This window comes from Nelumbo nucifera, chromosome 2 (genome assembly GCF_055504915.1).
Source record: "Nelumbo nucifera cultivar China Antique chromosome 2, China Antique-T2T, whole genome shotgun sequence".
Classification (NCBI taxonomy): domain Eukaryota; kingdom Viridiplantae; phylum Streptophyta; class Magnoliopsida; order Proteales; family Nelumbonaceae; genus Nelumbo; species Nelumbo nucifera.
Window position 1 is genome coordinate 93,710,640 of NC_142650.1, and position 72,089 is coordinate 93,782,728.

The following is a 72,089-nucleotide window of genomic DNA, read 5'->3' on the forward strand; positions in this document are numbered from 1 at the left end:
AACTCAATGGGTTGCCTCTCACAAGCGCTCTTTTTAAGTCATGAGCTTGACTTTCTTCTTTCTTTCATGGTTGTTGTAGGGAAAGAGTGGACTCATGATGAATGGGTTATTCCCCTTCAATATAATGCTTTAAACGCTGCCCATTTACCTTGAATGTGTCTCCCTTACCATTGCGCAATTCAAGTGCTCCATGAGGGAATACCTTAGCCACTACAAAGGGTCCACTCCACCTGGTCTTCAACTTTCCAGGAAATAGGTTGAGACGAGAATTAAAGAGCAGAACTTTGTCTCCTTCCTTAAATTCCTTCCTTGCAATACGGGAGTCATGCCATGCTTTGGTTTTTTCTTTGTAAGTCCGGGCATTCTCATATGCTTGATTCCTCCATTCTTCCATTTCGTTGAGCTGAAGTTTTCTTTTATCACCTGCATCACTCAAATCAAAATTCAAAAATTTGATAGCCCAGTAAGCCTTATGTTCCAACTCAACGGGTAGATGGAACGCCTTGCCGAAATCTAATTGATATGGGAACATACCAATTGGGTTTTGAATGCAGTACGGTAAGCCCAAAGTGCATCGTCTAATTTCAAGGACCAATCTCTCCTAGATGTGGTAACTGTCTTTTCTAAAATCTGTTTTAATTCTCTATTAGAGACTTCTACTTGGCCGCTAGTCTGAAGGTGGTAGGGGGTTGCAATTCTATGCGTAACACCATATTTATTTAGCAAGTGCTCGAATTGTTTATTACAGAAATGCTTTCCCCCATCACTTATGATAGCTCGAGGTGTTCCAAAACGAGTGAATATAAAATTTTTCATAAATTTAATAACAACCCAAGCATCATTAGTTCGATATGCACATGCTTCCACTCATTTGCTTACATAATCCACAGCCACAAGTATGTATGAATTATTAATAGACTTAGGAAAAAGCCCCATGAAATCGATGCCCCAAATATCAAAGATTTCGCAAACAAGAATATTGTTCAAGGGCATCTCATTTCGTCGGAAGATATTACCTGTCCTTTGGCAATGATCTTAAGCACTTATATAAGAGTAGACATCCTTGAAGAGCGAAGGCCAGTAAAAACCACTTTGGAGAATTTTTGAAGCAGTTCTTGATGCTCTATGATGACCTCCTGCTTCTTTGTCATGGAAAAAATTTATAACGCTCCGCGCTTCCTCCTCAGGAATACATCTCAATATCATTCCGTCCCCACAAATTTTATACAGGTAAGGTTCATCCCACAAGTAATACTTCACATCAGAGAAAATTTTCTTTTTCTGTTGATATGTCAAGTGAAGTAGCACCACCTTTCCTGCCAAAAAATTAGCAAAATATACAAAGCAAGGTTCATTATTTCTGCTAATCGCATACAATTGCTCATCTAGGAATTCATCATGCAATGGGGAATCATTAATGTTTTCAACATAATTTTGATCAAGCCTTGATAAGTGATCAGCTACTGTATTTTCACTACCCTTCTTATCCTTAATTTCTAAATCAAATTCTTGCAACAGCAGAATACATCGCAGTAGCCTAGGCTTTGCATATATTTTAGCAAATAGATATCTCAAGGCAGCATGGTTAGTGAACATGATGACTTTAGACAAGAGTAAATAAGATCTAAACTTTTCAATAGCAAATACCACTACAAGTAATTCCTTTTCAGTAGTGGAATAATTTTTCTATGCTTTAGTCATGGTCCTATTTGCATAATGAAAGAATGTTAGGATCCAACGTATAGACGCCAAAACGGTTGCGGAATGGGTGGGCAAATTTCAAAAAATTCCTACCTTTCTTCCAACTGGGAATCGCATTCCCTTATTTTAGAATCAAATATTCAAGGATCTACTCGAACCAAACCAGACCAGATCTGAACCAAAGATCAGGGGAAGGGTTATACCTGATACGGAGAATCAAAATCTCCCAACGTCGGTGTTCACGCCCAAAGAAAGATCCAAGATCTGCTCCCACTGAAGATGACACAGCGATGGTGGGGCAGAACCAGCAGTGTACGTCTCACGTACCAAACTCTTCACAAGAACTCGTTGGAGGCTTAGAGCACCGAAACAAATCAGCCTTTCAGCAAAGACTGATATCAAGAACAGATTTCTTGATTTTCCCTTCAATGGAATTCGAACTATGCAGCAAGGTGGCGACGGTTAGAGGAGATCCCTTAGGCTGAAAGAGGCGTGAATGCAGATTTCAGCTTAGGGAAGATGAGATCCTATCTCAGATTGCAGAGAGTCTTAATTGCAAAACCCTAGGTCGAATTCTTTTAATTCCCTATTATGGTTTCCTCCTTTCTTAGTGATTAAGAAACCTCCTAATCCCATTAGGAGTTATCCCAATCCAAATCTGTATTTGGATAAGGGATAATCTTAATCATATCTGCAAATTAGATCAGCCCATTCCGGATCTCATCAGGAGGTTAATCCTATTTGTAGATTCGCCCCCTTAAGTGGGTGATCATATCAGCCCAGCTCGAAATGGGCTTTTAGGCCCAATAAATGAATAGTGCTCAATAAGTTTCCAAACTGCTGCCCAGTTGGGCTTCTTTGTATGGCATGGGACCCAAGCATTGATCTCCACATCAGCCACATGGGTTCATTCCAGCCTTTGTTACAAGGCCTAGCCGAATTCACTGGAAAACCCAGTGAACCCCTTGAGCCCATCACATGGACCCTATGGGCCCAACACTTACACTAAGTGGTCCCTAGGCCAAGCCATCTTATAAAAACCCAGGGATTGTGGGCAGATGCAAGATTAGCCCATCAAGTATTATCCTAAATGGCCTTACACTTAACCTCTCAGCCCATAATGATCAAGCACTGCCCGACAAGAGAGGACCTCTCCCTCGGCTGCAAGGAACAGTGTTGCACTCTCTACTCACATGGATCCCGGGAATTAAAACCATTTGCAAACATTTTGAAACCGTATATAAGTATATATCATATATATAAATTTTGCAAAACAAAATTCCAACGATTGAAATCAACTACCGACAGTTTGGTTTGCATCAGAGAGAGTGCATCCCCGATCATTACCTTTGTCCGACAAAGGGGCTGATCCCGTCACTATGATCACCCACTCAGATGAATTCTCAGACTATCCCAGCATACCCAGGTTTTGATCCCCACTAAGGATCTCACTGATTGGCATATCAAAGACAACCCAATCCGACATCTAGCGCAACACCATAATCGGGTCTAGGGGTCAGGTGTAACTTTCCAGTTCTGCCCATCAATCTCCAAGGTCTAGGGCAATACTGGAAATCTGGTCCAATTCATGGGTTCATGTAATCCTACACTGTGTGTGCCTTGGGTCTCACCCTGGCAAATGAGACAAGCCACCCCAACAGTTGGCAGCACACTAGTGTTAGCCTTGGTAGGATAAATCTCCAGACTTATCCAACGGCTGAGAACATTTAAAACTAACACAAGTCTCATTAAGCGTCCAGTTTTAGGGTCTTACACAGAAGCATACCACACAACATGAATCAAACATGTACTTTATTTATTTACATTAAATATCAAAAGTACATCAAAACTGATTGGAGCTAAGGGCATACAAAACTGTCTAATAGCTCCCACTTGCACTTAGGTCCAATCTGGTACAAGCCGGAGTCCCATACTTTCCACGTGTTTCTCAAACACCTTCTGTGTGAGTGGCTTAGTTAATGGGTCTCCCACATTATCTGTTGATGCTACCTTCTGAATCAGGATGTCCCCTCTACCAACGATCTCCCGCAGTACATGGTACTTCCTCTCGATGTGCTTTGACTTCGAGTGGGCCTGAGGCTCCTTAGCCTGGGTGATCGCTCCATTGTTGTCACACAACAACGGGATGGGTGATGTACTGGACGAAACCACTTCTAATTCGTGAACGAACTTCTTCATCCACACGGCTTCCTTAGCAGTTTCACTTGCGGCAATGTACTCGGCTTCGGTTGTGGAGCCAGTCGTGGACCCCTGTTTGCTATTTTCCAGCAAACAACACACGATCCTATCATGAAAACATACCCAAACATAAACTTTCTATCATCTGGATCCGATTAGAAATCGACATCAGTATACCCCAGAATTTGTAGTGAACTACCATCCAATACCAGACAAAACTCTTTTGTCCTTCGAAGGTATTTGAGTATGTTCTTCACAGCAGTCCAATGCTCCTGCCCTGGGTTGGCCTGGAACCTGCTTATGACACTCACCGCCTGAGCAATGTCAAGGCGAGTGCACAACATGGCATACATGATGCTCCCTATGACTAAGGCATAGGGAACGATTTTCATGCCCCCAATCTCCTTAAAAGTCTTAAGAGACAACTTCTTGGAGAGATTGACTCCGTGCCTGAAAGGAACATTTCTTTTCTTGGAGTTCTCCATGCTGTACCTTTTGACTAATTTGTCAATGTAAGCAGCCTGGGATAATCCAATGATCCACTTCGATCTATCTCTATAGAGTCGAAGACCTAGTATATAGGAAGCTTCTCCAAAGATCTTTCATGTAAAATTGCTGCGAAAGCCATACCTTGACCGAAGTCAACATTCCTACATCATTCCCAATGAGTAGGATATCGTCCACATACAACACCAAAAAGGTGACCTTATCCCCACTAGACTTCCTGTAAACACAGGGCTCATCCGGATTTTGCTCAAAGTCAAACGATTTGACTGCAGAGTCAAAATGGATGTTCCAACTCCTAGAAGCCTCCTTAAGTCCATATATGGATCTATTAAGTTTACATACCATGTGTTCCTGACTAGCAGCAATGAAGCCTTGCGGCTGCTGCATGTAGATATCATCGCTAAGATCTCCATTTAGGAACATGGTTTTGACATTCATTTGTCAAATCTCGTAGTCATGGTATGCTGCTACAACTAGCAGGATCCTAATGGATTTAAGCATGGCCACAGGCAAAAAGGTTTCCTCATAGTCGATGCCTTCTTTCTGAGTATACCCTTTCACTACCAAATGAACTTTGTAGGTCTCAATCTTGCCATCGGGGCCCTTCTTCCTCTTATAGATCCATTTGCAACCAATTGCTTTTACCCCGGAGGGCGGATCTACTAGAGTCCAAACTCCATTGGCCTCCACCGAGTCCATCTCAGCTCTCATGGCCTCCACCCACTTCTGGGAATCTATGTCCACCATAGCTTCCGCGTAAGTCACGGGATCCTCCTCACTAGTCAAGGCTTCCACTAGGTAACTATCCTGGTCATAACCATAACAGACCGGTGGCCTGGATACCCAGGGGGATCTTCTAGGTTGGTCACTACCTGGAACTTGTGGGACATCTCCCACTGATCTTGAGCTCTCATCATCAATAACTATTTCCTGACGATGGGTGTCCAGGATGTAATCAGTCTCTAAGAACTAGGCATTTCGACTGTAGAGTACTTTCTGCTCACTTGGGTCATAGAAAAGATAACCCACTGAATTCTTTGGGTAGCCTACAAATAGGCAACGGCTAGTCTTGGATTCCAACTTGTCCGCACTCATTCTTTTAACGTGCGCAGGACAACCCCAAATCTTCAAGTGTCTGACACTTGGTTTCTTTCCGGTCCAAAGCTCTAATGCATATCCCCAAAAGGATGTGGGTAATTCCGAGGATGTGAGAAGTGACCGGACCATGTCTAACAATGTCCTATTCCTCCTCTTTGAAACACCGTTAAGCTGCAGTGTTGCAGGAGGAGCCAACTGTAATATTATCCCGTTGGACTTCAAGTAGTCCCTGAATTCGTCAGAGAGATACTTGCCACCTCGATCCGATCGAAGGGCCTTAATTTCTCTCCCTAACTGTTTCTTAACTTCTTATCTGAACTCCTTGAACTTTTCAAAGGATTCGGACTTCTGTCTCATCAGGTACACGTAACCACATCGTAAAAAATCATTAGTGAAAGTGATGAAGTATGCGTGTTGGTTACGGGTCCTGACACTCAGGGTACCACATACATCAGTATGTATAAGGTCAAGTGTGCCTGTACATCTTTTAGGCTTACCGTTAAATGACTGTTTTGTCATCTTGCCTCGGAGGCAAGGTTCACAAGTGGGAAGATCTTCTATGGTTAGAAAATCCAAAGGACCATCCTTTACCAGTCTTGCGATTCGATCAATACTGATATGGCCAAGTTGGTAATGCCGCAGGCACGTGGGACTAACTATATCACGAGTCCTTTTCTTGGGGATTTTAACTGACGTAGTTTCGGTTAGGATGTAGAACATAGAGACCATTCTCCAGTTCTCCGCATGCGATGAATTTATTATTCCATTTAACAGTAATCGTATTATTAAAATAAATAGTATATCCATCAGCACACAGGTTAGAAACAGAAATCAAATTTCTTCTTAAGTTCTGTACATAAAGATAATCTTTAAGTACAAGAATTCCTTCTCTAAAAACTAGTTCTATAGTTCCAATTGCTGCAGCTGCAACACTTGCAGTCGTTCCCAAGGAAAGCGTCACTTCCCCTTCACTCAGCCTTCTGCTTACTTTGAACCCCTGCAGTGAATTACACGCATGAGTTGAATCCCTAGAGTCAACACACCAGGACACAGAAGTGACTAACAAATTAGTCTCAATGACACAAGTTTCGAAAATACCTTTCTTAGATTTCAAGTAGGCAGGACAGTTCATTTTCCAGTGGCCGGCTTGCTTGCAGAAGTGACAAGCATCGGATGCCTTGTCTTTATTTTGTTTCTTAGACTTAGTGGCCTTTTTCTAGGGTTTTCTCTTTGCCCTCCTCTTCTTTCCAGATTTGCCAGATTCAACAAGCATGGCTATCGGCTCATCCTTTCTAATCAGTTCCTCGGCCCATTGCGACATGTTGCTGAGCTCTTGAACGCTGACATTCAGCTTGTTCATATTGTAATTCATTATGAACGGATTGAAGGACGGAGGCAAGGAGTTAAGAATGGCATCTATCTATGTGACCAGATCCAGCCCGGACCCAAAGGCCTCTAGCTCGTTAATGTAACCCATCATCCGGAGACAATGGTCATGAACTTGCTGCCCCTTGGTCATCTATGCGGTCATGAATTGTTTTAGGACCTTCTGGCAAGTAGAATAGTTCTGCTCTTCGTACTTAGTCTTCAGACTATCCAATATGTCCTTGGCAAGTTCGATCTGATCGAACTGCCTCTGTATCGGATTATCCAAAGAGGCTACGATATAGCAGCGAGCTAAGGAGTTTTTCTCCTCCCATTCTTGGTATTCCCTCCTGCGGGCTTCAGAAGCCCTATCTCCCGGACGATCCGGTGCAGGATTCTTTGCCACCTTATCTAGTTTTTTTGAAGTTAGGATCAGCATAAGGTTTTTGTACCAGTCGGCATAGTATGGGCCCTTAAGCTTGTTGTCGTCAAGCAACTTAGCAAATTATCTGTTTGCCATTTTCTGATAAAACAACAAAACGTTAGTCAACAACCTTAGTTTGATTCATGTTACCTACATAGATATGGCTTTTAATCTATGTTCCATTTCCATTTGTTCATCTTTGAGATTTCCCTCCTATCGCAGTGACGGAGACGGTGAAATGTCTCTAGAAATGTGGAAAATCACGTAGGGTGCGTGGAGCCAACTGTTTCAGCTGCATAACCCCACCACCTTTTTGTGACAGATCATATCCACTCATCATATGAGTTTCCCTTTGGCCTCTGTCAGACAAGGTTCAGAGCCGTTTTCAGGTAAACCTTTCTGTCCAGTGAGTGCTCACCCATCATATTCAGGTTACGCCAAGGTACCGTGAGAGAGTTCCCATTTTCTGGTGAAGCCCCTCCCACATCGGTCTATGACGCCCCTATCATCTTATGAAACACTCTGACAGACCCAACAGCAAATGGATAACCCAATTTTATGGTGTGTTTCCTCATTACTAAAGGGCCAAGTGCTTATGGCCCATGGTCGCAACACATCAAACATCCACACATCACATGATATGGAAGAATTGATCCAATCAATTACTCACTGTAAAGCCCATTAATCAGCCCGTTTAAAGTCCATAATATTAACCAATAATATCATCTAGGTATATGGGCTGAATCGCAGTTAGCAGTTCGGCCCATATAGCTTTTATGTAAAACTGGGCTTTTGCAGTTTTAAACCCTTAAAATTGGGCTTTATAGACTTGAAAGTGGGAAATAACAGAACTGAATACAGTCCCTTTCGAACCCTAGATTCGGTCCAAACAGCTTTGGTCCAATCTGGTCCGAGACGGTCCAAAAACCAATCTTTAATTCAAGAAACAATTCAATGAAAGATCTGAAATTAAAATTCCAAATTTTGACAATCAAAATAGATCTGGACTGTTCGCACAACCTGCAAAATAGAGGTTAGTAACTAGGGTTGCAGTTTCCCAAACTGCAAAACGCAGATAACAAACTCTTTATCTGTGAATCTCTAGCGCTGCCACCTTCTCAATCAAGAAAATAAAAAAAGAACAAAAATCCTATTTCTATTAAATAATTACATTCTTAATTGAATCCTATACATTCAGTCTAGAAAAAAAAAATTATTTTACAGACCGGAATGGATAGAAACTGCAAATAATAGGTGCGTAGACATTCTGCGCCAAAATGATCTTCGAACTCCATGTACGAACAATCCATTAAATCAGAAATAAAATAAGAACAATTCTAAATTAAATTTCAGATTTAACAAAACTTAATTATAGATCAATCGCAAAACAAGAAACAATTTCTTGAAACAAAAACTGCAAACTGCAAACTGCGCAATACCCAGATAGAACGGCTTCTACCGAATTGCACAGGTTCAGATCTGATCTCTTGGTTCACGATTCGAACCTATGGATCTGATACCATTGAAAGAATGGTAGGATCCATCATATGAACGCCAAAAAGGTTGCAGAATGGGTGAGCGAATTTCAAAAATTTACTACCTTTCTTCCAACTAGGAATCGCATTCCCTTATTTTAGAATCAAATATTCAAGGACCTACTCAAACCAAACCAGACCAGATCTGAACCAAAGATCAGGGGAAGCGTTATACCTGATATGGAGAATCAAAATCTCCCAACGTCAGTGTTAACGCCCAAAGAAAGATCCAAGATATGCTCCCGCTGAAGATGACACAGCGATGGCGGGGCAGAACCAGCAGTGTACGTCTCACGTACCGATCTCTTCACAAGAACTCGTTGGAGGCTTAGAGCACCGAACCAAACCAGCCTTTCAGTAAAGACTGATATCAAGAATAGATTTCTTGATTTTCCCCTCAATGGAATTCGAACTATGCAGGAAGGTGGCGGCGGCTGGAGGAGATCCCTAAGGCTGAAAGAGGCGTGAATGCAGATTTCAGCTTAGGGAAGATGAGATCCTATCGCAGATTGCAGAGAGTGTTAATTGCAAAACCCTAGGTCGAATTCTTTTAATTCTCTATTTGGGTTTCCTCCTTTCTTAGTGATTAAGAAACCTCCTAATCCCATTAGGAGTTATCCCAATCCAAATCTGTACTTGGATAAGGGATAATTTTAATCTTATCTGCAAATTAAATCAGCCCATTCCTGATCTCATCAGGAGGTTAATCCTATCTGTAGATTCGCCCCCTTAAGTGGGTGATCATATCAGCCCAGTTTGAAATGGGCTTTTAGGCCCAATAAATGAATAGTGCTCAATAAGTTTCCAAATTGCTGCCTAGTTGGGCTTCTTTGTATGGCATGGGACCCAAGCATTGATCTCCACATCAGCCACATGGGTTCGGCCCAGCCTTTGTTACAAGGCCTAGCCGAAGTCACTAGAAAACCCAGTGAACCCCTTGAGCCTATTACATGGACCCTATGGGCCCAACACTTAGACTAAGTGGTACTTAGGCCAAGCCATCTTATAAAAACCTAGCGACTGTGGGCATATGCAAGATTAGCCCATCAGATATTATCCTAAATGGCCTTACACTTAACCTCTCAGCCCATAATGATCAATCTCTGCCCGACAAGAGAGGACCTCTCCCTCGGCTGCAAGAAACAGTGTTGCACTCTCCACTCACTTGGATCCCGGGAATTAAAACCATTTGCAAACATTTTGAAACCGTATATAAGTATATATCATATATATAAATTTTGCAAAACAAAATTCCAACGATTGAAATTAACTACCGGCAGTTTGGTTTCCATCCGAGAGAGTGCATCCTCGATCATTACCTTTGTCCGACAAAGGGGCTGATCCCGTCACTATGATCACCCACTCAGATGAATTCTCGGACTGCCCCAACATTCCCAGGTTTTGACCCCCGCTAAGGATCTCACTGATTGGCATATCAAAGATAGCCCAATCCGACATCTAGCGCAGCACCATAATCGGGTGTTGGGGTCAGGTGTAACTTTCCAGTTCTGCCCATCAATCTCCAAGGTCCAGGGCAATACTGGAAATCTGGTCCGGTTCAAGGGTTCAAGTAATCCTACACTGCGTGTACCTTGGGTCTCACCCTGGCGGCTGAGACAAGCCACCCCAACAGTTGGTAGCACACCAGTGTCAGCCCTGGCAGGATAAATCTCCCCAGAGTTATCCAATGGCTGTGAACATTTAAAACTAACACAAGTCTCATTAAGTGTCCAGTTTTAGGGTCTTACACAGAAGCATACAGCACAACATGAATCAAACATGTACTTTATTTATTTACATTAAATATCAAAAGTAAATCAAAACTTATTAGAGCTAAGGGCATACAAAACTGTCTAACACATAGTAAATGGTATGAAATTTCTTATCTTTTCGTTGCCCTAAAACTACCCCCAAGGTATCATTACTTGCATCATACATGATTTCGAAGGGTAGTTCCCATACCGGAGCTAATACAATAGGGGCTTGAATCAATTTTTCCTTAAGAGTGTTGAATGCATGCAAACAATTATCATCGAATTCAAAAGGTACATCTTTAACTAGCAGATTTGTCAAGGGTTTAGCTATTTTAGAAAAATCCTTAATGAACCATCTGTAAAAACCTGCATGCCCAAGAAAACCTCTAATGTCCTTTAGGGATTGAGGTGGAGGAAGCTTTTCAATCAGTTCTATCTTAGCTTTATCCACTTCGATGCCCCTGGATGACACTTTATGCCCTAGAACTATTCCTTCCTTAACCATGAAATGACATTTTTCACAATTCAAAACAATGTTAGATTCCTCACATCTTTGAAGTTCCTGTTCTAAATTATGCAAGCACTCATCGAATGATGATCCATAAATGAAGAAATCATCCATAAATACTTCCATGCAATCATCAACGAAATCGCCAAACAAAGACATCATGCAACGCTGGAAAGTAGCAGGTGCATTGCACAATCCAAATGGCATTCTCCTAAATGCAAATGTGCCATATGGGCATGTAAAAGTAGTCTTCTCCTGGTCTTCAAGTGCAATGGGTACTTGAAGATACCCGGAGTAGCCATCTAAGAAGCAATAGTATTCATGCCCTGCGAGTTTCTCTATCATTTGATCAATAAATGGCAAAGGGAAGTGATCTTTCCTAGTGGCCTTATTCAACTTCCGATAGTCTATGCACACCCTGCAGCCAGTTATTGTTCTTGTGGGAGTCAATTCATTATTTTCATTTAAGATTGCAGTGGTTCCCCCTTTTTTGGTACAACTTGAACAGGACTTACCCATGATGAATCAGAGATTAGATAGATAATACCTACTTCGAGCCATTTAAGAATTTTTGTCTTCACTACCTGTTGCATTTTAGGGTTCAGCCTTCTTTGTTGTTGTGCCTTGGGATTGCAGCCATTTTCCATCAAGATTTTGTGCGTGCACACCAAAGGGTTAATCCCTTTTATGTCGGCGATGCTCCATCCGATGGCCAATACATGTTGCTTGAGCACCCTTACCAGCTTTTCCTCTCGGAGACCTGTCAAATCAGAAGAGATGATTACAGGTAAGGTGGAACTTTCTCCCAAAAATATATATTTCAAATGAGAAGGCAAAGGTTTAAGTTCCAAAGCTGAAGGTTCTTCGATGGAGGGTCGCAATTGTTTGGTATAGGTCGGTCCATCTAGTGGTAAAAATTTTTCTTGTCTTGGCTTGCACCCTTCCTGACCGGCCTCCAAATAGTTCAACGTCTCCTTAACTTCCTCCTCCAAGACCTGCATGTTTTTACAAGAATTAAGATTGCAGCTTTCTAAGGGATCATCTAATTTAGATGCGTTAATTTCAGCTGCCCAAACATCAATGCAGTCGATTGCATATATTTCATGTTCCATTGTTTTAGGATATTTCATGGTTTTAAATACATTAAACACCACTTCACCATTGATTATAAGGGTAAGTAGACCTTTTTGCACATCAATTAAAGCATTACCAGTAGCAAGAAAAGGTCTCCCTAAAATCAGAGGCATTGTCCTATCTTCCTCCATATCCAACACGATAAAATCAGCAAGAATAATAAAATTGCACACTTTGACTAAAACATCTTCTACTATTCCCCTAGGATATTTAATGTTAGTTCATGCAATCCAAGTTTTTTAAAAATAGAATATGGCATTAGATTTATACTGGCACCTAAATCGCATAAAGCTTTTTCAAATTCAGTATTTCCTATGGTGCAAGGTATAGAAAAACTCCCTGGATCCTTAAGCTTTGGGAGCAATTTATTCGGAGGATGGCTGAGCACTCTTCATTCAATTTCACCATCTCACATTCCTCCCATTTCCTTTTATTCGACATCACCTTCTTCAGGAATTTGGCATATTTTGGCATCTGCGACAATACATCAAGAAGAGGGGAGTTAATATGTATTTTTCTAAACACTTCTAAAAATTTCTCAAATTGTTTATCCAAGTTAGCTTTCAAAACTCTTCTAGGGTAGGGGAGAGGAAATTTAATAACATCTAAATTCAGTTTAGGTGTACTCCCTTCGGTCTCCTTTTGTGAATCGGCCACTTCAGCTTTTTGATCATCATTTTGGGTCTCGCCAATAGTCTTTCCACTTCTTAAAGCAATGGCATTCACTTGCTCCCTTGGGTTCTTCTCTGTATTGCTAGGCAGTTGTCCCTCTCTTCTTTCTAATAACAAATTCACAATCTGCCCCATTTGGACTTCTAAATTCTTAATAGATGCTTCTTGATTTAAGAATTTCTTTTCGTGATCTTGAAACTTTGCTTCAGCAGCATTAATGAACTTAGAAATCATTTCCTCTAAATTTCCCTTATTTTCTTGTGGGGGTGGCTGTTGTTGAAATCCCATTGGTGCTTTTTGTTGGTTGTTGTTCCATGAAAAATTCGGATGACTCCTTCACCCTGGGTTGTATGTGTTCGAATAGGGGTTGAAATTTGGCCTGCCACCATGAGAAATAAAATTAGCACTTTCATGTGAAGCAAAAGGATTACCTACTGGACAATCAGAATTTATATGTCCTAATTGGCCACAAAGATCACATGGATTACTAGATGACACATTTATTGCTGCAACACTAAGATTGTCTAGTTTTTTATTCAAATTAGCAAGTTGAGCAGATAAAGCTGCAAAAGAATCTATATGGTGTACTCCCTTTCGATCAGTTCGGTCATTATTCCATTGGTAGCTATTTGATACCATCTCTTCCACTAGATCATAGGCTTCCTCTGGAGTTTTCCTCATGATTGTGCCACCTGCAGCTGCATCAATAATGGAGCAATTAGATGGAATAATATCATTATAAAAAGTTTGAATTTGGCGCCAAACTGGTATTCCATGGTGAGGACACTTCCTAAGTATCTCTTTAAATCATTCCCATGCCTCATACAAGGATTCCCTCTCTAATTGGACAAAAGTAGTAATATCATTGATCAATTTTGCTATTTTAGAGGGAGGAAAATACTTAGCCAAAAATTTGTGAGTCAAGTCATTCTAAGTGGTGATACTTCCTGCAGGGAGTGAGTTAAGCCAATCCTTAGCTCTATCACGTAATGAGAATGGGAAAAGTCTAAGCCTAATAGTATCATCGTTAACTCCATTATTCTTGAATGTGTCGCATATTTCTAGGAAGTTAACAATGTGTGCATTAGGATCATCACTTGACAACCCATTAAACTGAATACTCATTTGGACCATTTGGATAATCGCAAGCTTGATCTCAAAATTATTGGCTTGAATCGTTGGCTTGTTAATGCTAGAAGTAGACCCATCAATTGTTGGACAAGCATAGTTCAAAAGGGTTCGATTTGCTTCGTTTTCCATTTCTTCCTCAACTTCTTCTGCTGGTTCGCATCCTTCAACCTTCTCTTTCGTTTTACCTTTGTTGGCTCTTTGCAGTATGCGAAGGGTTCTCTCTATTCCAGGATCGAATTTTGCTAGTTCTTCACCTCTACTGCGTCTCATACACTAACTAATCTGAACACAGCAAGAATTCGAATAGATAATAATAAAAGAAGAAGAGAAAAAAAAATAAAAAACCAAATTAACCAAGGTTAACAAGTTCTAATATTATTTTAGGATTAAATCCCCAGCAACAGCACCAAAAACTTGATGGCTATAATTATGTAGCCCTAGCAAGTGCATTAGTTATCAAGTAGTATAAAGATATCGTTCCCACGAGGATTTAACAAAATAAGTATTAGAACTATAGCCTTCCTTAATTATTTGGACAACCGAATTTCAGATCTAATAATAAGAACTACTAAAAATTAGGAATAGAAGAAAAATAAAAATAAGGGTGATTAATGGCAAAACTTGCAACGATCTAATTGGAAGCGCTAGGACTATTGGTCCACCTAACCATTCCAATGGATATCAATTTATTAGATTAACCAAGATAAATTATTATCCTCATAAGCTGAAGTTTTTCTAAATTTATTTAATATTCCTTCTCAGGATGTATCAAATCTACTTCAATCAAGTAACCCTTTGATCTCTCAACTAGAGTTCTCGAGATAGAAATGCATTAAGTTCTATGAAAAACTTATATCATCAGATGAATCATGTATATATATTCCTATATATCATTCAATCACACTATGAGTTATTCAATCCATTATATGAATTCCTCTCTCGATTCATTCACATAAACCAAATCAATTAAGAGGTGGCCAAGCTCTTAATCGCATTATGCATAATAACTCATAAACAATATGAAAATAACAATCTTGGATAAATAAAAATAAAGAATCAATCCATTGTCGTGGTTAGGCTTTCCACAGACCTATCTACAAATAAATTAATTCATGATAAAGGAAATAAAGCAAACAAGGGGTAAGAAAGAACTCATGATGTCGCCCTTGAAACTGAGATCTATAAGCTTGTCTTATCCTTGTCGTCGCCTTCCTCCTTTCATCCTTCTTTCTTTGTTGACCTCCTTCTTGAAGCTTTCTTGAATGATGTCTTCTTGATTACTTCAGAGATGGATTGAGTGATCCCAATGCTAGTCTGCCCCCCCTCCTCCCTTTATATAGCTTTAGAAGGAGGGGCTGTTTCCAACTCCTTTTAGGAGTTCTTTCTCAAAAATAGAAAGTCCTAATTAGATCTAATCCTATCCTATCCTATCTCTTATCTAGTAATCTCAATCTTCTTTATCTTTCTAGAATTACATTTGAAATTTAAATCTGATAAGACTCTTTATTCTTGAATTCGAGTTGGGCTTCTTTAATAAATTGGGCTGCTACAAGGCTTTTCTGCGAATTGGGCTTCAGCTGTGAGTTGGGCTTCTTTACGAATTTTCTTTGACTTTGGACCAATTTTGACCTTGATTCAGACCGAATCGATCAAACCTCAAAACATGAAAGTTGTAGGGTTATCCCTTATCTTTCTATTGCATCTTGAATCATCCCAATCAGAGTCCGGATGTGAGAGTTATGCCCAGATTACTGAATGGTGCCAAAACTGCACAAAATCATCCAATTAGCCTTGTTTCCCTCCTGTCGCCTTCTTGCTTGCCTTGAATCGAAATACAAGAGTAATGTGTCCAATTAAGTGTTAATCGAAATACAAAGAATAACTCTTGGTTTTATCCCATATAATGGTGATTGGTCGAGATAATGATTCTTTATGTGGTTTTCTAACTATATTCAAACATTATTGTGTATAAGGACTAAATTTTCTTCTTTACTTTTCATGTAGGGGCTAATGTGGTAATTTCTAGGACTTAAGAACTTAACTACAAATGTGTGGTTATACCCCTTCACAGTTTTAAGTAGCCTTTATATTCCTAACCAGATATTGCACAAAGTGGATGGAAGATTTCAATCCAAGAGCAAAGAGATAGAGTATCTCCTATGCAACCCTAATCCTTAGGAATAGAAAGCTTAATAACACCTCACACACACTTAAAAGTTTATTTCTCTTAATTTATAAGATATTAGAAGGAAAAGAGCAGGAATTCGACTAGCCCTAATTAAGATACTGAATTGCACTACTAATCTAGAACTAAGTGCTAAAAAGTTGTAGAGAAACTGAGTAGTGTTGGAGGAATCAATTTGGCCAATTGGATTAGCATTACAAATAGAATTTTCCATAAAAGAATTCAAAGTTGAGATATACAATTTGGGTAATATATAGGTATGAAATAAACAAAATTCAAAAATAGTCAGATGTTCCGTGGTGATCTTGGGTTTATAGTGAAACAAATAAACCTTATTTCCTGCATTTAACTTTCATCACCAGTGTGTCTTCTACATACACTTCCATATTCTAACCTATTTGTTCCATGAAGATCTTATTTATTAGCCTTTAGTATGCGGTGCTGGCATTTTTTAGGCTGAAGGGCATGACTCTATAGTAGTACAAGCTCTTTTTTATGATCAAAGTTTTCATGCATCAAAATCAAACTATACCTTAAGAATGCATCCATGAAGTTGAGCAAGTTTTATTCAGGTTAGTAAAACCAATGTAAATGTAGACTTGTCATTCATATCATTGAGCAAGTTTTATTCAGGTTAGTAAAATCAATGTAAATGTAGACTTGTCATTCATATTCTTGACCATCACTACATTCATGATCCATTATAGATAGTTGACCTCTCGAACAAACTTGGCCTGGAGGAGTTTGTTAACCTCGTTGTTGACCTACCACCACTATAGGGCAAAGTTTCTTTTCTTCTACTGGATGGGATGGTAGGTTGGGTCCATGCTACGAAGTTGTCTTATCACCTTAGGATTTATCCTTGGCATGTCTTCTAAAAATCAAGAAAACATAGCTAACTCAGCCAACCCTTTTAAGAAACTAAACTAAGGATTTGCAACCCAATTTGACTAGACCAAAAGATTATCCAAAAGAAGCTGATTCCAAAATTTTTTTGGGTGGAAACTTCACTTAAACTCGTGACCAAAGTATCACCTTTCTTATTAGAATATCTGGAAATTGCATTGTGTCTGCAAACATAACTCTGCACCATCTTTAGTTCGTTGTAGACCTTCTTGGGATGATTTGAGCTTGAGTGTGAACTACCAGTTTGATTTCTTCATTTGTGGACATCAAAATCAGGTACTACACTCAACTTTGATCCAATGGTTTGATATTTCTTAATCCAATTATTCCAAATGATCCATGGAGAAGACTAGTTTTCTCACCTTGTGTGATTTCAACATTAAGATTTCTAGAAAATTTTAAATTCCATCCTCTTTATTTGCTAAATTTTTTTGCATATAATGATTACTAGATAATCACCTTTCACTAAGACCTATCAATAAAATGATAACATACCCATATTCAAAAGAAAAAACAAAACAGCATATCAACTTATGTTTGCTTTAAAACACTAATTTGTTTTCATTTTATTGAGGGTTGCATGCAACCATAGTTGTAGTTGTAGGAAATATTCTCTCATCTCATTAATGTATACCTTTCAATTCAAGACAGCACCACTTGGATGATTTCTATAAATAATCTACTAGTTATTGCTTACTACTCAGTTTACAACCATCAAAGTGAACTCTATGGGAGATTTTCTTTTCCTCTTTAATATTTAATACCCCTTTGGATAAAAAAAAATGTTAAGAGTCATGCAAGTGGGTTACGTTTTATTTCATCCAACAAAGTTCCCTAGATTCATCAATTAGGGTATATCAATCAGGAAAGCCCTACAAAGTGAAAAGCAAGGGTGATCATGGGCTAGGCCAAGCATTAAACCTATGCCTATTATATTATATTACATATGTATATAAATATAAACCATTATATATTAGTATATGTGTAAAATATAAATGTTGTGGGTCAAGCCTGAAGTGTTGAAATCAAGCCCGGCCCGAAAATTTATGGGCTCGGTTAGGTAAGGAATAATCGCTGCTAGCGCAAAGTCTTACAAAGATTCGATAATAAGGAAACCCATTGTCTATATATGGCTCTCCCTCTATGTTCTAATGGGCTACACATAGGTTTTTACAATGCGGTCTAAAGTTCCATCAGAATGTGACACATTGCACTTTTTGTGGGGAAAGGAAATAATTCTTATTTACTTTCACTTTTTTGATTTTTCAAATAAACGTAATGTTTTGTCTCAACATTAAAACAAAGAAATAAAGGGCAAATCTCTTAAAGTATCCCTAGTTTTATGGAATTGACTAACTCTATTCCTATTGTTTAGATTTGTCTTATAGTATCTTCTAAGTTTTCTAACAATTGACTAAATCCTTCATTTCCATTAGTGTGCATTAGTGTTCCATCACAATACGTTCACATGTGAGACCACATGATGCATAAAATTTTTTAAATCACAATATTACCCTTTTTGGTCAATTTTATCCTCCATTATTCTTCAAATCTTCAAAATAAAACTCAACAAATCCAAATTTTTCATTTGAGTATAATAGGAAATGCATGAAATTCTTTGTTCTCTGAACTGTAAAGCGTCTTCCTATCATTTAATGCATGTTGCTCTAAGAAATCAATTATAGAGAAAGTCGTCATGGTGTTGCTTTCATCTCTTGTTCCCCTAGTCATTTTGACTCATGACAAGTTAAAAGAAGATAGTTGCATATAAAGCCATTAAGCAGCACATTCGTATATGCTTGGGAGCCAATTCAATTACTTGGTATACCCACATTGAAGAAACCTAATGAGGGATAATTTGGCCCATTGAATGATGTGATGACACATAGAGTGACGAAATGATATGATGACACTTCAGCAACCTTAGACACCTCAGCAGTCCTAGTCACCTCCGACACCTTAGGTCACCCAACTAGACCAAGGCCCGAACACCTCACTACATCCACCGACCTGTCGAGGTGCGATGTAGCCTCCTTCTAGAAGCAAGCCAGGTGTCTCCGATCCCCATAAGATCGCGGTGCCAGTCAACGGATCTTATCTTCACCCCACCCGAATCGAATGGATCTGGGTAAGCCTTATCAACTTACTCGAAGTCTATCTTCAAGTGTGAATCTAACTCTGGTTTAGATAGACTAATGATCTTGAATTTGGATAAGCCTTATCAACTTACTCGAAGTCTATCTTCGGGTGCGAAGCTAACTCTAGTTTAGATAGACCAATAATCTCAGACACACATCATGAGGCCCACGGCAGCTTGCCTATTCAATTACTTGCTGTACCCACATTGAAGAAGCCCACGAGCAACACATTCCTACATATCTATTTGGAACACAAAGCACCAACTTTGGATGCAGCTTGCTATCTACATACTACTAATTAAAACAAAAATAAATTCAACTTTGGATATCGTATGATTGACATAGAAAAGCTTGTGAAAATAGAAAACTAAGAGTAATTGATGACTTGAAGTTTGTTTTCCTAGGCTTCAAAAACTTCATTTTCTTGTCAATGGAAAGATTGATTTGGTCTCATGAAATTCTTTGTTGTCTGTACTACAAAGCTTCCTCTTGGTGTCAGTTTTCTAAATCTCCTTCCAATCATATCTAATCATACTCAAATGAAAATGAAAAAAGATAATAATGAAGGAAGATAAATCAATTGAAAATAATTCAGTCATTGATTGTAGATTTTGAGATGTCTAGGTCATCATCAAATACATATGTTTGCAATTGCTATCAAGCTAACATTAGTGATCTTCCTACTATCATAGAGTCTTTCACTGAGATCCAACAACCTAATACAGACCCTACTAAAGTGCCATTAGTTGTTCTCATTCTTCAATGCAACCTGCACCACAAGGTGAGTGTAATCTTTACCTGCAACTTGAATTTGTGAAGCCCAAAGGAACCACAGTGAAATTTGGTTCACCACATAATAGAACCAATTCAGTTCTGTATCAGATGATGTGGTGGGTCAAATTTGAGATAAGGTTTCAAGCTTGGTTTGAAGCTATTCTTTCTATTACTAGATACTAAACGGAAAGTGAGGATTTAGTCAATTGTCAGAAAACTTATGGGTACTTTAAAAGATTAATTTGCCCAAAAATAAAATAAAAAAGGGTTTCTTAATCTCTTCCAAAGAAGAAAGATGATTCAAACAAAATAAAAAGGAGATAAATGACCTATAACCAAAGAATTGTTTTAGGGAAATATGAAAATGCATAATGGAGAAGGAAGAGGATGAAACCTCTATATTTTGGGTTATTGTGGGCTCCTTCTCTACATAGCTTAAGTGTTGGCCAATATTAGAGAAAATTCTTTTTTTTTTTCTTTTTGTTTGTAATTGCCTAAAGGGTTACTATTCTCTGGATTCTATGAAGTTTCTTTTTCGTGCCCAACAATGAATCTGGAATGTAGTTAGAAAAGATGAAGAGAGTGGTCTCAAAAGAATAGGTTGGATTTCAGTAGTCATTAAGTGATTGTACAAGGCTGAATATATACAAGAACAATAAAGAAATTTGGAAATAATTACAAGTATATAAACAATAAAATAAGGAAAGAGATTTAGTAGGAAAACTCCTAAGAGGAGAATTTCCTTTTTGTTTTGATTGGTCTCTCTATAGTAAGAACTCTTTGTATAGTAGTTAGTCCATCTTTAGCAAGAAGACTATAACTCTCTTTGGTAGGAGATCTAGAGCTCTTTTTAACAGGAAGACTAGAGCTCTCTTTGGTAGGAGATCTAAAGCTCTCTTTGGTAAGAGGAGGGTTAGGGTTGATTGACTCCTCAATAAATATAAAAACTTCATTATTTTCCTTCGACATTATATATTTTAACTTTTGCTTAGATAACTCAAATTTGTGGTATCTTGTTTTCAACACTCCATGGGCAAATATGCCAGTTTATTGCACATTGTCTATTCACTTGGCTTTTGTTGCCACTTGCCACTGCTAATTATACAAATTCGGTAGTATACCTGAAAAAGGATGTGAACCAGGTAACAACAATTAACGAATGGGATCAGATGCTCTCCTAATTTCTCATTGCATAAAATTGTTAATTAAAGAGGTAATTACCCAAAAATAAATAAACAATAACTTGTCAATGAGGCTGTAAGTTCTCAAGACACTTCAAAGCACGCGCGGGGGATTTCTTGAATTTGTTAGACTTGACAAAGAAAGTAAATGAGTCACAGGCTTGATCCTGTCTATCTCAAACTTTAGTGGGATTGGCTTGGACCTAGCATGGTGAAACAGCTGGTTGATTCATTTCCAGGTTTGATTGCTGGTATTTGTCGAAACTCAAAAGAGTTCAAGATAATTTCTATTTCATACTATATTTCCCTTGGGCTAAGTCGAAAGGAATCTCGATCGTTCTTCCTTCTTTTTTAAGAGTCTAGACTATTTCTACTTAAGCCTTTATATTTTGGCAAAGCATTCCGGCTCAAGGAATAACAAATGTCCTAAAACAGGTCCATCCGTTTACAAGAAAGACGTTTTTGCATCCTGAAGAAAATTTACCTTCAAACAGACCTGGCAATTGGGTTGGGTGGGTCGGGTCAAGGCATTTTGTGTTGAGTTTCAGGTCGGGTTGTCAAGTACTAGACCTTGACCTAAATGTTTGCGTTAGGGTTGACCCATGGGTAATTTGGGTCATCTCAAAAAATAATTAAAATTTAAAAAATATATAAAAATGCCAAAATTAAAGGAATTAACCTTAAAATTCCAAATATAAAATAAAATAAAAAGCTTGAACATTTAACAATTGAAAGAATAAATAATAAAGAGTAAAGAATAAATAGTAAAAATTAAAAAGTGGAAACTTCTATCAATACATAAATAGTCTGAATTAGACCTGACAACCAGATCAGCAAGTTGATCCATGACCTAATCCAACTCAACCTAGTTTCTTCTAAATTGAGTTGGGTCGGGTCATTCTCACATTCAATAACTAAATGAGACCCTAACCTTAATTTTTCGAGTTGAAGTGGGTCAGGTTTGGGGATTGGGTTAACTTTTTGCCAGGTCAACCTTCAAAGAATTAATAAAATGGAGATGTAAAAAGAAAATAGGAAAAAATAAAATAAACAGTCAAAAAGACCCAAATTTTATATTTTATATTTGAAAAGAGTAAAGTAACTAACGGAGGGTTATTTTCTCCTCTTCCATTACTTTTGCACGACTTTCTAGAAGATCAACGTGGAGGATGCTAAAATGTAGCCCATCCGAACCCTAAGCGGGCAAGAGGAAGCCTCTAAATGGGACATCTCTTCATCACAAAACAAACAGTACAGAACTACACAGATATAGCAACTCATATATAGTAATTTTTAACAATTGACCATGCAGGTGATGCTGCTGCTGCTTCGTCATCTCCTCCTGTTGTCTTGTTTTTGCCCAAACAAGTGTGGAAATATCCCCGTTCCCTACCCGTTGGGCCTTGGAAATGACACAAGCTGTTTTAGAGAAGGATTCCAATTATTTTGCAACCACTCATTCTCCCCTTCACAAATGCCCTCGCCGGAAAACAGTTCCTCACCAGAATCAGAAAGGGTTCATACTGTGACGTCTCTAGGAACAACATTTGTAATGGGATATCGGTGAACAACCGGATTGGGCTTCTTCAGTGCTGCAAGACGCATTGCCTCAATGTTCTTGGAGACCGGAACAATTGTGGGCACAAGTGTGGATTTGCAGAGCTCTGCAATATTTCTCTTTTTTTCTTTTGTAAAGTTAAATGTGTGGGAGAAGATTTCTGTATAATATTTGTGAACTTTCGTTTTCCTCAAGGTGTCAAAGAACCCTCTAAATCTAAAACTCTTTTGTTTGGGTCTTGACTGAGCTGGCCTTGCGAGACACATGGCCCAATTATCACCCTCCCACGTTATCCTAACTCAGCCACGTCAGCCTAGCCCGACCACGTTGGGTTAGCTCGGCCAAGCTACGCTATTTTTATGGTGCTCTATGCTTCTAGCCACGTCAACTACGCATCATATGGGTGAGCACAACTACTGATAAAGAAGAATAAGGAAGATGACTCCACTAGGGAACAGGACTCTATCCCGAATACCTCGATGGCTAACCTCATATAGGCAACCTTGGAAGCCCAATCCAATCAAGACACAGATCTTTAGTTATAAAAAGGTACTCCATGCTCGAGGTAAGGGATCGAACTCCTGAAACCTACACCGCTACTTAGCTCGGACCGGCATCCTTATAGCTCAACTCGACCACCCTACCACCTCTCAACTCGACCACCCTACCACCTCCTATTGACTTGAGCATCGGAGTTCTTACCCAGGGATAACTCCTCGGGCCTCTGACTTCTGTTTCCTTGATCACAGGTCTTGAAGCGCAGCCACGTCCTTGTAGCTCGGCCCCGCCCTACCAACAAGGACTATCTGGTTGCTCTCCTCAGTTCATGCACCACCTCGCATTGAGCAGCATCAGATTGGCATCGTCTATGGGAAACCGCACAAAAAGCCTTTCCAAAAAATCTCATTCCTTGCCGCACAATTAAGGAAGCGATCAAGATGCCTAAAAACTAGTTTGAACGATTAGCTGACCATTCCCCGTCTTGGGAGAACCAAGAAGTTCCGCGACCTTTAGTCGTAGTAGATCCAACACAATTCTGAGCCATGCAAAAGAAAGTTGATAAGATCTTCGAATTCATGCAAACACTAGGGTCTGCTGTGCCACCAAACCGGGTTGTCCCCCTTCACGCCCTGACGCGCACAAAGGACGATCCTCAGACCGAGGACCCCAAAGCACGCTGGTCAGATGTAAGGGGAGAGCGATCCGAACATATGAGGCAAGACACAACCTGAAAGCCCACCGCCACTACCCGTTCTCAAGAACGAGACTACCATAGCTGGACATACCAGTCTGAGCGCATCCCCACCAAAGAAAGACTCGGTAAAAGGACGCCCCCCTTCGTGGTCTCAGTCGCCGAGCCAAGCTCGGTCAAGGATCACCCAACACGACCCAAGAGGGTGGCCATACACACTGCAGCCCCAAACAATAGAGATGCCGAAATTAAAGAGTTTCGACAACGTCTGGAAGAGTTAGAGCACACTTCCACCCATAAGAGTGCAATTCCCGCCGAAGACCAACCTGTGCAAGCCACCGCGCATATCACCAAAGAGCCACCCTTCATCCAGGACATAGTGGACGAGCTACCCCCTATCGGATGGCGAGCCCCCAATTTGACAAGTACGATGGGAACTCTGACCCTTTCGACCATGTCGCGACACTCAAAGCCCAGTGATGCTACACGATGTGTCGTAGGGACTGATGTGCAAAGCCCTTGTAACCACACTGCAAGGCCCAGCCTTGGCATTGTACTCCTCCCTATCGCTGAGGTCTATAGCATCATGGGCCCAACTAGAGACCCAATTCTTGGCATAGTTCACAGCTAGTCAGAAGCATTGGAAAACCTCGACCAGCCTTATGCAGGTCCTACAGAAAAAGACGGAGTCCCTTAGAGACTACCTGGCAAAGTTCAACAAAGAAGCACTTCAAGTCAGGGACTTAAATCAATCAGTCACGGTGACGGCCATACAACACGGACTTTGCCCTTCCCCATTCAATTTCTCCATCTCCAAGAATCCTCCCCAAACGTTGGACATGCTAATGAGCCATGCACAAAAGTACATCAATGCTAAAGAGGCCCAAGTGCAGCTCAGAGATGAGGATGAGAGGCCCAACAGAAAAAGGATGACGAGTGGAGGTCCGACAGGATGGATGAAGACCACAAGAGGCAAGATTGTTGGACCGACCGTAGACCCCGCACCCCTCCGCCAACCTATCGGAATTTCACGCCACTTAATGTTTTGTAGTTTGAAGTTCTGATGCAAATCCATGACCGCAACTATGTCAGGTGGCCCGAGAAGATGAAGACGCAAGGTAATAAGAGGAACCGAGACAAATTTTGTGAGTTCCACCAAGACCATGGCCACAACGCAGAGAACTGTATTGACCTGTGAAACATATCGAATATCTAATTAGGCATGGTCATCCCAGCGGCTTCAGCCCTTGACACGAAGACACCGTACCAACCCTCAAAGACCTACTGTACCGGTCCAGCCCTCGATGCGGAGACCCACCATACCAGTTCAGCCTTTGACGCAAATCCTCGGCCAGGCCACGCAAATCCTTGGATGGGTCACTCAAATCCTTGGCTAGGCAATTCAAATCCTCGGACTAGGCGGCCTACCACCACAAGGCCACGCAATATTCTAGCCGAGCATTCCCCCTCCTTGACAGTAGAACTAGGGGAGTGGTTTGGGAACCGAAATTTCGGTTCTTATTTAAGTTCTGCAGCCGACGATCAAAGGACTCCTCAACCGAAAATCAGAAAACCAGAAATCTGGTCTTTATAAACTTACTTGAAGTCAAACCAATACCCAGATGCTTAAAAACTAGGGTTTCACTGCGTCCAGCTATTGGGGAGAAAGAGAGAATATGCACCCACTCCTACTAGAGCTTCCCAATCTTTTCCAAACCTGAACCGCCCTCTTTTAGATGTCAAAAGACACCTCCCAAGCACAGAGCGCCACACCCAACGCTTCACTTTTACCTGTAACTTCGAAAATCTCTAATCGGCTAGGGTTTTGAGCCGAAATAGTACATCACCACTTCTTGGCAATATCTGGCCAGATTTAAACTCTCTAAACCCTCTACCAACTAGGTAAAAGATCCTCTGAACTAAAGAGAATCTATCTCTCCATACACTCTTTTAATCGAAGGGTGTATGGGAAAAGAGAAAGAAGAAAAGAAGGAAGAAAGAAACCTACTCTAATACCAAGATGTGAATCAGTCCTCTAAAACTGATGTAAACTTGGAAAAAATAATGAGAAAAAAAGGAAGAACAGAAGAGAATAGCAGTACAAGAGAAAGAAGATGGAGAAAAGAGGAGGAAGAAGAAGAGTTCAAATGTCTCTTCCCTCCCTTCTCTAATCCTTTTACTAAACTTCAATATTAACATAGTTACAAGTATACTCTTGAATGGGCGGCCAGCTAGGCAGTAACATAAGGAGAAATTGCTTCTTAATTTGGTCTTTTCTCTTAGTCCAAGAGGAATTACTCATAAAAGTCTTATCCATGACAGAATGGAATCGTGGGTTGGAACCCTAGATTTTGAACAAATCCTCAGTATTCGGAATTGATAGTATCCTGGAGCTGCTCCAAGTTTCAAACAATTGGGTTATTAGGGTGGGACAGGAGGATGAGTGGCTTTGGAAATGGGAGAAGAGTGGCTATTTCTCAGTTAGTTCAATGTTAAGAGTTTACTCTCTGCTAGCCAAGACAAGTTTCCTTGTAAGTGGATTTGGAGACCTTATTTGGTCTGCTGCCCTTGGGAAGGGTCTAATGAAGGATTGCCTGCTTAGGAGAGGTATTCAGATACAAGACTAACCTTGTCAGTTTTGTGCGAAGGTGCCAGAGAATTTGGATCACTAATATATCCATTGCCCTACAGTGTGAGATCTCACTGCACTTCCTGGGAGCTGTTAAGTTTGGCTTTGGTACCCCCCTGGACCTTGAGAGAGAACCTAACTGGCTGGTATCCCATGGGGTTTAAGTGAAAATGGAAAGCTGTTGTGGGGTCCGATTCCTACAGTGGTGGTGTGGACTGCTTGGACTGAAAGGAACAAGAGAGTCTTCTAAGGCAAGCATCATCAGTTTAAGGAGATGATCAGATCTGCTATTGGAAGATTGGGTTCTTGGGCTGTAGTTACAGGGGACCTTGCTCAACAGCCAATCTTGATTATCTATAGTCTGTAAAGCTGTGGTGTAATTGAGTTGTTGTTACATTTGTTGGGTTTTGTCCCCACCGTACAAAGATTAAGCTTCTTTTTCATTAGGATAAGTGAAGCTCATCTACATTCCTCCATCCATGCGTATGTTCCGAAACCACTGTTTAAGCTGCTCAAAATAAGGCTGTCATGAGAAGTTTCAGTCGAAACAAGTACACACACAAATCCAAAACAATGGATATATGCTTTAAAATCAAAAGGTTTCAAGATAAGATAGTGATTTAGGAACCAAATTAAGAGTCATAAGTCTGTGTGTATGTGTCATTGTTTTGGATTTCAATTCAATCCATCTTTAGTCATATCAATCAATACTATATCATTAACAAATAGTATACACTATGAGACTTTCTGTAAATGCCTAGTCAGTTTATCCATGGATAATGTTAAAAAGTAGGAGCTAAGTGCCGATCCTTAGTGTAACCCAATTGTGATTGGGAAATCTTTGGTCTCCCTTTCCTGAGTTTTCATACTGGTTATTACCCCTTAACACATATCCCTAATGATATCAATGTAACCTACTTGAAGCCCCTTTCTTTCCTCAAACTCACTAATTTACTTTGCAGGACCCTATAATATGCTTTTTCTCAATCAATGAACATTGAGTGATCTTTCCTCTTCCTGAAGTTAATATTAATCTCCTAAGAAAAAGGATCTTTAATACACTCAACTACCATATGCTTCCGTTGTTGATCTCCTTAGTATGGAACCGAATTAGATCTTTAATACACTAGCTTCATATATTAATTGTGGTTCAAACACCATCTCCCGAAATTTCATTGTATGTCTTATAAGCTTAATGCCTCAATGATTATTATAACTTTGTATCATCACATTTTTTGCTATATATAGGAAGCATTTTACTTTTTCTCCACTCAGAAAGCATTTTCATTGTTTTGATAATCTTATTAAACAACTTGGGGAGTGTACAACAACAGGAAAAAACAAAAATACAAAAACTAATTAACCTTGTTTCTTAATTTAACAAAAAAAAAAACAAAGGTTTTTGCTCCGAACCTGTTCTTAATTCAATAAAAAAAGGGCAGCCCAGTGCAGGCTCCCACCAATGCAGGGTCTGGGGAGGGACAGATGTACGCAGCCTTATCCCTGCACTTACAGATAGGCTGTTTCCAAGATTTGAATCCTGGTCACCCAGGTCACAATGGAGCAACCCAACCCTGGTCCTCCATGCTCTTCATTCAATGATCCCTGAAAATAACTTCACTTGTTAATCTCTTCATTCTTTACTTAAAACTATTTTATCTTTGTTTTTGATGCATTTAACACGATCTAGATCTTTATTTTTCCTTCCTTGTTTTTGCAAGATTGCATATGTTCTTTTTCTCTCCATTAATTTGCAGACCAGCACAAGTAAAAGGCAGCCATAATAAAACTAGACCTCAGTGAAAAATGTAAGAATAAAATGGAAAGTGGCTGGTCATAATTGACGAATGATGATAATGATTGTTGCAGGTTCCACCTGATTTCTATATCCCAGATTTTGATGAAGATGAGCAGAACCCAGATGAACGAGTGGATCGTAAGTAACACCCCATAATAAATTCTTTTGCTATTCTTCAGTATAGTTTCTTTTCTGTATATTAATATATATTAAGCAAGGATACCACTGTATATTAATATATATTACCAAATGGTTGAGAATATTTAAGCTTACACGAGCTTCATAAATACACAATTAAAGAATAATTTAAAGAATCATACCATAACACATATAAAAAATAATATGTAAATTAATTTTATTCATTAATAAATGTCATTATACAACAATCTACTTGGAGTTGAGGGCATATATTGTCTAATAATTGATTAATATATATGAATATAAATAAATTATTAAAAGCAGGATAAGAAAGAATCTCGCAATTTTCCAATTGGTCTTTCTTCCGGTTTCTTCGATCGGAAAAATGAACCAGTCCAATTGATCTTTCTTAATTATATGATTGAAGACAAGTTTAGACTTTTCAAGGTGAGCATATAAAGCAAAAAAACAAAAATAAGCACCCAAGCATTTGTTGCCTTGGTCAGCCATATGTTGCGATGGGCTTAAAAAACAAGAGGCTGTTGGCAATTAATATGCTAGTGGTCCTGTGTATAGTCACTTGCCCTCTAAATAATGTGCTAGTGGTCCTGTGTGGCTAGGACGTGTTGTGAGGTCGGTGTGAAGAGCAGGTCAAAAGGAAACGGAATCTGTTTCTCACATGCCGTGTTTCACATCGATCTTATATTCACATCTCATCTTGTATTGGGAACATCTCCTTGTGAATAATAAATATACGGGAGATGTTCCCAATGTGTGGCTAGGAAATGCTGTAAGGTTGGTGTGAGGCGCACACTGTGAAGTGCAGATCTGGACTCCAAGGAAACGGGATCTATTCCTTACATAGCACATCTTGCTCACACCGACCTCACACTCACCTTCCACCCTGTATTGGGAACATCTCCATATGAATAATAAATACAAGTACGGGAGATGTTCCCAATGTGTGGTTAAGACGTATTGTGAGGTCGGGTTGCCTCACACCGACCTCACACTCATGTTGACCTCAAAGTCACATCCCACCCTGTTGGGCTGCAAGTTGGGTCGGGTTAGATTGGGTTGAGGCCAACCCTAAGTTCTAAACTCCCAAACCCTAACTAAATACTTCCAAACCTAAACCAACCCAACCTTTTTCCCATCCCTTAAAATCTTGTAGAACTTTTTAATCTAAGATCTTAATTCAACTCTTACTACATATATTAATCCTGTTTTTATTAGTATTTGTTTGTTGATATTTTTATTGGTTCCCTCTAAGTACAAAATTAAGAAAAAATAGTGTTTGAAATGACTATAGTTTATTATGAGTTTTGACTCATAATAGATCGTTTACAGGTAGCAAGCTATGTGTGGAAAGCAACTTAGATCTAGGAAATAAATGATAGTATGTTATTAAGGTTTTAGTATTTCCAATTAGGATTAAGTGAAGTGATTATCTTAAAAGAAATAAATGATAGTATGTGGTGGGAGCTATAGAACTATCATGCATCTAAACAAAAAGAGAATTTTAGGGAAATGTATAAATACCTCCCCTTTGTTATCTTTTCCAACGGAAAAAGAGAATTGATTTTTTTAAATACTAATTTTACCCTTGAAATTACCCATTTAGTGTTAATTTCCTAAAATACCCCGACCAAGGACTCTCCGATCAAATGGTCCTATGCACTTACTCTTCACATTCCCTGAAACCTCTTTGTAGGCAAAGTTTGGCCACGGGAGAAGTAGCATATTTCAGATTTGAAGTATACAACCAATTTTATAAATAAGTTGCCATAGCTTTTAGCAACGGTTTTAAAAAACCATTGCTATATATATTATACCATGATTTTCTTTGCAGGCACAGATACTTCATTGGATGATTCAAAGAAAAAATGCAGATTTACTAAAAGAATAGCATAAATTAGAAATATCTGAATACAAATTTACCAAAAGAATAAAGATATGAATTTTATATATAGAAAAAAAAATGAAAGAATTTACAATTGATAAACAACAAAAACAAAAAGGTATCTACAACACTAGCCGAGGGGACAAACGGCCCATGAAGTCATCTTGGAGGAAAGGACTCAATGACGGAGGAGGTTCGTTATACCATTCTTCACATTCATCTGCATATACAGCTAGGTTGGCCAAATGATCAGCAGACTGGTTTGCTTCTCTGTACTCGTGTCGTGCTACCCAGCCTTTGAACTGCTTGAGAAGACTTTGACATTCTTTGACCAATGACTTGACTTCGGATTGAGGCTCTCGCAAATCATTTACCATCTCCATCATCAACCTCGAGTCACCTTCTATCCAAATACATCGTATCTGTAATCTAAATGCCAATTGCAGCCCATGCCACAATCCCCAAGCTTCGGCTATTAATGGGTCATTAACTGCCACAAGTGGCATCACAAATGCCGCAATAAAATGCCCCTCTGCACCTCTCAGCAAACCACCGGCTCCTGACCTGCTTGCTCTTCTTTTGTTTGAACCGTCAAAATTCAACTTTACCCAAGGAGACGGTGCAGGGGACCAACAAACATACCGTAGTGACGACATGTGAGGTGAAAAAAGGTTCGGCTTGGCTTGTTGGGTAGGAGCCAGAACCCATGGCCCATAAGTGAACGACTCTCTCTGGTTCTCATTCTGCTCCATTGCTGCCCAGTTGCCCACCTGCAACTTTTTTTCTCATGACTCATGCAGCCGCAGAAATAGCATAAATATGGAATTTCATATTTGAAACGCTGCCACCAAAATCCTTCCTCTCCATCATGTATTTTTGCACCCAATGGCAGCGGTAAATTCAAGTTTACCTCAACGCAAAAACGTATGAGATCCCTGCCATCTTCTGTTGTACGGTCAAATTTAATGGGTTGCCCAATTGTATTCGCAACCTGTAATACAACCTCTGGCTCCCAATACTTCAAAGGTAGCCGAGGCAGCCTCACCCAGACTTGTGCAAATGACATACTCTCCCTCTCAGGATCGAAGTCAGGCCACCATTTTTAAAGAACTAAACACTGTTGATCCATAAAGAAAGGACCCGAAGACCATACTCTTCGGAAAAGAGAATCTAAACAAATAAAACCCATTCCCCAGTCCGATTATATCAACTACATCCTCTAGTTTCCATATCTCGAGAAGCTGGAGAGTACTGAGTCCAGTCTGCCGACCTAAAAGCTTTCCAACGAGAATAAATTCAAAATCAACGTATTTACGCTCAAACCAATCACCAACGGAGTTCCATTCAGTGACCGATTCTCCAAATTCTTCGTATCAATGACTGCAACACAACTCCATTACTGATTCTAAGCTTCTACTCAGAAAACACGTTTACTATTCCTTCTCGCCTTCTCGGAAATGGAGAGGTAGCCTGCCGCATTTTATTACTACTTTCTAAGCTTCGACTGGATTTTATATTGGAGTCCGACCTCCATCCATTAACACGGAACTGTGAAAACAGGTTTACTATTCCTTCTTGCCTTCTCCGAAATTAAATGGGGAGTTTCCTTTTAAGTCAACCCGCCGGTCCAACTGGTGGCGGTGGTCGGTGGACCTCCGGTCCGAGTTTGAATCAAAAGCTTTCTTTCTCTGTATTTCATTTAATTAATTAATATAGTATATATTTAATTAATTGTAGTATTTTTGTATTTAGTTAATTATAACATAATTTTAATTACAGTATAATATTAATATGTTATTGTAATACAGTATTAATTAATTAATTCATATTATTAATTACAGTATTTATAAATGTATTATTTTATTTTTTTACCCAATTCCGTATATCGCACGGGTACCGATAGTTTCTTTAAAAGTCGGTAACTCCCGCATTTTCGTTCTTGTAAGTCTAATCGCTACCATCTCATCTCTCGCTCTCGTTGCTCTCGTTGCTCTGCTTTGGATTGCGATTTTCAGAAAATGGTGTCCACAAATTCATCAACGTTTTTGAATAGAGCGCGGGGCTTAAAGAAGAAGACATATGAGTTGTCTACTCTGTGCGGTATTGATGCCCTGATGATTTCTTACCAGGGTGAAAACCTGGAGAAGCCCCAGATATGGCCGGAGGATCCATGTGAAATCACACGTATTATAAACCGGTATAAGGGCCTCAACGAAGGGGACAATCGCGGCGGGAAACTGAGGAAGGTCGATTTCTCCGACTTTCTTACTGATGTCCAGAGTGCCATAGACGATCAGATGGATGGGTTTTCGTCGGAACAACTAACGGAGATTTCTGCTGTATTGGACTCGAAGCTATCAGTAGTGCGGTCTATGCTGAAGGATTTGGATGAAAGGAAGCGAAAGAAAAGACTTCATCTGAAGGAAACCGAGTTGAGGACTGAATTTACCTCTGAAGCACAGCAACAAAACTGCTCTGTTGATCCATTGGAGCCGTTTGATCAGATTCATCCCATTCTCGATCATCACCATCAGGTCTTGCCCACACCTACATCCTTGCCGATCGAGAACTGCAGCGACCTATCTCACTCGACGAACTACCTGGCTGGAATGCCTGATGAGAATCCCATGAAGATGACTGCCATGACCGATTTATGTTCCGCTGGTATCCCTGCTCGTGATCCAATAGAGATGCTATTGCTCCAGGATTTGCAATTATACCTAGAGTTAGCTTTCTGAAATGGTGATAACGTCTGTCAGGGCGATATTGCATGCAATGTATATATTTGTTTATTCTGAAGTAATTCTACAACTTCTTTTTTTGTATATAGATAAGTTGCTTATTGTTCACTTATATATGTTATTCATATTTTTTTGTAATTCACACTTGTATAGTAGCAGTTCTTTACGTGGCTAAACTTAAGAAAGACTTTTTTTTTCCAATTTTTGCAGACTTTTAGCTTTGAAGTTCTTTTAGTTTTCCCTTCATTTTCCTTTTGATCATCTGCACTTTGTAAACGAATCAATTGATCAATAAAATGAGCAAAGATGAAAAACATTTAGAACAGAATCCAGATGAAATTGTAGGCGCAGACAAGTATGAAAAAGAAAAAAAAAAAAAAGACAAAGAAAAGAAGAATAAGAAAATGGAGCTCCTTCACATTTAAGATGGAAGTACATAGAAATGAAGTTGTGTAGGAACTTGTCTCCTTTTAGAGTAGTCTTCAGTTTCTTGCTTCTTCCCATGTTCTTTGTAGGTCTTCTGTCTAGCTCCCTTAAATTTGTACTCTGTTTTCTTGTTTGCAGGATAAATGGACTAAAGTAAATTAAGTAATGGTGGTCTGGACATATGGAATAGTTCTTGACATGTCAAAAAAGAATAAAAACTAAAAAATGGTGGTCTGGACATGAAGCCAAGGCAAGTATCGGCATATGGCATTATATGGTAAACATGCTACAAGGGGACCTTATCTTGCCATGGCCTCACATCCAGAGCACTATTACTTTTTTTTTCCTTTTCTGAGTAAGGTAAAATAATGCATTTTATTAATACTCAAAAAGCCTATAAACCTATGTACAACAGATTACTGTGGTCAAGGAATATACATATTCACTATATATTCAAGAGATCTGGCTCTGTTTATTTACAATTTCCAAAATTGAAAAAAAGTATTTGTATTCTTTCCTCTAAACATCCTGTGACTCGCCAACCAATAAAACCGTTTTCCCATAATTCTGTTTATTTCCACATCTTCAGCACTGACTTTGTTTTCAAAGCATTTACCCGTAGTTCTGCTTATTACCACATCATCAGTACTGACTTTGTTTTCGAAAATCTTAGTGGTTCTTTCTTTCCATAAAGACCAAAAAGCTGTTGCAAGTAACACTCCCCATGCTACTTCCCCTTGCTTACTCATCTCTCTCAATTACCACCCTCTTAAGAATTCTGCAATTGTGGAAGGGAAGCAACCCTTGACTGAAAATGTCCTACCATTTTTGACGAAATACTGTAAGAGAACTTAAGATGTAACAGTAAGATGCTAACTGTCTGTAGAACTTCACTGCATAAGTGGCTAGCTGTCCCTTTGGATTAGATTTTATCTAGCCAAGATTCTGTCCATAAATGGACGACCAGGCAAAAAAAGAAAAAAAAAAAAAAACACTTTAGATGGTAGAAGCCACCATTACTTTGTTTCATTTACTGAACTCCCCCTATGATCTTTCTTCTCTTGCACTAAAGGGAACCCTACCTTGTCCCTGTCAGCTGCCCCATGAGTTATTATAATGTTGCACATCTCCTACATGATTAACGGTCCTTGAACATCCCTTGATTTTCTTTGATTTCGTGTATCAAAAAATGTTGGAAAATAATGTAATAGACCTACTCTGCTCAAACATGCCATGAAAAGGAAGGGGACATGGAGAAACATTGGGTAGCAGCAGGATTCTTGTTTTTTCCCAAACACTGGACCTCCTTGTGCATGGATGCCCTAGTTAACAACATCCCTATAATTTTCTTAACCATCATTGCTTCCTCACTAGTCACTACTCTTGTGATCAAATATATGGGCATTCCTCTTACTCCAAATGGCCTACAAAGGTGCAGCAATGACCATCTTCCACAAAATTTTGCCCTTTCGACTCAAACTTCCCAAATGCCAAGCTTCCAAGAAATCCTTATGTTTATGGGAAGCATGTTTGAACCCCAAACAAATCCAATGCCTTCACCCATGCCTCACCAGCATACTTGCAATTAAGGAAAAGGTGATCAACTGTCTCTATTACACCTATCATAGAAGTCACAATTTGGAGTCACCCCTCTCTTCAATAAGTTTTCCAGAATGAAGCACCTGTTCTTCACTGCCACCCAAAGCAGGAAAGAGACTTTTGAAGGGATCAGTGAGCACCAAAATCCTTGATCATGGAAAACTGCTATCTTGAGACAAACCCCTGTAAAGACTTCACAGAGAAGATCTTTGAATCATCTCATCCCCACACCCTTCATCCTGTTGATTCCTGTTTATGTTAGCATTCTGAAATGTCTGAAACAGCTCCACCATTGAACCAATCTCCCACTCATTTAGACTTCTCCTAAATACTGGGCTCCACATATTGATGGGTGTTAGTATTCTTATTCAGTTACTCAGTATGGTTACCTACTAGTTCCTGAGGTCACACATGTAGTAGGACACCTATCACAGACACAGGCTGAATGGAAGTGCAATGAAAAAGTGTGGGAATTCTGAACACCAATCTAGTGTTATAGGAATAAACATAAAGGGTTAATAACATATGAACTTGTCTATCAAAGTTTTTGTGATGGTTATTTGGTTTTTCCCTTGTATTGGACATAAAAAAACATACCATGTAATGATTCGAATTTTAATAAAAAGCTGGTGTATCCATGTTTAATTGGAGGGTTGTAAGGGAGTGCTGCAAATGTAGCACCCAGTTGATGGACATGTTACTAGCATCCTAGTATGTGTGCACTTCGAAAAAACCAAAAAGGCAAATCTCTAGAGAATGTGGGTGTATTATCAAAACTTTCTATTTTCGCCATTAAGATTTTAAAGGGGATTCTCATTGGCTTGAATGGATTCAAAACTCTTGGAGGAGATGCCTTAAAAATTTAGACATGCAAAACAACAATAAAAAAAAAAAGAAATTAACTATTGTGTTAAAAGATGGAGGATTTCTCCCCTCCAAATGCAATATAGGTGATGTTTCCAATTTCATATCTTTGTTTATTTATTTCCATATTTATATGAGGTAGATTTTGGATATCTAGGGAGAGCATGCCATCTGAGACCATTTTCTTAATTATAGGTCGAGGATTTCTACTTTAAATATTATCCTTTCTTCTTCATTGCATGTCAAAATGCATTTCTATTTATGCCAATGTTAAAAAGTCGGCATTGTATTGGACATTGTTTCAATCTACCTTAGGGCCAAACCGGGGTGCTGGAAGAAAGACCCGAAAGTCCCTTTCAGGCAAGAACCCCATTTGCTCTTGAGGGAATCTGCAAAATAGTCTCCCCAACAACGAAGCTTTCTTTCTCAGTCTCGCCTAAACTGAGATGGTGGAGAACCTGAAGCTTGTAATAATTCTGTGTCTATGCTCAAAAGGTAGTGCAAGGGGTTTTGGGTCTCCGATGTTTCAATCGCTAAGAATTCTTTAACTTAGGCCATGACCCTCATTACTGGGTTCCGTCTTGGAAGGAGATGGAGGCCAAGTAGAAGAAATGATGAATCAATATGTTACATTAACATTGATCTTTCACAGAGAGATTAATAAGCTTCTAATGCAGTGCATATTTTGAGAAAAGTCCTTCTATATGTAGTGACCTAAACCCACCTATCAAAGAAAAGAAGATTATATTGTTATTCTACAAAAGTTCATCTGGCAGAGACAAAAAGTGAAATATCTCAAAGATAGCTCTCTCTTGAGCCAAAGCTTTGATATGGTGAAGTAACCAGATGATTGCTGGAGAGTGGAGAGATGCATTATGAAGGATTCTGGGTTGGTTACCACCGTTAGCACATAACATGTATGATAGAATGGTAGAGTGAGCATAGCTTCGAACAATAGAATTTGATGCCAAAGACAAATGTTCTTCTTATACATGCACTCTATTTTGCGAATCAGTCGATAACCAAGGCTATCATCACGGAGCTGCCTGTGGGTTTGGATTTATATATAGTGATTTTAGAGAGAAATGAATGCTAATGCCTTCTCTGAGTGCTCCAACTTTAATGAGATCTCAAATTTGCAAAGTAGATAATGATATGCTAAGGTCGTTGCCAGTAGAAATGTGTTTTCGGATTCAGACAGTTAATCTGTCGGAAGAGTCGGTGATAGTGAAGGTGTCGTGCCGAGTGAAGTATGGAAGGGCAAACTTGGAACTTTGGATTATGTACAATGATGTCTTCTTGATAATAAGGGCATTTTTGGAATTTCAATACATCTCTTACTCAAAAGCTGATATAAGGGAGGTAATTATACATTTTTGGAAAGTTTTTATAATTCCAAAGTATAAATTCGGGAGATGTTCCTGTGTACGATCAGGACATGCTGGTTTCAAATCTGCGTCCCACTGCCTCTCGCCTCACAAACGCCTCACACTGAGCATCCATCACCTGTCCATTAGCATACGGTCAGCATTCCTGCGTGCGAGACTAATAGAACGAGATTAAATCAGCCCACAACGTCCTACAGCACATTCCCGCCGTGTATTGGACATTTCTCCAGGTGATGATATAAAAAATGGTGATGTCATCATCGGGAGATGTTTTCAATACACGGTGAGGATGTGCTATGGGACATTGTGAGGGGATGATTTGAACTCTAACAGAACAACTCAACCGATCCCTCGTGCTTGAACTGACTATCCTCTGACCCCATTCTTCTACCCTCCACCCAAGCTCTCCTTCTCCAGCACTGGTGACCGCTCCGGTGAATTCACCTTGACTAGGTATCCTCCAACACTCAGAGGTTTGTTTATCATCTCAGTCACCCCCATAGTCTTCTTCTTTTTCATCATCATCAGCTTTGATGAGAAAACTGTTCCTGCCGCCTTGGTTACAGATTTAAACATGGAATTTGAAATCTCAGCAAAGGGGGGCGATGCATTTGGAAGTGGAAGAGAGGCGTCTTGTCGAAAGAGAGCTCCCTCTCCCCGTAATCAATGGAGTCCCGATCGGCAGCGTTGCATAGGTTCTTGATGTGGTTGGGCAGATCGGGGATCCGCCCAACAATGCAGCTTACTTGCAAATGGGGATTGAAGACCGTCAATCAACAAGGTTATAAATTAGTGATGACTATGAAACATATATGGATGACTGTATCATCTCTGTAAGTGGCCGACCTGAATCAGACACACATATAACAAAGTGATCAAGGGCATTGTTACACATTTAAGGCTGTATAGCTTTCACATCAACAAGTATATATGGTTACAGTATATATACTACATTACTACGTACTTAATTGAGTAGGCCCTCTAATCAAATAGATGGTGGATCTGTAATAAAACCGTAAATATGCAAAATTAGATCTCTAGCTAGATTCACAACGGTAGAGTTTGAGAAGAAAAGATTCTATTTCAATATATGAAATTATAAACATAAGTTAATTTATGTTATAATCTATTTCAATTCAGCCATTTAGATTAAATGGGTGAGGTAATGTTATAATAAAACCTAAACATACATAAAAATATCAAATAGAAAATAAAAAGAAATTGGGCACATCTCTAATATTATATATTTGTCATATTAAACTAAATAGGTATGACATATAAGAAACAATTTTATTAATGAAGAAAAATGAAATACAAAATACAAAACCAACCTAAAAGTAAAACCACTTCCCTCAAATGAAATGATAAACTCATCATGTCATATATAGTTAAATAATAAAATTTTTGGAAGTAGAAAAAAATACAAATTATCACAAAAATACAAAATAATATAGAAAAATTTGGATGCATCCCTAATATTATATATTACTAACTACAAAATTTAAAAGTAATCCTAAATGAAATACTTTTCTATCGAGAAGGTAGATAAATGAATGGTTTAACATTCCTTGTTCAAATATTTCTAAAAAAATCTCTGATCAAATGGTTCAACTCTTGATATCATAATTATATAATAAATATTTGAAATGGTAATGGAAAAAATAGAAAAAAGTATAAAAATTTATAGAAAACATTTGGGAGTATTTTTAGTATTATATAGTCATCATATAAACAAAATAAGTGTAAAAATTACTTTTATTAATGATGGAAGTGGAACATAAATTTTAAAATCAACATAAAATCACAACAATTTTTCCATCCAAGTATTGGATTTAATAGTTCAACCATCGAGGACAAATGGGAACAATTGGACAATACATTAATATACATTTATATAAAAAAAATTTGATTTTATATTTTAGAAAAATTGTAGAAATAAAATATTAAAAATGGAATAATTATTTTGTCAAATAAATATTATGAATTTGGATATGATATGTTTCTTCAAAAGTTTAATAGATTTTATATATTTTAATTAGTTAAGATTATATATGTTTATAAATTACTAAATGATATTTTAATTTACATTTTATAATAACATACTTATTGTTTACAAAAATAAAATTGTATTCTTAACGAAATATTTGGGAATTATTTTTTATTTGACTTTTCGTTTTTGTTAAAAATTAAAAATAGTAAAATATAAAATAATTGATATAACAATTCAAAAATAATAGTTGCATGTGTTTTGTGCTTTGGACTTTAATAGAAAAAATAATAATAATGGCTTTGTGTTTGTATTAATTTGTAAAAATCTATATGATATGTGTTTTGAACTCTTGATTAATGTATTATCAATAATATTAGACAATACCTATGCATCTTTCTATATTAATTATAATGCATTTCTTCATGTATATCATTAATTTATAAATTATGTGGTTAGTTTGACAATAAATTTAGTGTTATTAATATATTTATGGAATTTATATGCACTTCCCTAGAATATAATTCTTAATTTTATTAATATTATGGAATTTAGTGTTATTAATTGATAATATATATAATAACTAGATTTTATAATTCTTAATTTTTTATTTGTATAAATTTTATTTTATAAATCATTTGGCCTGTAGTCAAGCTCAAACTTACAAGTTTTTGACTCGAGCAGAATTTTAGCTCAATCCCAAGCTTAAACCTCAGTTTATTGGTGAGCCAAACTCGAATCGCCAAGTATTTGACTCGGCTCGGCTCGAATCCACCCCTAGTTGTAGGGGTGGTTAAAGAAGGGACAATTAAAACATTTGCATGGAAGTTTCACTAAAGAAAATTTCATGGAGGTAGGAGATTAGGACAAAGAATTAAGATGAGGATAGCTCAGGTTTAGCTAAACCAGACGAAAGGAGCCTAGATATTCAAAGCATGGTTTTGAAAACTAAACCAGACCAGTTGCACCAATTGACCTGAGAACCTATCATGGGTCAAGGTCTGGTTTTGGACCCTTAAACAATTCAACCCAGGTTTGAATTAGACGACCTGACAATTTGACCCAGGAACCGGTGGCCAAAATGGTTCCGCTTCTGATCCGATTTTCAAAACCATGATTCAAAGTGTTGTAGAAATTGAAGATAAAAGTATTGGCAAGCTCCCCATTAAACTTCAAATGTCAAATGATGAAGAGGAGTCGGCCTCGTCGATGTCAATCTTTTACATGAACATAGGTTTTTGAAAATAAAAATTGCAATTGGGTCGGTTTGTACACAAACATTGATCGTCAGCATCTACTTTTACAAAAATTGTGGTTGTTGGCATTATTCCATCAACCAATCATTGTTTTCCAGTGGGAAAAATCCCAGCAAAAGATACCCTATTTCGCTACCATGGTAACTAAGTTGAGCGGTCACTATAACAAAAATGGGTAAATTTGAAGAGTCTGAGTTGAATTTTGGATATTTGAACTATTCAAAATAAAAGATAAAAATCATTTCATTTTCAAAAAATAACTAATTAATTTATATTTTAAAATTAAACATAAATTATCATAATTTCAAAAATTATTACTTAAAATTACTAGAGATTTAGAAATTAATTATTAAATATTTAAAAAATTATTAATTAATTGACGTTGAAAAATAAAAGATAACTAATTTTTTAGACTAATTTATTGATTAATTTTTATTGTAAAATATAAGATAAATTACTAAATTTTCAAAAAATTATTGAGAAAATTATAGTTGCTTAAAAATATTAATTCATTTATACTAGATAATAAACAATAAATTATTGTTATTTGAAAAATAACTATTGAAAATTAATAAATTTCAAAAATTTATATGTTGCATTTTCAGAAAATGGTTTATTAATTCATATTATAAAATAAAATATAATTAATTATCATTAGTTATTATTGGAAAGTAAAATTAAAAGTAATAAATTTTTAGAAAATTATTACATTTTTGGAAGATTATTGCAATAATTATTTAAAAAAGAGATAAATTATTTCATTAATAGAAAATTATTGATAAATTATTACATCTTCAAAAAGGTAGGAGCTAAGTGCCGTTCCTTAGTGTAACCCAATTGTGATTGGGAAATCTTTGGTCTCCCTTTCCTGAGTTTTCATACTGGTTATTATCCCTTAACACATATCCCTAATGATATCAATGTACCTACTTGAAGGCCCTTTCTTTCCTTAAACAAACTAATTTACTTTGCAGAGGACCCTACAATATGCTTTTTCTCAATCAATGAACATTGAGTGATCTTTCCTCTTCCTGAAGTTATTAGTTAATCTCCTAAGAAAAAGGATCTTTAATACACTCAACTACCATATGCTTCCGTTGTTGATCTCCTTAGCATGGAACCAAATTAGATCTTTAATACACTAGCTTCATATATTAATTGTGGTTCAAAACAAGGGCAGCCCAGTGCAGGCTCCCACCAATGCAGGGTCTGTGGAGGGACAGATGTACGCAGCCTTATCCCTGCACTTACAGAGAGGCTGTTTCCAAGATTTGAATCCTGGTCATCCCGGTCACAATGGAGCAACCCAATCCTGGTCCTCCATGGTCTTCATTCAATGATCCCTGAAAATAACTTCACTTGTTAATCTCTTCATTCTTTACTTAAAACTATTTTATCTTTGTTTTTGATGCATTTAACATGATCTAGATCTTTATTTTTCCCTCCTTGTTTTTGCAAGGTTGTATATGTTCTTTTTCTCTCCATTAATTTGCAGACCAGCACAAGTAAAAGGTAGCTATAATAAAACTAGACCTCAGTGAAAAGTGTAAGAATAAAATGGAATGTGGCTGATCATAATTGACGAATGATGATAATGATTGTTGCAGGTTCCACCTGATTTCTATATCCCAGATTTTGATGAAGATGAACAGAACCCAGATGAACGAGTGGATCGTAAGTAGCACCCCATAATAAATTCTTTTGCTATTATTTAGTATAGTTTCTTTTCTGTATATTAATATATATTAAGCAAGGATACCACTGTATATTAATATATATTACCAAATGGTTGAGAATATTTAAGCTTACACGAGCTTCATAAATACACAATTAAAGAATAATTTAAAGAATCATACCATAACACATATAAAAAATAATATGTAAACTAATTTTATTCATTAATAAATGTCATTATATACCAACCTACTTAGAGTTGAGGGCATATATTGTCTAATAATTGATTAATATATATGAATATAAATAAATTATTAAAAGCAGGATAAGAAAGAATCTCGCAATTTTCCAATTGGTCTTTCATCCGGTTTGTCCAATTGAGACAAGTTTAGACTTTTCAAGGTGAGCATATAAAACGAAAAAACAAAAATAAAAACCCAAGCATTTGTTGCCTTGGTCAGCCATATGTTGCGATGGGCTTAAAAAACAAGAGGCTGTTGGCAATTAATATGCCAGTGGTCCTGTGTATAGTCACTTGCCCTCTAAATAATGTGCTAGTGGTCCTGTGTGGCTAGGACGTGTTGTGAGGTCGGTGTGAAGAGCAGGTCAAAAGGAAACGGAATATGTTTCTCACATGCCGTGTTTTACATCGATCATATATTCACATCTCATCTTGTATTGGGAACATCTCCTTGTGAATAATAAATATACGGGAGATGTTCCCAATGTGTGGTTTGGAAATTCTGAGGTTGGTGTGAGGCGCACACTGTGCGGTGCAGATCTGGACTCAAAGGAAACGGGATCTATTCCTTACAAAGCACATCTCACTCACACTGACCTCACACTCACCTTCCACCCTGTATTGGGAACATCTCCATATGAATAATAAATACAAGTACGGGAGATGTTCCCAATGTGTGGCTAAGACGTATTGTGAGGTCGGGTTGCCTCACACCGACCTCACACTCATGTTGACCTCAAAGTCACATCCCACCCTGTAGGGCTGCAAGTTGGGCCGGGTTAGGTTGGGTTGAGGTCAACCCTAAGTTCTAAACTCCCAACCTTAACTAAATACTCCCAAACCTAAACCAACCCAACTTTTTTCCCATCCCTTAAAATCTTGTAGAATTTCTTAATCTCAGATCTTAATTCAACTTTTACTACATATATTAATCCTGTTTTTATTAGTATTTATTTGTTGATATTTTTATTGGTTCCCTCTAAGTACAAAATTAAGAAAAAATAGTGCCTGAAAATAAAACATACCTGATGTGGGAGACCATAAATGCAGCTTCTAGAGTGAAGTTCATGCCCAAAGAGTGCTCCCATAAGATTGCCTCAAACTAAAGATGGCGCAGCTCCAATGTAACAATCAATCTAGTGCCTGAAAATAAACTGCGATTTGCAATTTGTATAGCTGAATGCAATGGATTGAATACTCTTATAGTCTCTCCAATTTTTTGGAAATTTGTTGGGTTTTTTCTTAAAGGTCTCTGGGCTGAAAGAACAATGAAAAAGGGGCTGGAATCACCTTGGCTAAATTGGGTTTCTCTCTTCAATAGCTTGTTGTTTAGGTTAAGCAATCCCTCCTTTTGCTCTCCTATTTATAGAGAGTGGATTCTATGGAGTCCTAAAGTTGTTCCTACTCCAATCCTCTTTGGTAGTGAGTCCTAACAATTAGGAAACAAATCCCAACTTAATTAGTTAAGGAAAGATTTTGATAGAGTTCAATTTGGTTAGGTTTAGTCAAAGTGTCAAACTGAGATTATTAGCAAGTTTCGGTTGCATTTGGAAACGGTGCAAATAGGGTGTAAATGCCCGTCCAATGCAAATATACAATGATAAAAAAACACAAATTCCAAAGCATATCTATATAATTAAAATTGGTCTGTTCACGTCATCATACCTCTCCTTGCATTAAACCCCTTTCCTAATTTTATGTTTTTTTTTTTATTTTTTTTATTTTTTTAATTTTACATAATTACCCTTTAAACCAATAAGGAAATCATATATGCTTAACTATTTCTAACAACCATAAAGAAAGAGGGATTTGCATTTCTAATGTTTAGCCAAGTGACAACACTTTCCCCACTTCCTCCTAAATTGTCTCTAATTCCTATTTATCTCCTAAATTATCTCTAACTCCTATTTTTATCTTAAATTATCTCTAATTTAGTAGAGAGGTTCACTCCTAAACTATCTCTAATTCCTATTTATACTCTCCCCACTTTTTATTTATATCTATCTAAACAAAGTGTTGATTAAAAAAATTCAGAACTATTTAAATGTTATAACGAAATCAAATACTAAATGTAAAATATTTATTCAAAACACAAAAAAGTAATAGATTTAATAATATTCATATTATTAATAATTCAATATTTTTACAAAATCCATCGTGAAATTATGTAGTAAAAATATAAATTAAAACTTTACGAATTATTCAATTTAAATGTTATTCAAAAAATAAAAATTTAACATTAAAAAATAAAACATTATTTAAGTATTTCAATAAATAAAACTATTAAATAAAAAAATTAAATATAGATAAATAATATAAAAAAATATTTAATATTACATAATAAAATTCAAATAATGAAAATTTTTAAATATTTTACATATTATTTAAATACTTAAATAACAAAATTTTAAATAGTTAAAATAATGAAATTATGTAATAAATTTTAAAAAAAATCTTAAATGTAGAGAAATAATTATAATAGAATTCATAATATTCATATTAATAATAATTTAATATTTCACAAAATTAATAACGAATTATGTAATATTAGTACAATTATAATTTTATGTGTTACTAAATTCAATAAATAATTAATATTTAAGAATTTAAATAACAATACTATTTCAATAACTAAATAATATTGCAAAAAACTAATTTCACTTATATCAATTCATAATTTTAGAAAATAACTATCAACAAAATCATATTTTTTAGTAATAATTTTACAATAATAGTGTATATTCATTATATATTTATATATACTATAATTAATATTTATTTTATTTTCAGTAATTATTTATTGTTTTTTATAAAAATGTTTTCAATTATTATTTATAAGAATACTTTTATTTTTTTATTTAATAGAAATTTATCAATAATTATTGGAGATTAAACAATAATTATTTAACTTTTGAAATTTAACTTGTCGTATTTATTGTATTTTTGTTATAAATTTATTTTTAGTAATTATATATTTTTTATAATTTATAGATTAATACTTATTAGAGATTAAACTAATGTTTTCAATTATGATTGTGTATGTTTGCTATAAATTTTCAATAATGATTGGAGATTAAACTATTGTTATTTATTAGAGATTTGACTATAAATTTAGTTGAAATTAGGAGTGCCCAATGATTGGTTCAGATCAGTTTCAAGCTATTTCGACAACCAAATCGATATGGTCAAGTCCACAGTTTGTTACTCGAAACCGATTGACCATTAGTGAAAACCCACCAACTCGGATTGTATCGATTTGGGTTTATTTTTGGTTTAGTTTGTTTGTTTAAAAGATTTGAACTTAAAAAGTTAGCTTTAAATTTCATAAATTACAATGATATTTTTAAAAAATAAATTACAAAAATTAATTCTATGATATAAAATATTTTAGGCTAAGAAATATGGGAATTTTCCTACTTTCCCATATTAAAAAGATTAAATTGTTAATATAAAATATTAATATATATTTATTAAACCAAAACCGATCTAAAATACTAGAAAACTGACCAACTTGGGTTGAGTTTGATGAGATTGTTTATTAAAAAGTTAAAATATAAAACAATTATATACTCTTATGTATTTCTATTGTTTAACTTTCGCTTAACAAAGATGTGCATCACATCACACGGGTCCCTATCACCATGCCTTTCCTTGCTCCATTATCCCCACCCTACATTCTATTTGACTTTCTCTCCTCTCCCCTTCCCACCACTCTCATGCATTAAGCCATGTCACCCAACTACCTAAAAATATTCCTATAATCTCTCTCCTAAGATATCACATTTAAACCAACAGGAAAGTATCATGTTGCCCCATTCCCTAATCAATTCCTAAAATGCATTCCCCCCAATTTATATCAACTCTCCCTCATTTAAAATATTCATATTAATTAATAAATAGTTAAATACGGTTAATATTTAATCACATACATATTCAATGAGTATTAAATAGTGTTATTACCAAAAGTTAATAAATGTGGTTAGTAAATTACCAAAAATCAAATATTCTTATTAGTACGGTTAGTAAATTTCCAAAAACTAAATATTCTTATTAGTATGGTTAGTAAATTACCAAAAATTAATAAATATTTTATTAATTAACTCATTAACAACATTTTATAGAAATTCAAAACCCTTTAACTAATTTCTATAAAATTGAGAACTATATTTAACAATTATCAAAAAGTATAAAATTTTAGTTACTGTTATTATTATAATTAATAACCAAATACAAATGAGTGAACAAAATATTATAATGTTAGAAAATGAAAGTATTAATTAATTTATATTGAAAAATAAAAGATAAATTAGTGTAATTTTGTTAGTAAACTACCAAATAAAAATATATATTTTATAACAATTTAAAAAAAGTTTCAATAAATCCCCAAAGTAACACAAATGTAATAATTTTTTTTAAAATTTTCATAAAACTACATTTTCGTAAAATAACATTTTTGAAATTAAAAGATATAAAGTACTTAAATTTTATTTAAAATGCATTAAATAATTATTGAAAATTATTAGAAGATTTTGTAAATTTTAGGAAAAATTATTACATTTGATAAATTTTGGAAAACCATTGAAAAATTATGTAACTTTGATTGCAAATTATTGAAAATTATTAATGATAAATGATTATGGGAAATAGAAAACTATAATTTGAACAAATAATTACACAAATTATTAAGATAAATTAGTATAATATTGGGAAAAGGAAATTATTGGTTAGTTTATAAATTTTAAGATAAATTAGTATAATTCTGTAAGTAAACCATTTAAAACGAAAATAAATTGTTTAATAAATGTTAAAATAAATTTTCAAAATTACACATGTACAATAAATTTTCCAAAATTTTCATAAAATTAAATTTTTGAGCATTAAAGACAATTTAGTGTACCTTAAGAAATTTACCATGTGGCTTATACTCAATATATCCTTTTGATCATTCCTATCATCAAATTGAATATTGGGTTGACAGGGACAACCTTTTCAAAATTAGATCAATCTAGATGGTTAAACTGGAAAAAATTGGAACCGGACACCGTTTCACCTCCAAACCGCTTTTTGTCCAAAATCCGTTGGATACCCAGGGAGAACATGAAGCGTGGGCCATATTCTTGACCACAACGATCAGGGGAGGATGAGTCAGGGATCAACGTAACACTGTCTAATTAGATGATCCTGGTTGATTGGTCATCAGTTTCTTGGATTACGGAATCATAGCTGGAGTCCTGTTCCGTGCATGCAAAGTAAATAAAAAATAAATATTTATTACTGTATTCTAAGATGCAGTTATCCACTTCAGAAATTTCTGTTTTTTATTAAAAAATTATAAATAAATATTTAAACATCTTTTCCATTTTTTTAAATAAATAAAATAATAATAATAATTAATAGTATTAGAATAATACAGTATTTAATTTAATTAATTAATATAGTATATATTTAATTAATTGTAGTATTTTTGTATTTAGTTAATTACAACATAATTTTAATTACAGTATAATATTAATATGTTATTGTAATACAGTATTAATTAATTAATTCATATTATTAATTACAGTTTTTAATTAGAAGCATTTATAAATGCATTATTTCACTTTTTTTACCCAATCCCGTACATCGCACGGGTCCCGATAGTTTCTTTAAAAGTCGGTTACTCCCGCGCTTTCGTTCTTGTAAGTCTAATCGCTACCATCTCATCTCTCGCTCTTGTTGCTATCGTTGCTCTCGTTGCTCTGCTCCAAATTTATATTGTGATTTTCAGAAAATGGTGTCCACAAATTCATCAACGTTTTTGAATAGAGCACGGGGCTTAAAGAAGAAAACATATGAGTTGTCTACTTTGTGCGGTATTGATGCCCTGATGATTTCTTACTAGGGTGAAAACCTGGATATTGTTATTAACAAAAGTTAATAAATACGGTTAGTAAATTATGAAAAATTAAATATTCTTATTAGTACGTTTAGTAAATTAGTGAAAATTAATAAATATTTTTTTAATTAATTCATTAACAACATTTTATAGAAATTCAAAGCTCTAACTAATTTGTATAAAATTGAGAATTATATTTAACAATTGTCAAAAGTATAAAATTTTAGTTATTGTTATTATTATAATTAATAACCAAATACAAGTGGGAAAACAAAATATTATAATGTTAGAAAATCAAAGTATTAATTAATTTATATTGAAAAATAAAAGATAAATTAGTGTAATTTTGTTAGTTAACTACCAAATAAAAATATATATTTAATAACAATTTAAAAAAAGTTTCAATAAATCCCCATAGTTACACAAATGTAATAATTTTTTTTTTAATTTTTATAAAACAACATTTTCATAAAATAACATTTTTTAAATTAAAAGAAATAAAGTATTTAAATTTTATTTAAAATGCATTAAATAATTATTGAAAGTTATTAGAATATTTTGTAAATTTTAGGAAAACTTATTACATTTGATAGATTTTGGAAAACCATTGAAAAATTATGTAATTTTCTTTACAAATTATTGAAAATTATTAAAGATAAATGATTATGGAAAATGGAAAACTATAATTTGAACAAATAATTACACAAATTATTAAGATAAATTAGTATAATATTGGGAAAAGGAAATTTTTGGTTAGTTTATATTAGAAATTATAAGATAAATTAGTATAATTTTGTAAGTAAACCATTTAAAATGAAAATAAATTATTTAATAAAAGTTAAAATAAATGTCAAAATTACACAAGTACAATAAATTTTCCAAAATTTTCATAAAATTATATTTTTGAGCATTAAAGACAATTTAGTGTACTTTTAGAAATTTACCATGTGGCTCATACTCAATAAATCCTTTTGATCATTTCTATCATCAAATTGAATATTGGGTTGACGGGGGCAATGTTTTCAAAATTGGATCAAACTAGATGGTTAGACCGGAAAAATTGGAAACCGGACATTGTTTCACCTCAAAACCGCTTTTTGTCCAAAAACCGTTTATTTGGTTAGTGAACCGCTGACCTGGGCAGTCAAACCATCAACACAAACAACAATTTTTGGCCTTTTTGTGTTTTTCTATTTTTTTATTTCTTTTGTCATATCCGTTCGGACTAGACAGTTCAATCGTTCGACACTAGAACGGCCCTACCCAGTCCAATTTTAAAAATTTTGGATGGGGAGTGGGTGCCTTACCTTGAGCTTGGCTTGATGTGTGGCATGGCCTGGCCCATGGACCAGTCCGACCCACTGCACGACATGGGCCCATGTGGGCTCAGGCCATGGGTCGTGCTGAACTGACCCCCAAATTATCCTAGAGGAGGGAGGCACAACCTGGGACGCCTCGTGGGCCAGCATGGCATGACTCGCACTTTGTGTAGACCACATGCGGGTTGACCCAATTTCCACCTCTACTTGAATCTGCCCAATATTGGAGACGGGGTAGGGAAATTCGAGGATTCTCCATTCTTGATGAGGAGTGGGGTGCCTTGCCCTTGAACTCGCCCCACATTGAGGAGTGGTTACCATGCCCTAAACCCACGTGACACTGGAAACGGGGAGGGAATGGGGTAAAGTGTCTTGACTATGGGACAGAGAAAGGGATGGGGTGCCTTGCCCTGAACCCACCCCATTGTCATCCTTATATAATCGTTAATTATTAGTGGACTTAATAAAAATGCTATTTTTATAATTATTTTTATTTATTTAAAGTTAATCAAAATTTTATTTAAAAATACTAAAAAGAATGAAAGTTATTAAAATTACTACAAATTATTAATAAAACTAAATTTATTAAATAATATTTATTCATATTCAATTAAAAATAATTGTTTTTATAAATCAACATTAAATGAAAAATAAAATTATTAAATCTTTTAAATTTTTAACAGGATCGAGAGAGACACTTAGGTGGTCTTCCTTTTCTGTCTTGTTCTCCCTTTTCCTTTCACCCAAGGCCATTTTATAGGACCACCTTGGCTTTGTCCCATGTTCGGGGTTAGGATCCCAGTTCCTTCATTATATCTATCCGCTTATGATCTTACCTGCCTCGGAGATCGCTCTAGCAGCCTCCTTTGGACTCTTTTCCCTTTTGTTTGAAGACCTTGCCTTGGCGTTAGGGGTGTCAATGGATCGGTTTTGAGTTGGACTCCATCCAAATTGAGATCAATTTCAATGGATTGGACGGATTAATAAGACATTAAATTTGGATGGACTGGATGGACCAATATGATATATTGGATTGGATCTGGTCCGTCCATAATGAATTTATATTGGATTGAATTAATATCTAGTCCATTGATAAAAGATAAGAACATAGGTGTTAATGGACCAGGTTTGAGTTGAGACCAATCTAAATTAACAGAAATTTGAACAGATTGGACAGTCTCTGGACTGGTCCAGAATGATCCAAAATATTTATTTGACTAGATTGGACCAGGTCCATTTGTAATGGACTCACATTGCACTGGATCGGATTGGACCAAGTGCAGTTCAATTGACACCCCTACCTGGCGCCACAGTGCCACTCATAAATGCTTGCATGTAAGATGACATGGTGAGATGATATAGTGACTCGTAGCATCCCCCTTACTTGGTATGCTTCCCTTGGAGGTTTTTTGTACTCCATGGTCTATTATGGTGGATGGTTCCTTGGTTCGATTCTCCAATCTTGGCCACCTTCGATTGGAGGACACGTGGTGTATTATAAGTCCTTACGACTTCCTTTGCCTCTACAAGAACTAAATTTGCAAGTGGTTGATGTTAAAATATGTATATTTCTATATCAGCATTCATGTTCGCTTCCGCTATAGTTAAAAATTGTTTTGTAAGAAGGTAAGGGTCCATTTGGTTTGTAGGAATAGGCGTCTGGAATCGGAATGGGCTATTCAGATTTCAACTGTTTGGTTGGGCAGAATTGGAATCTCATTTCCATTTCTGCTGAAATGATATTCTCCCATTTAAGCTAATGGCCATTCCCTGCCCCTCTCTTAATGAAATTCCATTTCTACTGATTTTAATTCTCATTTCTATTCCTGTCTGAACCAAACAAAGTATGAAAATGAATTATTCCAATTCCGGTTCTGGAGAATTTCGATTCCGATTCCAACTACAAACCAAACGGACCCTAAATTTATTAATGCAAGAATTCACTATGTAAGACCTACATAATTATCAACCCAATTTAAGTTTAAATAAAACCCATCTCACTTAAATTGTGTGGGCCCATTAGGACCAATTTTACTATAGTACGTAGTAAATCGCCTACAAGTGTATTGGACCCAAATTCAGTTCATTAGTGTTAACCACCAGCTATCTGGGTTTTAGCCGTCCTATAAGCCTAGAATTCTTAACTTTAACAGATTATGCCAATTTGGTTATAAACCCATTTTGGCATTTGCATATAACCTCTCAACCACGAGTAATATCTAAACAATGTTTGACAGGGAAATAAGACCTCTTCTATGATTGTGAAATGCAGTGTCACATTTTCTATTTAGACGGATCTTGAGTTTAAAAGCATTTTGCAACCTTTTATCAAAATAACTTATTTATTAATATAAATACATTCATAAACTAATTTCAAAACTTTGTGAAATCCATTACCGGTAATTTTAGTTTTCCATTAAAACCGAGATATTCACTTTGTGCGATAAAGTGGTGATCCTATTATAATGATCACCCATTCAAGTAACATGTCAATTTGTTCCAACGTCCCAAGTAACTTGGTTTTCTGGAATTGGTGCTTGGAATTAGAATTAGAATGTCTCATTTTAATTCCAACTATTTGTTTGGCATTGGAGGAACGGCCATTCCAAGCCCCCCTTATAGCTTGGGAATGGGAATCCCATTAGAGAAATTGTCAACAAGTAAAATTCATGACAAAAAACCCCTAAATCTTAATATTAATAAAATAAGAAAAAATATTAAATAATAATAAAATATGAATAAATAATTAAAAAAATAATATAAAATAGTAATAAAATAATATTATTATAATAAAGTATTAAAAACAATAAAAAATATTAATTATTACATATAATAACAATACATTATTAGTAAATAATTCATGAAATAATAATAAAACATTAATAATTCAATAATAAAATACTATGAAAGTAATAGTACAATATTAATAACATAGTAAGAGTATATTAATAATAATAATAATAATATATAATAAAATCTTTAATTATTAATAAAGTATAATAATAGAAATATTATTAGTACTAATCAAATAATAAATATATATTTATAAAATATTAATAAAGTAATAATAAAATAATAAATAGACTAATACATAATTAAAAATATTCTGTTGATTTTGATTCCAAATCTAAATGAACCTAACAACAACAATGGGAATCTAATTCTGATACCAAACTAAACAGGCATTAAGAATAGGTGATTCCAATTTTTATCTTGTTTGCAAACCAAACAAACCCTTAGTGCAGTCTTATTATGGATATGAAGTACAACAGTTCTGACTAATCCATCAATTTCCAAAGTCCGGGTTAAACTAGAATTAGTCTCATTCAATGTTTCTCAAACACCCATTCATTGTACCTTAAGTCCAACCCAAACAATTGAGACAAACTCTCCACCAGTTCGGTATTATAGGAGTATCAACCTTAGTATGATAAATTTGCCAACTTTACCAAATGGTTGAGAATATTTAAGCTTACACGAGCTTCATAAATACACAATTAAAGAATAAATGTCATTATACACCAACCTACTTAGAGTTGAGGGCATATATTGTCTAATAATTGATTAATATATTTGAATATAAATAAATTATTAAAAGCAGGATAAGAAAGAATCTCGCAATTTTCCAAGTCTTTCTTCCGGTTTCTTCGATCGGAAAAATGAACCAGTCCAATTCATCTTCCTTAATTATTTGACTGAAGACAAGTTTAGACTTTTCAAGGTGTGAAGAACAGGTCAAAAGGAAACGGAATCTGTTTCTCACATGCCATGTTTCACACCGATTTTATGTTCACATCTCATCTTGTATTGGGAACATCTCCTTGTGAATAATAAATATATGGGATACGGGAGATGTTCCCAATGTGTGGCTAGGAAATGCTGTGATGTTGGTGTGAGACGCACACTGTGAGGTGCAGATCTGGACTCAAAGGAAATGGGATCTGTTCCTTACATAGCACACCTCGCTTACACCGACCTCACACTCACATTCCATCCTGTATTGGGAACATCTCCCTATGAATAATAAATACAAGTACGGGAGATGTTCCCAATGTGTGGCTAAGACGTGTTGTGAGGTTGGGCTGCCTCACACTCATGCTGACCTCAAAGTCACATCCCACCCTGTAGGGATGCAAGTTGGGCCGGGTTAGGTTGGGTTGAGGCCAACCCTAAGTTCTAAACTCCCAACCCTAACCCAAACCCAAACCTAACTAAATACCTCCAAACCTAACATTTTTCCCATCCCTTAAAATCTTGTAGAACTTCTTAATCTAAAATCTTAATTCAACTTTCACTACATATATTAATCCTATTTTTAGTAGTATTTTTATTGGTTCTCTTCTCTCTAAGTACAAAATAAAAAAAAATAGTATTTGAAATGACTATAGTTTATTATGAGTTTTGACTCATAATAGATCGTTTATAGGTAGCAAGCTATGTGTGGAAAGCAACTTAGATAAAGAATGTGTTAAGATCTATATAACTATCATGCATCTAAACAAAAGCGGAGATGGAGTAGACAAAAGCGGAGATGGAGTAGACGACACTGATAGAGTAGTGGAAGTTAAAGAAATATCATTAGATTAGAAGCTCAGTTGCACGCACGTCTATTCATTCATGTGCTACACTTGCTACAACCATTGGAGCCGTAACAGGTCCTTAATTGCCATGGATATGACGGAGACGCCCTATGCTCTTTCCAGCACCCGCAACATATTCACGGTTATCGGATGCCAAACCAAAGGCGCTCTTGCTTCTTCTTTTAACAACCCTAGTAGCTTATGCTATCGAGGCGTTGGGGCTGAATACGAGTGTGACACCTGTCAAAATATAGACGAGACGCTCTGGGATGGCCTATTGCCAGGTCACCTTCCCCAGGGGATTCTCTAGAGGCCTTGGACAATTCATCATCAAATTTCATTCCATGCGCATATTCCTTCATCGTCGACAAGGAGTGGTTTAACTTCTCGGTGGCTGATCTCTCGGGCTTTGATTTCTACAGAAGAAGCAGAGGAATGGTTCCAACCATACTCGACTGGGCAATAGACAACGACTCCTGCGAAAACGTTACGTTGAGAAACTCCACTACTTATGCATGTGGCGAAAACACCGACTGTTACAAGTCGTCCAACGGTCTCGGATATCTGTGCAAATGTTTGGAAGGCTACCGAGGCAATCCTTATATCCAACATGGATGCCAAGGTACATAATATTGACAATTTAATTTCACCTTCGCCTTCAGACCTTCTTCAGCATGGCTACCTCTTTCTGAATTCTGGCAAAAAAGCAGTCTTTCCAAAAATTTGATCTCTATTAATTAAACGTAGTCCCATTTTTCATTAATTGTTTGCAGATATAAATGAATGCTCGGATCTAACCATGAATGACTGCTTACCACCATCAACGATTTGCACAAATGCGCCTGGGAGTTACAATTGCTCTTGCCCATCTGACACAGAGGGCGATGGAAGACGAAGTGGGCATGGTTGCATTCCTATTCCTCCTCCACCACTTTCACAGAGAAAACTTCGGGTGATTCAAATCTCCATAGGTAATCCGTGATAATACAAAAGTGCTATTTCAATATCACAGGTCCACATCCATTAGCTTAGTTTGAAAGGAGTACAAATACAAATATGTAGAATGCAAAATCTTATCTTTTGTATTATTTTATATGTATTTAGTATATATTTGTATTTGTATTCCTTCCCAACTGAGCCTAATGTAAATATATACGATATAAATACATATTAAATAATACAAAATATAAAGTTTTACACTCTATATTTACATTTATACTCCTTTCAAACTGAAACTCAGTAGCTAGTTCCATTATAATTGTTATATATATATATATATATATATATAATGAGATTGTTAAGTGACAATGGCAGAACCAACTCAGGCAGCCATTGAAATTTGCAAAAGATGACAAAATCATGGAGTTGACTGTTGCAGCCAATTGTGGTCGTTGAAATCCGACATGCTCCTCTTTTCTCTACGGCTGCCACACGTGTTCACCTTGGCTACTACCCTAGGAACAGCGTAGGCTTAATGGGACTGAGTATATTTGAAATAGTCTAAAACTCACGTGAGTTTTCAACATTAATTTTCTTTAAATTCATCACAACTTTTTAAAATGTTTAAAACTATAATGTTAATGAGTTTTTATTTTCTAAAACTCACTTTTGGTTAGTGTACCGTTAATGCTTCTTAACAGAGGTGTTCCTGTAAGCATAAATAACAATTTTCATGACCAAATTACCCTTAAATGGCGAGTTAGAGGAAAAATGATCTTTTTAGTTTTCAATTTTCTTGTTTTTTTTTTTGCATTTTAGTGTATTGTTATAATTTCTGCTTTTTTACATTCTACAATCTATAAACTTTCCTGTATTTTTTGTTATTTATTTGTAATCTTTGTGTTTTTCTATAATTGTTGGTGTTTTTTCTACAATTTTTAATTTCTGATTTTGTTTTTCAATTTCTATAGTTTCTATAATTTGAAAATAATTTTTATTTTGTTTGTATTTTATAAAATTGTTTATATTTTTTGTAATTCCTATGTTTTTATGTATTTTATATTTGAAAATATTTTTGAACTTTTTCTTTTTTTTTTCATGTCTAAATATTAAAATGGTAATATATTAACACCCGTTAGTCTGTTTAACGTCAAGTTAGTGACATGGTGAGTTTTAGACATTTTGAAAAGTTATGGTCTGATCGGGTGATATATTAAGACCCGATCAGACCAACCTTTGCCAAACGAAGTATTAAGACCCTATGATCCTAGTGAAGTCGCCTATCCCCAAAATCCATTTGGGACTTGGGAGGACATGAGATGAATTAGTAGCAAATAATGAAAAAAGGTTCCTGTATTTATCAATTTCCCCATAATTTAACATATTTGCTAAAACCTATCATTTATTTTGTATATAAAAACTTCCACAATTTGCAACCACTTAACTTACCTTTTGCTAAGAACTGTTTATAATTTTGTCTAATGTTGTAAAAGATTAAAGGCGTAGTTAAGGTGTAATCGCCCAAAAGGGTAAGATAGCCTCAAGGCATTGCAAGAAATATGTATGTGTCAAAAATTAAGAAAAATAATTAAATTTTATAATTGGTAAAAACAACATATAATATATCAAGTTAAAATGACAGAAGGTACAAATATCCATAAAATATAAGTTTATAAATAATAAGTTCTAGCTTTTAAATAGTAAATTTAATAATAACTAATCAACTGATAGTTATAAACATTTTACATTTCATGTTTCAAAAGGCAAAATTCTCAAATTATTAAAATGTTCAATTTAAAAGAAAGTATACATACAACGAATCATCCATGTAATTGATATTAGATTTATGGTCATCTAATAATTTAAAAGAAAAAGAAACAACTTAGGTGTCTATGCAAAAAAAAAAAATCAATAAAAAGAATATAAATCCATTAGTAAAAGAAATGAGAAAATTAATAAACTTGGGATGTTAGATTTAAAATATAAAGGAAAAATCCCATCCCACTTAATTTGTCCAAGAGAAAATAAGAACTTGATTAGCCTTTTTTGCATTGAACTCTTCTAAAAAACTAAGAAAAACTTATAAAACTTGATTTTTCCTATTGGTTTTTCATTTTTACACTTTTTATTAGTCCATAATTATTGAAGTACTTATCCCAGATATTTCGAACTATAAAAATGCATGAAGTATGCATTTTCTACATTAAATCACTAAATAATCATTGATACTTGAGGCTTATACTTTTTTATATATGCCACAAGTTATGTCTTATGCCTTGAGGCTTTAGGCTTATGCCTTATTTTGACAAAGGCTTAAGCCTCACAACTTTGATGTGACGCTTAAGCCTTGAGGCAAAATCTATGCACCTCACCTCAAGTCATATGCTTCATGCCTCAAGGTTTATTCCTTTTAAAACAACTAGTACGTGTGTATACACTTTGCACGTGACAAATTTTGTGATGTTGGTTATAGTATATAATATGTCTTCAAAATTTTCTACATTTTTTTATAATTTTGTCTATAAAAATTATTTTTATTTGTCACACTTATTATGGTTCATTAATATAGAGATATTACCAAATGTTTTCTACATAATTTATATATTTGTTGCATATTTTTTGTGTTTTTATCTTTTTAAAATTTTATTATTTAATTATAACTTCACGAGTTAACACATTTTACCTGAAATGTTGAATTAATTTACCACCAATTAGGTAAACAATTTCACTTTTCAGTTAGTTTTGGATGTTTTATTTTGCTTATATGATTATATATAAAATATTAGAGATGCATCCAAATATTTTCTATATAATTTTTATGTTTTCGATGATTTTTGTATTTTTATCTTTTTTATTGTTTATTATATTATAATGCAAAATCAATGGTTGACACATATGACTTGAAAGTTTGAAACGTTGACTTACCACCAAGAAAACAATTTCATTTTTGGGTTGGTTTTAAATTTTATATATTATTTCCAACATCAACAAAGCAACTATTATTTATCATATTTATTTTTATTTAATATTATTAATATAAAATATTAGATAGGTGCCTAAATGTTATTTACAAAACTTTTGCATTATTACATAATATTTTTATATTTTTATGTTTTTCCATTTTTTATTTATTTATGATGATATCAAGGGTTGACACATTTAACTCAAAAGGTTGAATTGTTGACCTACCACCACAAAAATAATTTTTATTTTTTGTATTGGTTTTAAATTTATATTTCATTCCTATATGAACTAGAATAATTATTATTTATGACACTTATTTTTCTATAATATGATTAATATATAAAACATTAGAGATGTGCCCAATTTTTCTATATATTTTTATTTATTTATATTTAAAATTTTATTTGTTTATTTATTTATTTATTGTTATTTGGGGATATATACCACACTAATAACCTCTTCCAAAGTTGGTTGTCGTAGGAATCAAATCTGTGTTTATGCTTAAGCTAACCAGCTAATATACTAAGCCATTCCTCAATTGGCAAGTTTTTCATTTAATTATGACATCATGAACTAGCCCACTTGGCGTGGATGGTTGAATTGCTTATTTGCCACCATGATGGAAAAGCAATTCTATTTTTGGGTAAATTTAAAAAACATGTGTTTTATATCGTTAAAACTATTGGATGTAGATTAATCGATAGAATGTGAGTTAAAACCCTAAGATAAGACTTAATGAGAGGGAATTAATGAGGAGAATTGTAGTAGTTTAAATTACATTTTGTGCCCTTACAATTAGATAGAGACCAAATTCAAAAATAGGGGTATTCTAGTCAAGAATAGGATTCAATGAATGTTAATGGAAGTTAATTAATACTTTAAATATGAGACTTAACGAGATAGATTTAAATGAGGAGAAAGTGATTTTTCAAATTACATTTTGTCCTTAAAAATTAGACAAGGACCAAAGTCAAAAATTTGGGTAACTTGGTCAAACAAAAGTTGCACACCATAATTCACACTTTTAACAATAGTATAGATATAAATATAGATAAGCATTAAATGAAAAATGTAAAATCAAATTTTTGCAATAGTTTGTTTCCCAATTATTCAACAAAAGAAGTATGTTTGTGTCTTTTTATCAACTAAGCACTAAATGGAGATGTAAAATAATAATCTTGCCTTTGCTTGTTTTCTAATTTAAACTTACAAGGAATTTGTTGCCTAATGAAATTTCCATAAGCCAGCAACATATATTCACACTTTACATAGATAGTGAAGATTTTTTGCCTAGAAATGATCACATGAATATTTAAAATGAGTGGAAAATCTGAAAAGGCATGGGTCTTGGCTTTTTATTCCAAAAACACACCTAATAGTTCTTGTAGGATAGTGGATTTGTATAAGTACATTAGCCCAGCTGACCTAGCATAAGTCTGGGATAAATTAGACTAGTTCAAACCAATTAGCTACTTAAGCAAAGTTATTTAATAATTTTATAGAATAATAATAATAATAATAATTAAAGAACATTCTGAAATAGTAATTAAAGGTATGTGCTTTAATTAAGGAAAAAAGGGCAAAACCAAAATATAAGAAACTTCTAGAATTTCAAAAGCCAAAATCACTAAAAATAGGGCCCCATACCCATATTGAGACCTATTAACATCAGGTCCATTAAACCATTAACAATGTACTACCCATTAAAACCATTATAGGGGGAGGAGAAATCCACATTTTCTTTCTTCTCCTCCCTTCCTCTCTTTTCTCTTTCTCTCATTCTCTGAAAAACATCAACACTGCAACCACTGACATCTTAAAACAGCATTCTCCTCGGGACCTTTGAAAATTTAAAAAAAAAAATCATCTCAATCGGACATCGGAGCGCAAAGTTTTGGTTTCCAAAAGTTTTGTATGCATTGAGTGTGCAACCGGTGACACGGTCATTGGGTCGAACGGGTCAATGGTTTAACTGGCTGGGTCTAATGATTCTTGACCATGTCAATGGTTTTGACTGTCTAACGGGTCTTGATTGAATTGGACCCAGAATCCTGATCGGATGACAGTTTGAACGATTCGACCGGCCAGATCAACGGTGGGTTTTAAACATTGGTTTCAAATTCTCCATTCATGTGTAGAATGTAATACCAAAGAAAAAAGGGAAAAAAATACCAGGCCTCAAATTTATTGGGCTACGAAGAACATTGTCAAATTTGTTGGTGTTTTCGGTATCCAATTGTCTGAATTTGAGATCTACCTTAATCCCATTAAAAGTGATCCCAGTCCGTTGATTTAGTTTAAATATATATGCTCTTATGTACTTATAATTTATATCATATATTTTAGTAAGTTGGTTTGGATGTTGTACTTTTACTAAAATTTCATAGATTCAAATTTCACACAAGTCATTTTTCATATATTTTGTAAATATAATACAATAACAAAGTCATTTTATTAATAATATAATATTTTAATTTAACTTATTTATACTACCCATTATCAAAATGCAATCCAAATTTGATTCTATTTGGATATAAAATTATAAATCCAGTAGATATAAAATCCAACTTAAATTCAAATACAGGCGGATCTAATGTGTATCTACCCATATTCCATTCTTTTTTTTTTAACAACCTACCCATATATATTCCACTCTATTCGTTCTATTTGCATCCATGTGTTTTGGGAAATAGAGGACATGCGATGAATTATTTTGTACTAACAGGGACTCGTGCGATGCATAGGTTTTGTTAAGTGAAAGCTAAACAATAAAAATTCATAAGCCTATACAATTGTTTTATATTTTAATTTTTTAAATGATTAATAATTATTTATATTTTATATACTATTTTTAATAACTTTTTTATAATATAAAAATTACAATAATTAATTTCAACTAAGGTTGTTCATCAAACCGATGGCTTTCTACTATTTCCAATTGTCTTTGGTTCAGCAATTTCCCAACCTATCTATGTTGAGTCAGTTTTGGTTTGGCCATTTGTAAACCAATCAAAACTGAACCAACCCAACCATAGATAAATATTAATATTTTATGTTTTAAGTATAATTTTTTAATATGGTCAAGTGGGAGACTTCTCATATTTCTTAGTTTAAAATATTTTATATCATAAATTTAATTCTTTTAATTTATTTTTTAATAATACCACTATGATTTTTTAAATTTAAAATTAATTTTTTTAAGTTTTAAATCTTTTGAACCAACTGACCAAACCGAAAACCCAAACCAATACAACCCGAGTTGACCAATTTTCACTAATGGTTAATTGGTTTTCGGTGACCAACTCCCCAACCTAACTAGGTCAATTTGGTTGGCTAAATAACCTACAACCAAACTGAATCAAACCAACCCGTGAATACTCCTCATTTCAGTTAAATTAATAGTGTAATCTCTAATAAATAACAATAGTTTAATCTCCAATAATTATTGAAAATTTATAGCGAAAATACAAAATTATTGAAAACAAATTTATAATGAAAATACAATAAATAACTAATAAAAATACAATAATTACAATAATTACAAAAGTATAATAAATACTGAAAATATATGTAATTAGTCAATAAATAATGTGATATCAAATAATAGTTTAATCTCTAATAAATATTAATTAATAAATTATAACAGAAATACATAATTACTAACAATAAATTTATAACAAAAATATAATAAATACAATAAGTATAATAAATTAAACTTAAAAAGTTAAATAATAATAGTTTAATCTCCAATAGTTATAGATTTTTTTTTTTAAATAACAAGGTGGTAGTATCTTGATGATAGGGATGTGGAAAAAATTTGTCAGTAGGAGATCCAAAGTGCAACAGATGGCATTGTCAACACTCTACCTACAAGAAACGTTTTTATTTAATATTTAATAAAAATAAAATAAAAGTTAAATTTTATTAAATAATTTTAACATTTTTATTTAATGCATTTATTTTTAAATGGAATTCAAATGGATTTTAAATTAATGAAATATATACTATGTATTTTGAAAATATTAAATTTTTTATTATTTAATCTTTCAATTTATAACCATATATTAATTCTAGTTTAATATTATTCATTTTAATTTTTATTTTTTATAAATTGTTTTTTAAGTTTTAAGTCATTAATTTTAAAATGAGTGAAAATTTTTCATTAATAATTAATATAAAATTTCTGCTAATGTTATTAATTTTAAATAGAACTTAAATGTATTTTAAATTAATAACTATTTAAATTAAACCTTTTATTAAACTCAGACCCTCCACCCTCTCCAACATATATTGTCTCAAACCTACGGCTAGCGAAACCCTATTAATTTCAGTCAAACAAATAATAAAAGAAGTTTCATCTATCTATTATTCCAGTTTAAAATCTATTCTTGTGGTATTTTAAAATCACCCTTGAGTTGCTATAACGTTATCCGGTTTCTCTTCTACTGCCAAAATTCTTGTTAACCAAGAAATGGAAGACAAAACGTCTAAACTAAATGAAAGATAGTATCTACTACAAGGATATAAATTCAATATGGATATATATGAAAAATGGAAAGGGGAAAATGGAGAATCTTTCTTAGGGACGCTCAAGGTGCTCTGGTATGTGGTGGATGAAAAATCTCCTCCCTCTATCTATTTTACTCTCACACACACTTTCTCCCTCTTTTTCTTGTGATGGGTTATGTCTAAAATGATGTAATTCTAAACACAATAAATCAAAATAAATAAATAAAGTAGACCCATCATTTTTGAAGGAAAAAGTAGGGAAAGACAGGGAAACCAATACAAGGGTTGTAAAGGTTTCCCTACCTTTCCCTTCCTTTTCTTACATTTTCCTTCAAACCAAACATAGCTTTAGTGTATATATTACTGGGGCCCATGACATTTCAATTGGGTAAAACCAAACCGATTATTATTAGATAAACTTGTAATATTTTTATATTAATCCTTATTAATCTATATTATACTTAGATAAATTGTTGTTAATTTTTATTATTCTAATTTGGATCTGAATGAATTTTATTTTTTATTAACTTTTGTTAGATAAATTTATTTTGATTTTTACTATTTTTTATTAGATCATTTTCAATTTCATTTGTTTTAAACGGAATTTAGATATAGGTGTACCTACAAATAATAATTTCAAATTATATTAAATAGCTAATTTAAAATATCTGATGAAAGATTGTACATACATACATACTTATATATTAATACTTGTTAACTTGTTTTAGTATTATTTATGAATACTTATTTTCATTTTTCCTAATTTATCTTAGTAACATTTTATTTGACCAACTCCATGCGTTGGTATTATATACTATTAACTATACTAATTTTCTACTACTATTACATATCTAAGTTTTTAATTAATTTAATAATTTTTTTACTATTATTACATATCTAAATAACCCCCATCCCCATCCCTAATCTTTGTTAGGGAGAAAACAATATCTCCATCCCCAATGGGGACTGTTTTCCCATCAAGGACCCGAATCCTTTAATTCTTTTTTTTTTTTAATTAAAAACTTGTTTTGGGGAAAAATATTTACTTGCAAGAAAAAAAATGTAATAATAAATTTGTTTAACACTTAACTACCATCATTAATCACCAAGAAATTGAAATTTGTCCAATATATAGTGGCATTATTGTTATTAATATGCAAAATTATTTTCAAAATGTGTCTAATTAATTTGTCTGAACGTATTCCCTGTTGGGGTGGAGACTTTAGCCTCCATCCTTGTCCATGTCCCCATTGGGTGTCCCAATGATTTCTTATCGATCTCCTTGTCCTCACTAGAGTAGTCTCCTTGCCCTCCCTAGATACCCAGTCAATCGCACACGATAAGGAGGTCTACGATATTGCCTAGAGAGGCGTCGGAGTTTTCGCTTCGGTTTTCGCAGATGAATCCATTAGGGTTTTCGATTTATGCGACATGGAACACTCAACTATCATCTATGAAAGCTCCAAGCCCGACATACTGCTTGTGTGGTTGGGGATGAACAAGCATGACCCAAGGTACATGGCAACCATAATCATGAACAGTGGTCGTCGACTCAGCCGGATTGGATTGCGATTGCTTTCTCGACTAAGCTGTAGATACTCAGGGTTTGAAAGCTTGGATGGGGTCTGAATTATATGTTGAAAGATTAAAGATTTGATATTAAAGATTATGGGTTTGATTTATTGCCCTTTATTGCTTCTTGTTATCATCTTTCACAAATATGATGTGTCTTTTTTTCCCTTAGTGACAGGTTATTTGTTATTACTGTCTCTGATTTTAGTGGTGCTAACATAGTAACATGGGTCGGTCAGTTGTAGATTTGTAGTCTGTAAATTGGGTTATTGGTTTCTCCGGTTTCTTCCCTTAATTTTCTTTTGTTTTCATATTTAATAGTTCTGAAAGTAGGAAACTTCACTTGTTTCAAGTTTCAAGCCGAAATTCGGTATTTCTAATATTAATGGTATAAAACATGGGTTAAATGAAAAAAAAATGTTTAGTTCATGCATTTACTTTCTGGTGATGATTTCTTTTTTCTCCATTTTTCTTTAGCGCCTGAGATTGAGGTTGGAGTCAAGTTGTATACAAGGAAAGAAGCCATTCAACCTAGTGCTTGCATCATTTGGCAACGTTGATTAGGAGCTGGCTGTTGTTGGACTTCATCACTTGGTATTGGTACATTATTTGCCTACAATGATGTCAACAGCAATGAAAACAAGCAATTATTGAAACTTCTTTATTTCTTTAGTCAATTATTGATTAATACCTAAAGTAAACCAATTCACCAAGTTTTTAAATTGGAGATTGTCGAACATTTGAAGGTATCTTTGTTTGGTTTGCTTTTGTTCTTTGTTCAACTGTCTCTAGAAGCTGTAGATAGATCCCATGTTCAACACTTTGTTTGCATAAATCTTCCATGTGCAACTACAAAAGATTCATCAAAGAATATAGGAAATATCAAAAAAGAAATAAATGAAAATAAGCTATAAACAGTATATGTTTACATGCAATATATTTGTTAATGATCTTTTGTTTGTGCATTATGGTAAATAAAAAGTATTAGGCTCTTCTAGTTATCATTCATATATGCATTGAGAAGATAATGGGATTTTTTATGTGAGCTTAATGTATATGTGCACGTACATGTTAGTATGGGGCAAACACTAAGATACAAAAACCCATTGTTCCAAGAATGGTTCAGACAAGGCATGTCTGACAAGTCAAATCACATGCTAGACAAGATAATGGGATTTAATTTTAGTATAGTCAAGTCACATGCTAGACAAGGCATGTCATATTTTGGTATCTTAGTGTTTGCCCCATACTAACATGTACGTGTACATATACATTAAGCTCACATATATTATGAATATAAAATAGAAAAACAATAGCTATTAGGCAAAAAGTTTAATGGACTAACAACACACTCCATGTATCAATCCAGCATCTTAATTGATGAAAACCACCCATGCAACTCAATCAAACTTCCATATAAATACATCAAAAAGGTGTTGAGTTTGTTCTTTGAAGCTAATACTTTGGCTCAGGAGGTGATGCATATGGCAATATCTTTTCTAGTTCCTTCTATTTTTTAAGCCTTTTATTCTCCTCTTCTTGACGCGAAACCTTGTTCTCAAGTTCACTGGTGTATGCTTGCTTCCTAGCTCATGACTGGGCTGCAAACTCCTTGTTCTAGTTGTGTTATTGTTTGGTTATGTGTTCCCATTTATAGATTTTCTCTCTCTTGCTTACCTTACTCTTAAAAATTTCCAGTTAAATAAAATATGATTTTGATCTTCAACTTCTATTACTGGCTTCAAATGGTTGAGGTTAAGCCTCGGTTGAGTTGGACTGTGAATTCTATTCAACATGAGAGTCCAATCCATCATCATTTACTAATTTGAACTAGCATTGATGAATGGTTATTTCAAAAGAACTTGTTCAACTAAAATTTCGTCATCTGAACAAGGACATATATAACCTGGTTTAAATTTTGGAAAAACTAGACCCAATTGGTAGAAATAAATTGTTCCCCAAAAATAAAAGATACAGTGATCAGTTCTTATGGTTGTTCAGCATTAGTTTCTTTCATCATCATATAAGCATTATGTTTTGTTCTTTTTAGTAGGCCCTCGCTTTAGGTTCCTTGTGATTTTGTAGTTCAAATTGATGGGAAGCTCTCCCTCCCCTTTTAATATCAAAGTTTCTTATCATCATTCAAATTAAATCTTATGCATAGCTCAATTTCATAATCCAAAACATCAACACATTTCTTTTGTAGTTTGCAATTGATGGAGCCACAATTGACCAAACAAGGCTTCTAGATATTATTATTATTATTATTATTATTATTATTATTATTATGACATAAAAAAGGGTTATTAGATGAAATTCCCCTTCACTTTTTTGAAATTCTCTTGAACCCAATTTGGATGCCTAATAAAGAAAAACTCTTGCTGTCTTGAGATTGTCTACTCTTGTCTAAAGAATGGTTGCAAGTTGGGGCAGCCCAAGTTTGTGTTTGGGGTCTTAGGTGATTAGTAACCCCCATAGTCATTACCTTTATATTTGACATGTTTTTGTGAAGTCTCAATGCTGCTTCAAACCAGGGAAGCACAAAACCTTAACATTCTGCCATCCAATTGTATAATTCAAAAATTTAAGCACATCAACATTTTCTTCAAATAAAATAGGTTACAAGACATTGATGACCTGACCCATTGACAGCCCTAGCTGCAATCCATGATCCAATCCACTGGAGAATCTCAATGTGGAATCTCCAAACAACTATAACAAAGATTTTAACATATCAATCTTATCTTTGAATAAACAGGGGCAGTGGTAAAATGCAAATATAGTTCCATCATTTTGATTAAGTCAGTAGATCAGATTTGGGGGAGAATTTTTGGAGTGTGTTGGAAATTCAACATGTGTAATCAGTTCTCAATTTCTGGTTCAGTTAATGTATTCTAGACCAGAGTTTCTTTTTGCTTTGTATTATTAAGTGCCATCTTGACACCTATTGGATCTGGATTGTATCTGTTTTTTTATATTTAATGATTTTTCTTATTATTCTTCAAAAGAAATATATTTATTATTTAACCTACAAGGCTACCACTATAGTACAGAATATAGACCTACAATACACCTCACCTAGTATATGTGCAGGTCCAGGCCCCAGGCTGGGTCATAAATGACCAATCCCTAATTAGGATTCCAACATGTGTATTGGTACTGATAATGTAATATTTAACATGTAATAGTTGTCAGTAAACTTGTTTTGCTGTTGTATTTCGATAAGTAATATGTTTCAATAGTTTTTAGGGAGAAGGAAGAGAATTTTGTGCTGGTGGTGATGTTGCAGCTGTGGCTAGGGATATTACTAAAGCTAAAATATTTTCTTTGACTAGATAGGATTTTCTGTTATTTCTAGGGGTTGTTATTAACATGTGATACAATACTTGGTTATGGTATATGTGGTTCATTTTAGATTGTTTTTTTTTTTCTTTCTTTTACTTTCAATTCTTTGTTCCTTGTACCACGGTTCTCATCAATCACCCCTTATTGAAAAGGGTAGAATTTTTCTGGAGTATGAAATATCTAGCTACCAAGAAAGAGCTGATATTACTTCATAATTAATTTACATTCTCATGTAATTGTAAATTAGGTGCAAAGTTTTTTTGGAATAAGTTTACATTAAATTACATTATGGCAACATACAAAAAGGCCCAGGTGATTCTCTTTTGCAATTTTATACGTAAATGAGGTTCTTTGTTGAGTAAATTTCAGATTTTATATGGAAATGATATTCAATCCTGCAATAAATAATAAATGATTAAACCTGATTGAAGGTTTTAATTCTTAATGGCATTATCTTTGGTGGTGGAGCTGGAGCTTCAATACATGGTAGATTTCGTGTTGCCACAGAGAATTCGGTGCTTCTCCTCCTCAATTTTATTATCTAAACTCACAAATGTCATCTGACTTGTTAATGATTTTGTATATTCCTTTGTTTGGTGCTGATTTAAGTGTACAGGTTTTATTCCATAGCCTGATTGAAAGCAGAAATTTGGTAAGAGAAGATGAACTTTGTACAAATAATAAGATGCACTTTGTTCACATTGAATCAAAATTGCATAATTTTATACATATAAAGGTGTATCACTATTTAAATGAAGTCAAACAATTGCCCTTAAAGTCAAACAATCTTGTATTTTAAGAAACAGGGGCAGTGGTAAAATGCAAATATAGTTCCATCATTTTGATCAAGTTAGTAGATCAAATTTGGGGGAGAATTTTTGGAGTGTGTTGGAAATTCAACATGTGTAATCTGTTCTCAATTTCTGGTTCAGTTAATGTATTCTAGACCAGAGTTTCTTTTTGCTTTGTATTGTTAAGTGCCATCTTGACACCTATTGGATCTAGATTGTATCTGTTTTTTTTTTTTATATTTAATGATTTTTCTTATTATTCTTCAAAAGAAATATATTTATTATTTAACCTACAAGGCTACCACTACAGTACAGAATATAGACCTACAATACACCTCACCTAGTATATGTGCAGGTCCAGGCCCCAGGCTGGGTCATAAATGACCAATCCCTAAATAGGATTCCAACATGTGTATTGATACTAATAATGTAATATTTGACATATAATAGTTGTCAGTAAACTTGTTTTGCTGTTGTATTTCGATAAGTAATATGTTTCAATAGTTTTTAGGGAGAAGGAAGAGCATTTTGTGCTGGTGGTGATGTTGCAGCTGTGGCTAGGGATATTACTAAAGCTAAAATTTCTTGTTTGACTAGATAGGATTTTCTGTTATTTCTAGGGGTTGTTATTAACATGTGATACAATACTTGGTTATGGTATATATGTGGTTCATTTTAGATTGTTTTTTTTTTTCTTTTACTTTCAATTCTTTGTTCCTTGTACCATGGTTCTCATCAATCACCCCTTATTGAAAAGGGTAGAATTTTTCTGGAGTATGAAATATCTAGCTACCAAGAAAGAGCTAATATTACTTCATAATTAATTTACATTCTCATGTAATTGTAAATTAGGTGCAAAAGTTTTTTTGGAATGAGTTTACATTAAATTACATTATGGCAACATACAAAAAGGCTCAGGTGATTCTCTTTTGCAATTTTATATGTAAATGAGGTTCTTTGTTGAGTAAATTTCAGATTTTATATGGAAACGATATTCAATCCTGTAATAACTAATAAATGATTAAACCTGATTGAAGGTTTTAATTCTTAATGGCATTATCTTTGGTGGTGGGGTTGGAGCTTCCATACATGGTAGATTTCGTGTTGCCACAGAGAATTCGGTACTTCTCCCCCTCAATTTTATTATCTATACTCACAAATGTCATCTGACCTGTTAATGATTTTGTATATTCCTTTGTTTGGTGCTGATTTAAGTGTACAGGTTTTATTCCATAGCCTGATTGAAAACAGAAATTTGGTAAGAGAAGATGAACTTTGTACAAAAAATAAGATGCACTTTGTTCACATTGAATCAAAATTGCATAATTTTATACATATAAAGGTGTATCACTATTTAAATGAAGTCAAACAATTGCCCTTAAAGTTAGGTACAGAGAATGGTACCTTTATAGGCTTCTAAGTTCTGTTTGTGGGTCTCTGCTAATAATGTCTTTAGAAACTTGAGAAATATTTTTAAAGATGACCCCATGTGTCTAAATTTTTATTATTTTAATTTTTGTTGGAATCATTAAGTAGATTAATCTAGAATTCATTAAAGGTGTTTTAATGGAACCTCCTATTCTAATACGATTTTATCTTCTTAACATAAATCATGAGCAATTGGGATGATTTGATCAGCCCCTTTCCATATGCTTTGAGGTGGTTAGCTCTGCATATTGTGGTTAAGAGGAGTCTTTTGATATTGGATAGGGCTACAACTTGGGCTAGGTTTGCCTGAATCGAACCTAAAAAGTTGGTTAGCTCTTACTTTTAAACCATGGAATTCATTGTCTAAGGGGCTTGGTTGATTTCTTTTTCTTTGAGAAGTGAGCATGTGGTTCCTTATTATTTAAATGAAACTTAAATTGTCTTTGATGAGCTTATGTTATTCATTCATTTTCTTTTCATCACTCTTGCTAGGGTAGTTGGTCATACAGGAGCCAGGTTGGATGGGACAGAAATGCTTGATTGTGGCCTGGCAACTCACTTTGTCTCTACCATGGTATACTTCTGATTCAATTAAACCCTATTAATTAAGTTTCTGAACTACAAAACTTACAGAAAGATGTTTTGTGTGGTTTCACCCTCCTGTTTGAGAAAGATGATAAATTTGTCAATCATTTTGCATTTGAGTTCTTCTGCCATTCTTAACAGTTGTACTAACTATACTGTCTTTCTCATTGCTCAAGCTCATTAATTTTTTTCTTATGAAGTCTTCACTGCCTAAAAAGAAAGCCTAACTTCTTAATGATTTGAACCTTTCTTTCCTTTACTACATTTATATCCATCTTCTTGTTAATAGAGTGCACTTTCTTTAATTGGGTATAAAGTCAAGCAATCACATTAAAGAGTCAAGTTGCTAATTACTTAACAATGACTTTGGAAATTTGAGGACTGTAGAGGAACTTTCTCAAAAAGCTGATAAGAAGAGTTTTTGAGTGGGAGTCCTGGTGGGATTGGGTATTAGGTGTACCATTCCTGCGATTGTTGATTTTGGTTTTTAGGGTCTAAGTTTTGCATTACTGTTGCAGTTTGGTTCTTGTTTCTGTTGGTTTGCAAGTATTACTTAGTTGTTGAGCTGGTTTTCTTTTTGGGGCTTGGGGTTTTTTTGCTTGGTTTTTCTGGGTTGGTCTCCTCAGGTGATTGCTTATCACCTTCTTTGTAATTGTTTTTTTGTTTTAATAAAATTTCTTTTATTTATCTTCAAAAAAAGATTTTATTGTCATAATCTAAGAAAGATTTTATTGAATTGGCTATTAATTTACAAAAATTATACCTATTTACTTTGTTTTTTTTTTTTTTCTTTTTGTTGATTTTCTTTGCAGGATGTAGAGGAAGAAAGGATTGGATGAAGATTACAAAGAGCTTTTTTTTAGATGTTAAAAGGAATTTCTTTTGGACTACTCTATATTTGATTTGTAGGTTGTTAAAAAAAGAAGACGTCTACTCAAAAGGAAGAATGAATATAATGGGTTGAATGTTGTGTTTTTTTTTTTTTGGTTCTTAAAACGATAATGGAAGTCAATTGGAAGTTTATGGATAAGGTGTATCTTTCTGGATTTTATATATATTTTCATACAAGTTTTATGTTTTGATTGAATATATTTTCATACAAGTGTATCAATTGGAATTTTTATGTAGCAATATTCACAATACGTTGCACTTTTAAAAAAAAAAAAATTGGAACCTTTTTAGAGGCAGCCAAAAGTGCCTCTAAATATTAAAGCATATAGATTTTTCCTTTTCTTAGATTTCTTTTAGAGGCACATAAAATTGCCGCAAAATCATTTAGAGGCGTTCAAATGTGCCTCTAAATTGAACTTTCAGAGGCACTTTTAACTGCCTCTATATAGGACTTTTAGCGTCAGTGCAATAAAGATAGTATGTGCCTCTAAAAGTCCAATTTAGAGGCGGATTTATAATTCGCCTCTAATGCTCAACCAAGTGCCTCTAAAACATTTAGCGATAGTGCTTTTAGAGGCACATACCTGGCCGCCTCCTATAACCTTTAGAGGCATTTTTTAAGTTTTTAGAGGCAATTATGGCCGCCTCTATAGATGAATTTTCCAGTAGTGAATTAAGAGAGGGA

General features: G+C 34.9%; 1 protein-coding gene and 1 non-coding gene across 2 annotated transcripts; one reads left to right on the forward strand and one right to left on the reverse strand.

The window, feature by feature from the left end:
* Positions 1-13,233: 13,233 nt before the first annotated feature.
* Positions 13,234-14,298, reverse strand: LOC148802532 (uncharacterized). Its single transcript, XM_088897921.1, has 2 exons — positions 13,842-14,298; positions 13,234-13,595 (listed from the first exon to the last, which is right to left on the reverse strand). The coding sequence occupies exons 1-2, from the start codon at positions 14,296-14,298 to the stop codon at positions 13,234-13,236; spliced, it is 819 nt and encodes a 272-aa protein (XP_088754047.1).
* On the forward strand, positions 13,667-13,773 carry LOC148802533 (small nucleolar RNA R71). The gene has a single exon (XR_016083239.1). It is a non-coding gene; the product is annotated as a small nucleolar RNA R71 (small nucleolar RNA).
* Positions 14,299-72,089: the final 57,791 nt, after the last annotated feature.

What these genes read in the sequence shown, in the direction of transcription:
- LOC148802532 (XM_088897921.1), bottom strand. Translation starts at nt 14,298, where the DNA reads ATGAGACGCAGTAGAGGTGAAGAACTAGCAAAATTCGATCCTGGAATA. An exon ending in TAACTCACTCCCTGCAGGAA is followed by an intron (nt 13,596 to 13,841) that starts GTATCACCACTT and finishes TTATTGATGCAG; the next exon opens with CTGCAGGTGGCACAATCATG.